Here is a 72,089-nt window from a genome sequence, read left to right as displayed (position 1 = left end):
CTAATACAATCCTTGGTTGTATAAACAGGGACATAGAATCAAAATCCCATGAAGTATTAGTACCATTTTATAAGTCCTTAATAAGACCACACCTGAAATACTACATCCAGTTTTGGTCACCACATTACAAAAAAGATGTTGAGACTTTGGAAAAAGTGCAAAGAAGAGCAACTAAAATGATTAAGGGCCTGGAAACTAAAACATATGAAGAAGGGTTGAAGAATTTGGGTTTGGCTAGTCTAGAGGGAAAAAGGACTAGTGGTGACATAATAGCAGTATTCCAGTATTTGAGAGGCTGCCACAAAGAGGAGGGGGTCAATTTATTTTCCAAAGCACAGGAAAAAGGCCAGGACAAGAAACAATGGATGGAAACTAATCAAAGGGAGAAGCACCCTGGAATTAAGGAGAAACTTCCTAACAGTGAGGACAATTAACCAGTGGAACAGTTTGCCTTCAGAAGTTGTGGGTGGGTCATCACTGGAGGTGTTTAAGAAAAGGGATGCTGCTATGGTTTTAAGTGTGAAAAACTGTCGTAAGTCACTTTTCTCAGTGCCAGTGTAACTTTGAACAGTCACCAAATGAACTGTTGTAAGTCAAGGACCACCTGTATTTGGTACTGATCTGGAGGTGGGACGTGAAAAGTTCCTACCTATTCAACTGAACTATGAACATGGGACTCTCCCTACTCCCTGATGAACAGGAGAAGGAAGCAGTTGAAACTTTTTTTTTTATTTTCAGAAGAATGAGATGAAATCAAATCCCCACACTGGGCAAAGGGTAGCAAAGAGCAATGGGCTTAAATAGATCCTTCCATCTCTATGAATCTATGGGATATATGTTGAATGACTGGATATTTCAGGGCTCCCTGCAAAGTCTTACCTTCAAATTAGTTTGGGGAAGTGGGAGGAGGAGAAGGAGGAGGTCACTAGCCAAGGGTTTAAACACTAGAGCATAAATAAAATAAAGTTCTGGAAAAACAAATGAAGCCAGGCATAGAATAAAATTTAAGGTGAAATCAAAAGCAGTCTTAAAACTGAACTGCCATAAAATATAAAACTATCATAAAATATTAAAAAGTGTGTATCATGTATGTATAACTTTTTTTTTTAAAGGTCACTTTGATGTTGAAAATTTTACATTGTAGGAATCAGGCACTGATCTGGAAGGGGGTGGGTATACCCAGGTTGGTGGCAATATCTTGGTGATCTTTAAAAAGTAAGCCCAGATGGATCTGATGAATGGGAGACAACCAAAAAATCCCAGGTTGAAGACTTGACTAGAAAGTCCAAAAAGCATAAGAAGAAGCAGTGACAAATCACTTTTGATACTCTTATCAAGGAAAGCTATATAAATGAACATCTGAATGTCAATCAGTCAGGCTTGAAAGATGAAAACAAAGGCGCTGAAATTAGACCTGGAAAAAAACTGAAGCCAAAGCAAGTGACAAAGCCAGGGGAACAACAGAGTTTCACAGTTCAGTCTTACTTGACAGAATGACTTTGCCCTGTTTCAAAAGGCCTCTGGCCTGCAGGTTAAATATTAAAATGTTTACAATATTTGAAAACACTTTAAAGTTCCTTCCATATTTCATTTTCTAGAACTTTTACATAGACGTTATCTAGCTGTTAAGGGATAGAGTGAAATGCCTTGTTATTTTCTGGAATCAATAATCAAATCAGATATAGATATTCCACAGTTCAATATCACCAAACTGTGGTATTTCAAAACACTAATACTCTATTCCCGTGATGGTGAACCTATGGCACGCGTGCCACAGGTGGCACGCAGCGCCCTCTCTGATAGCACGCGAGTCGTCATCCCAGTTCAGCTCTGCTGTGCATGCATGTGCGCCAGATGGTCTTCGGGTCTCCGCCATGCATGCATGGGGGTGGGGTGTATGCAGGAGTTGCGTGCGCATGTGCGGGGGGTGGGGTGCATGGGGGGGGGCCTGTGCCAGTGGTGAAAATCAGCCAGATCTATCTGGATTGCGTGATCCGGTTGGGCCGGCGGCAGGAGGCTCCGCCCACCTGCCCAGACATCATCATGTCCCTTTTGACCCTCTGCACATGCGCAGAAGGCTCTATGCATGTGCAAAATGCTCTGTGCATGTGTGGAGGTGTGCGCAAGCATAGCGAATGCGCAAACACTCACAGTTGCAATCCGGTAGCAAAGGTAAGTGCATTCTACCCCTGCCATGTCCGCATTGCATTTTGGGGGTTCGGGTGCACGTGCACACATTCGCACGCACGCGCACACACTTTGGGCACTTGGTCTGGAAAAGGTTCGCCATCACTGCTCTATTCTTTCTCCCCCCCCCCCCATTGGATGGTTGTTGGTATCTCCTGGCCAATAGAATTGCATTCCTCCATATTTGCTTAATTATAAATTATCCGATAGTACCCAACAAAAACAGTTAATAGTTTGAAAGTCTAGGAGAAAATGGCTCAGAAAATAATTCTGGAGAAGTCTGATCCAGAAAACAGATCTGGAAAGTATTTACATTTCAAATGGCATGTTCTAATGCTGATTTGTAAAGAGAGCTAGTTTGGTCTAGTGTCCAGAAGACGTGAGTTCTAGTCCTGCCTTAGGCATGAAAGCCCACTGGGTGACTTTGGGCCAATCTCTCGCAGACCAAGTCCCCTGATATAGGGTTGTTATTGTGGGGAAAGTAGAGGGAGGAAAGAGTGTGGTGTGTGTTCACTATCTTGAGTTAACTATCTGTCCATCAACAGCACTAATACCACATATAGACTAGTAGCTTCATCACCCCAATTTTTGTTCTGACATAGTGTCAGAGGAATCCAGGAAAGGAAGAAAAAGTTTTATTAAGCAAGTAGAAATTAGTTCACATACATTTTGATGAGTTTGTCATGTAAGGATGTCACAGCAGGAAAGAGAGTCAATAAAACAAGTTCATGGAAGATGCAGGTTTAACAGTAGGCTTTATCACATACAATTTCAGATGTTCATCAATAGGATTTATCACAGTGCCAGAATTCAGTGGCAAACTTGCAAAGAACGAGGGAATAATTCTTTATCCATTTCTGCCCAGAAATGCAAGAAGTTTCTTCAGATATCCAACAACAACAATAGCCTCTCAAAAGGATGAAATGGGCTTTAGATACTGGCTTCACCTTCTTCGGGGATTTTATTTGGTTATAATATTGCCCATGAAATTTTGGCTAGCTTAAAAAAACAATGGATGGATGGATGGATGGATGGATGGGGTGGATGGCTGGGTGGATGAATGAATGAATGAATGAATGAATGAATGAATGAATGAATGAATGGGGCTACTAACCTCTGGAAATTTCCCCTAGCTACCTAAGGTGCCTGCTCATTTCAGCATTAACACATAGTCCTTTCCTCAGCAAATTACCTCATTGAAAAGTATATCATTCTGGCCTTGTCTATGTTTGGATAATTTTAAAAATCTGGAGCAATTCAAATGCTTGTAAATATTAACATCTCTGTAGCTGAACTAATGGCTATAAAAGTCCTACTTCAACCAAATAAGCACAAGATTCTCTTAGCCAATGGTTCAGAAACTGCATTATGCTTTTAGGTTAATATTTTGTTTTGTTTCTTGTGAGGATAACCCAGCAAATACAGTGTTTGCTGCACATTTCCATTTTCAGCGCTTTATTTGATACTTCACTTATCTTTGCCCTGTTAACATTATATCTAAAATATTATCAAAAGTTATCTTAATGCTGCAAAAAGGATTTTTACCCCTAATAATTACACTTGAATTCTTCTCTTTAGATTGTAGTTATACTCTGCCTTTTGAGATACAATAAGCAAAAATGTAAAGATGCTACATATTTTCATATATGGTGGACATGTAAAAAAATTAAGGCTTTTTGGATAAAAATATGGTGGATTATTCAAAACATTTTAAAGAAAAAAATTAAATTTATACCACAGTTCTTTTTGTTGGGAATAGTCATGGATTGTACTGTAATAGAGACTAAGTTAGTTTTGAATTTAATAACGGCTGCCAGGTTACTGGTGGCACAGTACTGGAAGAAGGAAGATCCACCCACCATTGAGGAATGGACATTAAAAGTTGTGCATTTGGCAGAAATGGCGAAAATTTCATCATATCTTACATATCGGAATGGAGAAGATGGATCGATTACATACAGAAGAAGTATCTGAATAAGAAGATTCATATAGCATATGAATGAAGTAATTTTAAGTAGTTTATGTTTGTTTTTTGAATTATAAGGAGTTAAGGATCTAGGGAGAATATGAAATGTAATAATTTGTTAGTATATTTTAGCTTTTGATTTGTGGATGCTATACCCTGTGCTTGTTCTGGGAAGTCTAGGGAGAGGGGTGGGGGGGGAGGAGGGGAAGGGGGGGGTGGGAAAGGGGAGGGAGGGGTCGAGGGGGGGAGGGTGGGGGGGGGTGAAAATGTTTGTATTTTCTACAAAACTTTTTAATTAAAAAAAAAAAAGCAAAAATACTATTTGAAAGCTGCCAAAGTCAGGTAACTAAAAATGTAATCTCTGATGCCTAATAAGTGACAAGACCAATTCCTACGTTCTTTGGGGTTAGGAAGACGCCACAATAGTCTCTGTTTACTTTTACATCATTTGTTTGCTGAACAAATTCTGGAGTTGTGATAATCTACAGCAGTTTTGTTTTGTTATCTTTCTGAGGAATGCTAGCCAACAGCTATGACCATCATTTACAGATAGAGCAGGACTTGTCAGCAGTTCCCACACTTTTGTGTGGCCAGAGGAAAGGAATGAACTGTGGTTATCTTCAAATCCATGAAAGCTGGCCAGCATCTATTCTTCAATGGTGTCTATATGAGATGCACATGTCTGGATGGGTGTTTCATAAATACTCTGGATGGGCCATCTTTCTCCCCAGATGCTTCTGACCCTGAGACTTTAGTTTTGCCTTCTGGCATGAACCTGGGGGGCTTCCCAAGACACGTTAGCTCTCCACTTCTCTCACGCTGCAGGGTTTTCATCCTGGTCTGTGATAATCCATATGACATCAAACATGACCAACATAAATTGTTTTGAAAAATTTGAACAAATCTTCTGGTTTTGTGGTCTTTTCAGTCTCGTTTGGACCCTACTGAATTGTCTCCTGATTGTGTTTCTTACAGCATTCATATCTCGGGCTTTATTTCCCTCCTCCTTTTTCTTTCTTTTCCTCTAGTCCTTGCAACCTTTTCAAATGTAATGAGGTGCTATTATTTTAAATTCCTTTTGCTTCCAACAGGCCTGTTGCCTGATGAGAATTGGACTGTGTTTTCTTTAAGAGCAAGGCCAGATCGCAATCAAGCAGGCTCTCTGGTGAGCATCCTTTACAAATTTATCATCCTTTTTGTTAGCCTGAGATAATATTGAGATCTGGGGGGGTGGGGAGAGAGTGGAGGGGGGGGACACCCTTCTCCTTGTCTTTTTCCAAGCTTATTTATTATTTTCACACAACATTGGCAATAGGAAGACGGCTGGGCTGCTGCATTCCCTTGATTTGCTAAATATATTTAAAATAATATCATGCTGATATGTACTGGGATTACGTTATGGGTCATGTTATACTTCAGCATTTTATTAAACTACAGAAATAATTCCTTGGGTCCCGGTCCTAGCAATGTGCAGGAGGTCCATATGCTCCAGACCACACAACTGAAGATTCGAGACAGCCATCTCCATAGGGATGAAGAACTGGTGGGATTATAATTTGGAGCCCTGCCTGCCAGCTGACCCTGAAAATAAACTCTCTCAGACATTAGCAGCAGCAGGATTTTCTCACTCCTCCCTCAACTCATAAGAAGAGCTTTCCTCAGACACCAAAGGGTGGAATTCCACCAGACATAAGCATATAAACATACTTAGAAGCGCAAGATGGGGTGAAGAAAACATGGGCCCGTGTCAGTAGCTAATAAGTTTGAAGTGATTGAAAACGTTTTTCACAGAAAGCCTCACATCCAACAATTGGGTGTCACTTGTCTATGTTTTAGGAGCACAGGGGGTAAAGACATTGGTTTGCTGGGCAAGAGTCCAGAGTTAGCAAGCTCGCGTTCGAGACCTGAGAGCTACCGGGGTCAGAGTTGAGTTCTTGTCCTTCACTCCAGCTCCTGCCAGGGATATGAAAGGAGCCCCCAACTGGGTATCCCCAGAGCAACAGTGATGTCATCGGCTAATCTTTCAATCCAGAAGCGGCTTGGTGCTTCTGACTCGAGTGCAAAAAGCAATAGATATATGTGGTGCTTAAAGGTAAAGTTCACAATTTAACCAAAGTTGACAAAAATATTGGAAATACAATGGAGGAAGGAAAAGGAAATTTTTAAAACTGGTGCGTAGCAGTCAAAGGTGTATCCCAAAAGAAATAAGAAAGCAAATCAAGGATTATGGTGGTGATGATGAGAGATAGTGATATTTATCCTCCCTTTCTTCCCAAATGATACTCATGGTGCAAACAGTTGAAGAAATTAAGATTAAAAAATTGGAATCTTCCATTCCTTCTGCTGCGCAGAGAAATGATGGTGAAAGGAAAGCAAGTCTTATATGCTAACTATCTTTGAATAAGTAGAAGATAAAAACTTGAAGTAACTATCAGTGAAATGTTACAAGCAGTAGAGAGGTTACAGTATACATTAAGTCACTGCCACAGAACCCAAATTCTATATGTGGATCTTGGAACAGTCCGATATAGACCCAACATTATCATTTCATAGGACTTCAGAAGAAAGAGAAACATCTGAAAAGCAAATGTCCTTCTGCTTCTAGTTACAGAATTAACTGTGAATTAAGTGTTCTTTCAGCAAAAACATATTAGATGCATTACTTTAAGCTTATAATTAATTATAAGAGCAATTTTAGAATATGTTCAAGAAAAAAAAAACTTGATTGGAAGAAAGGGGTTCAAACTTTGTTACTGCAACCTCCCCAATTAATTAATAAATGAACCTATGCGAGTCCCCCCCCCCCCATCCCATCAACCAAACCAATGACTTCGGTGCAGATAGGGCTGTGCAAGAAATAAACATGTCATCTCTTCTCAATAAGTATATTTTAATTTCCATGGGTGCCCACTGCAAACCCACAAGGTCAAGCCTTGGGTTGAATCCTTCCAAGTCCATGCTCTCCTGCCCCTCCCCATATACACAGCAAACCAACCACAGGCATAAATGGCATCGTTGCTCAGGAATGGACCTTTGCAAGACCACACAGGACTCTGATGGGATCTAGAACATGATCCCACTCTTGTTCTGATTGGACAACCTTGTGCTTGGACAGAGTAAAAACAATTTCTGACATCAACCCTGTCCTAACTACGCAAGCTTGCAGAACTTCAAAATTGCTTGTGACCCTCTCCCTAAGAGGTCACCACCCACAGTTTGGGAACTCCTGAAATAAGGACAGAAGAGAAATATGTTTATCTTAGGTTTATATTTGAATATATAAATGCAGCCAATCTGCTAATCCCAAACCTATACATAAATCAGATGTGCATGCCAATATCCACTATATACAGAGTGTTCCAAATCAAGAATGTGTACCAAAATGGATATTATAAGAGGAAATACCTAAAGCAATGTTTCAAACTAAAAAAAAAAACTTTTACAACTCTGCACCCTGGGAAAGGTTTACAAAAATTTCTATATGCTGAGAAATAAGCACAAGAATGTGAATATATGTGTAGTCCCGCTTCCCCAGTTCCCACATGAGAAGGTGGCTGAAACCATTTATCCCTAACTGAAAAGGCAAGAAAAGTATTTCAATGTTTTGCTGATTAATTCATGGAATTATACTTCATAACATATTCTAATCTGTGAGAATATATTTTATTACCTATTATCACAAATACAAAATCACAAAAGCAAAAAAAAAAAAGACTTAGAAAAGGTTATCAGTAATAAATGATAACTAGTGGATTACTAATAAGAACCTCTTGGTGCAATGGTATTCAGTTTGTACTTTAGAACCTATTTTCTCAAAATGATATGAAAAATATACGGGACTCTTGAGAAAATGTTTTTCATTTTGAAGCTCATAATGGCACATCCTCTGAAACCTTGTATCCCTCCCAAGAGACCAAAACTCTGATATTTAGGAGTTTCCTAATTGTACATTGTTCAACAACATTTTTATTATTAATGAACTGGAATTCATCCTATATATTTTGGCACTTCTCATTTTATATTTCTGAGAAATATTACCCAAATTGGATCCCCACCACAATACTGAATAATGAACACATTTAGGCTACTGATAGTGGTTGATTAGTTGTGTTATTATGGCTTTCCTAAACCACACATATTGCTTGAACTTTCTATGGGTTATAAAGAGGGGTAAAATCCAAAGATTGAGAGAGCGAGACAAATATTTGGGTGGTAGTAGAAAAAGTTTGGATCAGATTTCAGTTGATGAGGTAGCTGGGTGGTCTTTCTGTCCTCTTTTTATTTTAAATAAAAGCAACTTATTACACAGTTGCTTAAAAAAGGAAGTTGAGAACGTCACAGCAGAACGACATACTGAGCTGAAAAGACAAGGCTTAAAATAGCCTTGTCCAATGGGGTCCCTTCAAATACACTGAAGCTACAACTGCTGAAATTCAAGTTAGGACAGAACGGTTTAATGTCAGAAAAAGAATGGAAAAGACATCCCAGCCATTCTGTTCATATGTAAGAATTGCAAGTCTAGGAAGTTAGCACCCACCCCTCTACTAAGAAAATGAAATATTCTAGGAAATATTTAAAAAGCAGAATAATATATTTTCCCTAAAGAAGAAACATGTTTCTAAAGACAAACTCAAGAGCCTTAGCTCCCTACCCCCCCCCCCAGCAGATATTTTGGTGCCAACCTATCTACAAGACAAAGGCTGGGCCAGCTTATCAACAAAACAAAAGACATGGCCCTCAGGACATGATAGAATTAGCCCTCACTCAAGATCCAAACCAGAACAAATCCATTAAGCCATAATAGGAATTGCCTAAAGCCCCTTCATTACATCATCACCCAGCAAGATTCAACCAGGCCTGGGACTCAAGACAACCTACAAAATTACCCCTACATGGGAGTCTGACAACCAATCAGAATACATTTCTTGCACAGGAACAGGAAGCTCCAAGGTAGGGCCCAAGAGAGGGTCCTCTCCCTCTCTCACCCATGTGCTCATTTTGCCTAGGACCTGTCCACCATTAAACCATCTTTCGAAATAGGCTCCATGTTTCCAGTGTCTTTCTCCCCACTTGGAACTGAACCCAGATGGACATTTCTTCCAACACAAGCTTTTCATAAAATCTTTAGAAAAAACCCCAAACTCGCATTTTCAGCAGAGCGAAACAAAAATGGGAGGTAAGCAGGCAGTGGTGGGATTCAAAAATTTTTACTACTGGTTCTGTGGGCGTGGCTTGGTGGGCATGGCAGGGGAAGGATACTGCAAAATCCCCTTCCCTCCCCACTCCAGGGAAGGATACTGCAAAATCCCCTTTTCCTCAGCTGGGACTTGGGAGGCAGAGAATAGATGGGGGCAGGGCCAGTCAGAGGTGGTATTTACTGGTTCTTTGAACTACTCAAAATTTCTGTTACCGGTTCTTCAGAACTGGTCAGAACTTGCTGAATACCACCTCTGTAAGCAGGTATGGATCCTTATGCACATCAAAAGTTCGACATTTTATATTATGTTGGAATGATTATTTCTTCTTCATAGTGGAATGGTTATTTCTTCTTCATAGTGAAAAGGACTTCAGCTGGAAAAGTTTTCTCTTTTTTTCAGGCTTCCCCTATCTGTTTCCCTCCAGATGTTCTGGAAGTCAATTCACAAAATTACTATCCAGGATGATCATTAGCTCAGAAATATGTCATCCAGTACATTCCACCAGGTTAGGAAAATCTCCAAGAGATGGGGGGCAAAGCAGCAAAGAGATTAGAGTTTCTAGTTACTAGCTGATGTTAGAGAGCTGCCTGAAGTTGCAGCTAAGGATTGGGCCTCTGCCTGCTGAAGGAATGCCCATTTGCTTCTACTTGCTTTGTAGCATAAATAAAACAAACCTTCTAAACATGCATTGAGACCTTGATGGTCCCTCATCCAAGGCAAATTCACTCCTTTTCCAGTAAGTGTAGATAACACAGCGGACCATATAATTAACTTGCTTAACTATTTCATCCTAGAAGAATATAGTGGGGCAGGCTGGACACTTTCCAGGATTAGCTTTTCCTTCTTTACCATAAAAATAAGGGCATTAAAATGAGAGGGGGTTTTATTTATTTATTTTGTTTTTTTATTATTAAATATCTTAGTTGATTTCAGACTCATTCTGTGCTACCAATATTTTCCAGAAATACCAACATCTAAACAACAACATTAGTATACATTCTTCACAGCCCAAACTATTCCATCCTACATGACATGGGAATGAGAATGGGTTTTATTCTTCTACAATTTTATTAAAATGAATCAGGGGAAGACTGGAATGGAATGGAAGAGGGAATGGAATGAAATGAGCCAGTTTAACCTAGTAGTTAAGGCATCAGGCTGGAAAAGATTGTGAGTTCCAGTTCCATCTTAAAGCATGAAAGTGTCTGGTGACTTTGGACCACTCATTCTCTCTCTTAGCCCAACCCACCTGTTGCTATGAGGAAAACGGGAGAAGGAAAAAATATTAGGTACATTTGCCACCTTGTTTATAAAAATAATAATAAAGGAGGGATTTAAAAAAAAGAATATAAAGGAATACAAAGAAAAGGATTAGGAATTTTTAGTTGGGAATTGAGGATGCAGTCTTGGAGAACTATTACAAATTTGGTGGAATGCCTATTCGTTTCTACAATACAAAGAACAATGCCAGAAGTGTCTTATCCAATCAGTAGCATCACTATTGGCAATGCCAGCACTGCTGAATCTTTTCAGGAAAATGTCTGAATCTATACGTTGAAATTGGTTTTTATTGCTATTTTGCCATTATTGTTTTACAAGTGTAGAATCTTTGTAAAGTTATAAGAGAGGCTGGAAAAGGAATGGAAGAGAGCATAAACATAAACAATCAAGATGCAGAAGATGTGTCTGTTGGCAGTTTATCTCATAAACAGAACCTCAGCCCAAGAGAGAAGAAATTTGAGAAGAAGCATTTCAAGTTATTTAAAGACTCCACCTTAAAGTATGCATTTTAATGGAACCTAGGACATTCTTTGTACCGAGACTTTGGGATGTACCCTAGTTTTGTAATACAGATACTTTAATGAGGTATCTTGCGTCCAACTATGTTAGTCTTGGCAACACCATGAATGCCACTTTAGTTCAATAAAGCAATATAGATAGAAGAATGTCAGTCAATTCAGTGATGCGATGGATGTGATGTGCCGGTGCCTGGAGGTTGTGAGGGTCTGGATGGGAGTCAACAGGCTCAGACTTAACCCAGACAAGACTGAGTGGCTATGGGTATTGCCTCCTAAAGACTATGTCGATTGTCCATCCTTGGTTCTGGGGAGGGGGGAAATTGTCCCCCTCAGAACGGGCTCACAATTTGGGTGTCCTCCTAGACTCACAGCTAAGATTAGAGCAACATCTGACAGCTGTGGCTAGGGGGACCTTTGCACAGGTTTGCCTGGTGCACCAATTGTGACCCTACTTGGATCGGGAGGCTCTCCTCACAGTCACTCATGCCCTTGTCACCTTACGGTTAGATTATTGCAACGCGCTCTACATGGGGCTACCCTTGAAAAGTGTTCGGAGACTACAGTTGGTCCAGAACGCAGCCGCGCGAGCTGTCGTGGGTGCACCTAGGTACACCCACATTACATCAATTCTCCGCGAGCTGCACTGGCTCACTATTGGTCTCCAGTCACAATTCAAGGTGTTGGTTATTACCTTTAAAGCCCTACGTGGCTCAGGGCCAGGTTATCTTCGAGACTGCCTTCTGCCGCATAGCTCCCAGCAACCGGTAAGATCTCACAGAGTTGGTCTCCTCCAGGTCCCGTCAGCTAAACAATGCCAGCTGGCGGGCCCGCGGGGGAGGGCCTTCTCTGTGGCTACCCCAGGTCTCTGGAACCAGTTACCTCCTGAGGTCCGGACCATCCCCACCCTATTGGCCTTCCAAAAAGCGGTGAAGATCTGGTTTTTCCGGCAGGCCTGGGGCCGTTGATCTTGCTTTTGTGATCTGGCGAGATCCGGCCATGAATGGCGTGAATGAGTTTTTAATGTTTTTAATTTTTCAATGTTTTTTTATAATTATTTTTTAAAATGTATTGTGAGCCGCCGTGAGTCTTCAGAGAGGGGCGGCATATAAATTTAATTAATTTAATTTAATTTAATCAAATTAAATTTAACTCAGAGAATAATGGCATGCTATTAACTTATCCATTTAGGCTCATAAATAAAACTAGAAAGTTCCAAAAACTGAAACTATTATCAGGAAGAGTGCATTGAAATTAACTATGTATGGATCATTCTAATCTTGACAATCAAAGTTGAGTGAGACTCAAGAGAAATTACAAAACAAGAGTCTCTCTACGGTAAGGAATGGAAGCAGATGACTTGATATCAGGGAAGGGGATCATGGGAAGGAGAGGCTCAGCCCCAGTAGTGGGTTCCACTTACCTTTGCTACCGGTTCGGAACCGGGAGCCTGCGTGCTTGCTTAGTTTGTGCACGGCGCTTTGTGCATGCAGAGGGCATCCCACCACTGCCACTACCAGTTCGCGCAAACTGGGGCAAACCAGTAGAAACCCACCATTGCTCAGTCCTCTTCATACACTGAGCAGCCCTTGTTACTATTGGAGCCATCTCCCATGCTGCTTGTTCTCTGTGTATTCTGAACGGCAGGTGTATCTATAAACAACAAACCACCCAAAGTCTTTGGGAGGTGTACAAATTCAATTAAACAAAGAAACAAAGCCAAGACTAGCCTTCTCAATCCCAGAGTTTCCTTCACCCATTTTATCCACACGTTCAAGGATTCACGTTTACCATCACTCATATTAAAAGGTTGGTTATTGATCTGCAGTGCAGGAAGAATAGAGAGGCAAATGTTTTAAATTGAAATAAAAAGTCCCAGAAATATTATCCCTTATATTACCTGTTTCAAAGAATTTTTAGGGTGGGTGCAGATTTGGTGTTTTCAATCAAGTGAAAAGGTGCCATCTAAAACTAGTTAACCAACCAACGTCTGTAAGTAACAAGACTGAGTAATCTTTTGAGCCTTCATTTTGAAAAATAAGGTTCTACAGAAGGTAACCTTAGAAAAAGATTGAACAGAGTAAGATATTTAGCGACACACACAATGGAGCTTTCAGCATTAGAGGGAAGAGAAAAAAATAGCATTGGAGAAAGTAGGAAAGAGATTTGGAAGAGGCAAAAAAAGAGCAGGACTTTTACAAATTGTTCTTTTCCATCTGCAACTCATCCCGAAAAGAGGGCTTTGATTCAAGGGTGCAACAAAGCTCCGTCTGAGAGCTCCAAACTCAGGCAAGCAAGCATCTGCTGGTAAAGTTAATGAAATTTCATGCTTAAAGAAAAACTAAAGGGAGACCTTTTCAAGGTTACTGCTTCTGTAAAGTTTTAGCCAGACAGCTTCAAGGGCTTTACTGAAATGCCTCTTTGAAGTTTGATTCCTGCACCTCTTTGTAAAACAGGGGTAGAAGAAAAGACAGTCCAGCAATCTCCAAATTGTTCAGGAAAGAACTTATTTTAAAGCTGTGGAGAAACAATGAAGAAGAGGTCCTTTTGTAAAATAAAAACTGTCAAAATGTTTAAAAACTAAACTTTTTTGAAAGATTTGAAAGTGTCTTTTCATTGTTTGCTCTTCCGGGTTACCATGCTTGTTGACATGGTTATTGGCAAGATTAATCTCTTCTGGGTATCATACATTATTTGTTATTAGTACAACATTTTTTTAAACCTGAAAAGGTATGGTTTGATCTTAAATGTAAATCATGGGACGTAACAATCCTAATTTACTTTTTGCACTCACACCAGACACCATCTCAAGCCCTTTATCCCATTCTAGGCACCACTTTTGAAGAAAGATTGAGACAAACCTGAACAAGATGATCTGAAGATGATCAGGTGTCATGAGAAACTATTCTAGGAAGAGAAGCTGAAGGAATTTTTCATATTTAGCCTTCAGAAGGAAAGACTGAGGAAGGATTCATAATATCTCTTCTGAATAATGATTATAAAATATACGCAAAAGTACTAGCCAACAGGTTGATGCCAGTTATTCAAGAGGTGATTCACGATGATCAAGCGGGATTTATAGAGGGCAGATATATGAAGGATAATGTAAGGCAAGTTATAGATTTATTGGAATATCTTGAGAAGAATAAACAGATCTCTGCAGTGCTGGTTTTCTTGGATGCGGAGAAGGCCTTTGATAGAGTGGACTGGAATTTTCTATTAAAGACTTTTAAAAAGATGGACTTTGGGGATCAATTTATACAGGCGGTTTCAGCAATTTACCAAGAGCAAAAGGCACAGATTATTATCAATGGAAGTTTGACAACAGACTTTAATATTGAAAAAGGAACAAGACAAGATTGTCCGTTATCCCCATTGTTATTTATTTTAACACTAGAAGTCTTGTTGAATACAATACGGGACTCGAATATCTTGAAAGGTATAGTGATAAGGCAAGAGGACTACAGATTAAGGGCATTTGCAGATGATCTGGTTGTTACCCTAACACAGCCGATGGAATCAATAATCCAGATGAAAGACATTATAAAAGACTATGGCACAGTATCAGGATTTAGACTGAACCAGAAAAAAACTAAGATGATAGTTAAAAATATGACACAAAATCGAAAACACGAACTTGAAAGGAGGGCAGGTTTTGAGATTGTACCAAAGGTTAAATATCTAGGAGTTCAGGTTGCAGAATCAAATATGAAATTGTTTCAAAATAATTATGAGGTGTTGTGGCGAGATATACAGAAAGATTTGGAGACTTGGAAAAAACTGCAGCTGTCTTTACTTGGAAGAATAGCAGCAGTTAAGATGAACATTTTGCCAAGATTTCTTTTTTTGTTCCAAATGATTCCGGTGCTTAAAAGTGATAAACATTTGAAAGAATGTCAAAGTGGATTGAATAAATTTGTCTGGAACGAGAAAAAACCGAGAGTGAAATTGAAAATTATGCAAGATGTTCCAGAAAGGGGAGGTCTTAAACTTCCAAACCTACAGTTATATTATGAAGCAGCAGCTTTGACTCAAGCAAGCGATTGGTTTGGAAGGAAAAAGACTAGAATATTGAATATAGAAAGTTTTGATCTTGAATCTGGTTGGCATGCCTACTTTTTTTATGAAAACAAAGTGGATAAAGTATTTAAAAGCCGTATACTTAGAGATTCTTTGATGAGAGTTTGGAAGAAGCACCGATCCAAATGGGATTACAAAATACCGCTATGGCTGGATCTTGGTCATATCATGTGGAATACAAATATAATGTCACTCGGGGGGGCTTTATATAAAAAAGTTCTTTTTGCAGATGCGGGCAGATGGCAACTGAAGACATTAGAAACACTGTTGGATGAAGGGATTAATCTAACTTGGTTACAGTATAATCAACTTCAATTGAGATGGAAAGAGGACCAAAAAATTGGTATAATGTTGCATGACGAAGAATTGGTCAGACATATAAAAGAGAAAGGTCCAATGCATATTAAAAGGCTTTATAATGTTTTGTTAGAAAGGGATTCAGAAACTGAATTGGTTAAAGATTATATGATTAAGTGGGCACAAAACTTTGCAGAGCCAGTGATGTTGGAAACACGGGAAAAAATTTGGGTTCAGAATGTTAAATTTACACAGTCGCAGAATTTGAGGGAAAATTTTTATAAAATGTTTTATAAATGGCATTTAGATCCTAAGAAATTGTCGTGTATGTACCCGAATAGAATAGAATTCTTTATTGGCCAAGTGTGATTGGACACACAAGGAACTTGTCTCCAGTGCAAAAGTTCTCAGTGTACAAACAAGCAACAAGTGATAGATCATGCTCATAATCATAAAATACAATCATCATAAATCATAAGATACAACACTCAGTGATAGTCATAGGATACTAAATAAAAGCAATCAACATAAATCATATCTGTTTGACATAACAGAAAAATAGAGTTCGTACGGGCCTTAGAGGTCTTCTAGTCCAATCCTCTGCAGGAGACTCTATACCATTTCAGATATGATAGCATGCCTCTGAGCCCTTTTAACATAGGATATTGGCATACCAATATAATGCATTTGAACATGTTTTTTAAACTAGTCCAGCCAACCAGCCAGCCTGGTCAAAGAATAGGAACTGGGAGACAGGTGAGTTGCAGTCTCCAGTAATAATGCAAACTCTCCCTTCATATGCAAGAAAGGAAGACAAATTCATCTAGGAAATATTATGTAAGTGATACCTATTCTTTGATTGACAGAAAACAAGGGGAAAGAGCAGAACTTCTCACTTTGCAGTCCCCTAGCCATTGGGACATTGGATTTTCAGAGTAGGAAAACAGAGGTCAATGTGATTTCTTATCAGATCTGCAAGTTTCTTGTCTGGGATATGAGGAATGCAGAGTAAACTGTCTTAGATTGCACAAGGGCTCTCCCACAGAAAGGACAAGCAAATATTCTGAAGTTCCCCATTTTTAAAAGTGTAAAATATGTCTGTTACAGTCAAAACGTTTTAAAATTCTATTTGAAATCTCAAAACTCCCATGACTTCACTTGCAAAATAATCTGTTGACCAGTTTGAAGAATGTTCATTATGAAAGGAGAACACTGATTGAAGCTCTGGATTTTCCTGAAAGTTGGCCATGTAAAAGTGGGCATCCCCTGTGATTTGGTCTTGGCATCACCTTTTAACTTTTGCATACATAGGTGGATAGAAGAAAGGAAACACTGAACAGAAGAGATATCGTTTTATGAATATAAGAGTACACAGGTACACACTGAAAAGCCAATTTGATTCTTCCAGATATTTTAGACTACAACTCTCATAACCCCTAATCATTAGCTATGCTACCAGGATTTTGCTTAACCTTAAGAATGGACCAGGATGAAGAACTTGTGACCTTCTAAATGTTACTGAACTTCTTGCTCCTTTTATTGCTGGGTGGAGCTGCTGAGAGATGAAGTTCAACATCATCTAAACAAGATGCTATGACACCAAATTATGCAAAACAGTAGGATGGGAAATCCCTAGAGCTTCAAAATCATTTTTTCCAAAGTAGGTAAGGGAGATTTACCAAAGGCAAATACAGCTCAATTTTTAGTCAGTGTAAAGAGATACACACTGGAGAGAGAAGAAAAAAGAAGAGATGAAACTAAAATACACATTCAGCAGGGAGACATTGCTCAGAGAGACAAATCAAAGAAGACCTGAAATCTTCTTGGACAACTCAGTAAAACTTCAATTCATTGTGTAACTGCTATAAAGGCGATGAAATCCAGAAAAGGGGGTTATTAAGAAAATTAATGATCTTGGAATGCACTTATAGTATGGGGCCACTTTACCTCCATGTTGTTACTCTGAAGTTTGGAAAGATGATGAAATTGGTTCAGATAAACCTATATTGTCAAAGTTCCCAGTGTGAGGAAAAGGGGAAATGGGAATGAGGGAAATGAATAGAAATAACTATACAGCCCTGCTTTCTCTATAATAAACAATCCAACATCATCGCCACAAGTGCCATAATTACTAAGAGAATAATAGAGTTGGAATGGACTTCGGAGGTCTTCTAGTCCAACCCCCTGCTTAAGCAGGAAACCCTGTACCATTTCAGACAAATGGTTATCCAATCTCTTCTTAAAAATTTCTAGCGTTGGAGCATTCACAACTTCTGAAGGCAAGTTGTTCCACTGATTAACTGTTCTCACTGTCATGAAATTTCTCCTTAGAAATTTCTAAGTTGGTTCCCTCCTTGATTAGTTTCCATCCATTGCTTCTTGTCCTGCCTTCAGGTGCTTTGGAAAATAGTCTGACCCCCTTTTTTTGTGGCAGCCCCTTAAATATTAGAACACTGCTATCCAAAAATGATATGCTACTTTATTCATTATTATTATGATGGCTCTAAAATACAAAAAGGAACTTGTTCCAAAGAATATGAAAAGTTAGTCATAAATTAAAAACTATCCCTTCTAGCAGTTTTTAATATCACCTGATAATAATTAATATTAAAAAGGTAAAAGTTCCCCTTGCACATACGTGCTAGTCGTTCCCGACTCTAGGGGGCAGTGCTCATCTCTGTTTCAAAGCCAAAGAGCCAGTTCTGTCCGAAGATGTCTCCTTGGTCATGTGGCCAGCATGACTAAGGACCACAGGCGCATGGAACGCTGTTACCTCCCCACCAAAGGTGGTCCCTATTTTTCTACTTGCATTTTTTACATGCTTTTGAACTGCTAGGTTGGCAAAAGCTGGGACACGTAATGGGAGCTCACCCTGTTACACAGCACTAGGGATTCGAACCGCTGAACTGCCAATCTTTCGATCGACAAGCTTAGCTTCTTAGCCACTGAGCTAATATTAATATTAGGTGGTACCAAAATTAATAAATAATAATACTTTGTTTGATTCTGTTTGCCATCTCGCTCTCTTCATGTTTTGCTGTTATATAACATTTGTAGGCTCGAAAAAAGGGAAGAGGGTAAGAATGTTTAGATCATGGCTTATGGATGGGGATAAAACTGGAGCTACCAGGCCATGCCAATGAAATAACTAAACATGTAAGTTTTTAAAAATAATCATCTGAATTTAAAAACAGGGCTGCCCCAAAACATTTTATTGCCTAAAGCAGAAGAGGAAATACTTCTGTTCAATGACATCCAGGATCACAATACCCATTTTAGCATCTGAGGAAGAAAACAGGTGAAAGTTTCCTGTCTTTATATGGATTCTGAAGCTATAAAAGATCAAGCCTGGTGATTATTTGGGTGGGATAATCAGAGAATTTTGTAGTTATAAGTTAAACGAAAATATGGAAAAATTTTAAACCACGCAATAAAAAAACATTTTTATTGTTGCCAAGAATACTGCATGTATAGGTCCATATAGTGTACACATGAGGACTCAAACTCAACTTGAGGAAATTTTTACATTAAGGCAGAAAAGGCTGCATGTTTCTTTCCCTCTTCCCAACAATAAAATTACCACAATGACTAATCTTTTTGTGCTGTGTCATATATTTTGATTTATGCTTAGCTTAATATGCTTTCTGGCCCTCTGGCTGGTAACACAAAATTATATAACTTCATATCAACATTTTGTATCTTCATATAAAAAAATTCTAAAAACATTTGAACTATTAGTAATATTAGTATTACTAATATTAGTAAAATTACTAATAGCAATTTTAAACCTAAACGTGGCTAAAAAAAAAAGAGGCCTGCCACAATTCCAGTCACAATGTATTACAGTTATGGGCATCACAATGGAAAAGTTCACTCTTGGTATTAAGATGTAATTATGACAGGAATTGCAAAGGGTGTGTGTGTGTATATATAAAACTTAATTATGCAGACAAACTGATATGAGTAGAAAATCCTGTAGGTAATTTGGGCTTAATCTCCGTACCCAATAATGAGCAGCCCTATTTGGGTTTGAAAAACAACTGGCAAGCAAGATAGATGTTTCTACAGATATATGGTAGATCCCCCAGCTATACTGCTGCTTTCTGGACTAGTTACAATTTTTGGACCATCACCAAGGCCCATCCCACAAAGAACACTTTGGAGTAACCCAGCCTTGGATTAGATTCATTCAATAGTGGCTATTTCTTCCTCACTGAAACCAGAAATGGCCATCACCTTTGGACACTCTGTCCCACTTCATTATCTTACTTGCTAGTATGCTGCAAAATTAGTTCCAGCCACAAATATCATTGGTGTTTCCTCTAATCTGAACTTATGTTCAGAGACACTCTTAGAAAATCAAATGTTGACTAGGTGCAGCCCAAAATTTTCTTTGGAAATATGTTTACCTGCCCAGCAAAAAGGTAAGCAGTAAAGAAGCAAAATGGGGTGACAGGAAGCAACCACACTAGTTTGCATTTTAAGAAATTGGTGGTTTTATGCCTGATCGCTTCCCACAATGGCTGTCACCTATAAGAGTGTCCATAACATGCTTCCTAAATCCCAAAATGTCATCAGTTTAGAAAGATTGGGAACCTCTAGCAAGACCTCTGGCAGGTCTGAGCTTCAGAAGCCCCCTCATCCCAGAAGAGATTTCTCTGCAGCTAAAGTTCCCCCAATTTCAAATAAAACAGAGCTCAGCTAATTTTTCTGTCTCATGAGCTATTCATTCGTTCTGTTTAGTTGATCTTTCTCATCTGCGGATGATGACAGCTGAGTCTTTTGTAAACAAAATACACCAACTGAATGAAAAAAAAAAACCCAACCCCAACCGACCACTGGATTAATTTTTGAAATGAATGCTCTGTTTCATTCATGTGTTGCAATTGCTAATTTTGTCTGATTTCTTACCCTTGGTTACTGGCAGAGGAAATGTTATGGAAATCTCCTGAAAAGCTCCCTGTTTTCTCTATGGAAAGCACTTGATAATTTGCAATGCATTTTAGCTATTAATCATTTTAAAGAGCTTTAAATGAGCATGGAGCCCTTTGAGCCCCTTCTGCATGTTACAGGCATGGATCAGGGACCTTATTACAAATTGCTTTTGTCTGGCCTCCTAATGCCAAATCAACCTGAGAAGGGGAGAAATATATCACTGTTGAATTTTATTACAAGGCAGAACTATTACAAACACATCCCAAGAAATATTTTCGAACCATTCTGCTAATAACAGTGAGGCCTGATTTCTTGGTTTTAACTTACCTCCATTTCACATTTTCTGTGATATTTTCCAGATAAAAACTGTTATGATGAAGAGTCATTCAAAAGAAAGGAAAGCTGCAATTATGTTCCCTTGCACCCCCTTTCTTAAAAAAGAGAGGGAAGAAAAGAGCAGTGAACAGGAAGACTGGTCTACATATATCAGTGAAGGACACAGTAACTAAGATCAGTCTGGAACATTTTTTCCTCCCGATGATTGACTTATCAGCAACAGCCATTGTAGCAGATTGGAAATTACATAATAGCCAGGAACCATATATATTTAACTTGGCACAGTCTTGAAGTGTCGTTGATTTATTATTGTAAGAATTTTGTTTTAGAGAAATGAAGAAGTTTTTAATAAAAGAACAGTAGAATGCCTAGAATACCAGTAGAGAGTGTTGCGTTCAAAGGTACCCTTATCGTGACAATATAAATAAACTAAGAAAATTGTTCAAGATGGCAAAGAAGACAGTCTTCCCCGCAAATGAAAACAGTGACATCATCAAAAATATATGTTAGTCTATCGTTTGCAGAAGCTAATCATGAGAAGTAACAGAAAATATTATTTACCAGTTTGGCATATTATGAAGTCTGTTAATTAACTAACTTGAAGCACCCATTCTTCACTTTTCTGCTTTTTAACAAGTTATTCAATCCAAAAGGGTGAAAGTTGCCAAAATTTAAGCCCAAGTGAATGTTTTTATTTATTTAATTTATTAATTAAACTTTATGTTGCTTATTTCCCCTACAGGGTGACTCTGGGTGACATAAAAATGTTTGGACAGAGTGAAAAATGTATCTAATAAGGTACAGTTTAATTTACTGAAAATTATTAAAAGTCTATTTTTGTGTCTATTACAAAAATGCAGCAGAACCAAATAATTTGCAATCTCATTGATCGAAAAGGAAAAAAATCCTCTTTTCAAAATGTGTTTTCTTCCAATTCATCTAGAATCTAAAATTTTGTTATTTCTACCTGTAAATGTGACTAAACGGCATGCCTGCATTAAACTGGGCACACATACTTGGCAATTATTAAGAATGTCACCAATTATGTTTTTGTGGACTTTTTAAATATGGCTTAATAAAGATTCTTTTTATGGTTTTATATGTTGGTTTTCATTTGTATTTCATTGTTTTTTTAAACTGTTGTGAGATACCCAGAATCACATACATGAGATGGGTCCCCATATAAATTGAACAAATAAATAAAAAGAAACCTCACTACTGTGTCCAGTAGGACTTCCTACAAGGTAAGCGTGCATAAATCTACTGAGATTGGGATGCTATGGTCTCCCAAAGTGTTGCTGCAGCTTCGGCTAGCATGGAAAGTGGTGAGGAATTCTGGGAGTTGTCATTCAGCAGCATCTAAAAGGCAAGAGCTTCTTTATCCTTGCTGCAAAACTTGCAGTCTCAGTTAGCATATCATAAACCAATCAAAATAGACAGTGGGATCTTCTTAATTGGAGCTAAGACTGCTATCTTAGGAGATCAGGTTTTGCTGGTCATGTCAAGGCTCACTCTCTCCAAATGGCAAAAAGGAAGCCAAGGGGGTTAAAAGTTGAACTATGTAGATGACTTAAAATGTGAATGTGACAGCCTCTGCAGTCTGGGAATATTATATAAATTCATGTTTGACAGGGACTATATGAAACCCACAGAATCATATGCTTGGAGTATAGGAACCAAGCTGTTGGCTTTGACATATTTAAAGTGCCAGGTTGTCAAAGAATAAGCTGAAAGGAAGGCCTTTGTGATTCATTTTCATCGAAGAGATTTATTTTGGCAAATTGTTCAGGAGAAGGATTTCTTTCCTGATAAAGCACTCTTAGGCTGGGATAGAATTTCCTGGAAATATAGGCATTATCTTCTCTTTAATGCTACCTTGTATTTCCCAAGATGATCAGTTTCAAAAGTTGATGAGGCTCTCAACAGTTCAAATCAACATAGCCACTCTCTCCCATATGACCAATAATGTTAAAAGGAAGAGTTGCACACTGGTAAGCCAAGAGAGACCAAAATGCAAGGCAAGCGTAAATTAATATACCAACCTGGAGAAAGTGGATCCAAAACTTTTCAATGGAGACACCCACCCACTTACCTTTGCCAGGACTCTGACACATTTTTAAATTAAGCCCAAAATAGAACTACAGATTGGAACCCTCTGAAAGATATGTACAGCATTAAATTTTCCATAACTGGGCTTATTTATTTATTTATTATTTATTAAATGTATTTATATGCCGCCATTCTCCCAAAGGACTCAGGGCGGTGAACACAAGTTAAGAAACAAGGTTGGCTCCCTTCCAACCTGCTGTAACTCCGGGTGACGTGGGACGTTTCTGCTTTTGCAGAACAAGCCGGCTGCAGGAAACTTAAAGTGAAAGAACCAGCTTTAATTAACAGCGAAACTACCTGAATCCTGAAACTTGGAAACGCAAGTATTAGCGCTTTGTTGACTTTTCAATCTGAGCAAATGCGAATGAGTGAAAGTGCTTTGAAAAAACATGGCGCTTAACCTCAGAGTTAACGAGTCAGCGAGTGTGGATTGGTGAAGTTATTCTGCTTTGTTACAAAGTTTCCAAGTTGCTACAAAGTTGCTTTGCTTGTTATAAGAGAAACAATTGGAAAATGTCTCCCTTTCAATATTTGACTTTGCTTTACTTCAACCTCTATTTGATCAAATCTGGGGGACTTTTTTAGAAGTCTTTGTGCAGGAGGGAAAGGAAAAGGAACTTCCCTTTTTAGAAAAACTAGATCACGTGGCAGGATGGCTTCAAAGAAGCAGGAAGGGAAGGCAATAGGGGGGGGGATCCCCCACACACAAACATGAAACGCAACTTCCCCCTGCTCAACAGTTACAGACTCAGAAAAAAGAATTTGATGTGGGAGATTTAAAAGAATTTATTTCTAAAACTTTGGATGATAAATTTCAAAAATCTCAACAGGAGATAGATGACAAACTTCAAAAATCACATCAGGGGATAGATGATAAACTTCAAAAATCACACCAGGAATTTATGCAGGAAATTAATGAAGTTAAAGATATGGTGAAACAGAATCAAAACAAGGTGACCAAAAAAATATCAGAAGTGGCATCTGGCCTGGCAGAATTTATTGGGAAAGTTGATTTTAAAGTTGAAGAACTTAAATCAGAAGTTAATGTTAAGATGAAAGATAATGATTATAAAATTGCTGATGTTGACAATAAAATGCAGAGAGTTGAAGACGAGATTGTTATGATACAATTCAGGGCAATGGAGTTCGCTATACGGCTTCAGGGAATTCGAGAGGAGGAAAGACAGGATTTGAGACAAGTTTGTTCTGAGGCCCTGGCCAAGATTCTACAAGTTAATCCTGATGTGGTTTTTCATAAAATAGACAAAATTTACAGAGTGAACTCTTGGGTGGCCAGACAAAGACAATTACCTAGAGATGTGGTCATATATTTTACAGATAGAGAAATAAGAAACAATATCCTGCAAAAATCCTTTTACACTTCTGTACAAGTGGGGGGCTCACGAATTGGAATTTATAAAGAATTGCCTCCTAAAATGCTGAAAGCTAGAAAAGAATTTGGCTTTCTTGTTAAGGAATTGCAAAATTTACAGATACCTTCCAGTGGGACGCACCAGTTGGGATAATTTTCAGATACAAGGGAGAAAGATGCCGTTTGAATACCGTGGAGAAGGCACAACACTTTTATACTACTATTCTTAAGGAAAGAACACCATCTCCACGTACATCTACAGTTTTGGAGATTAAAGAGAGTGAAGAGAAGTAACCTCAACGAGAATTGCAAGAACAGTCCAAGCAGGAATTAGAAGGAGTGCAAGGTGCAGAAGGAGGTTTTTTGGATGAGCCCTTGCTGGAATCTTCTCCAATTTTGGACTCGGTTCGGATGATTGAAGTTAAGGATCAACGTATAACTAGAGCTCAATCTAAGTTACTTAAACAAAAGCAACAACAACAACAGGAAAGACAAGACAAGGAGGCAGTTAAGAGTACTGCACAAGAGATTGGAGCTATGGGAGGAGCGAAATCGAAGCTTTCGGATGACCTTCAAGTATTTTGCTCTGTGCTCCGAAAAGAGGCTGATGACCTTTAAGTATTTATCTTGGAATGTTAATGGGTTGAACTCAGCACAGAAAAGGAAGAAATTATTTACATATTTGAAACAATTTAATAATGATATAATTTGTTTACAAGAAACGCATATCACAACTCAAGATCAAAAATATCTGATAAACTCCAAACTAGGAACACATTTTATATCTTCAACTTCGCAAAAAAAGAATGGTGTGGTTATCTATGTAAATAAAAAGTTAACAGCTAAAGTTATAGAAACAGATGAAGATGGTAGGTTTGTAGCAATTGAATTGCTTACGGCAAAGGGCCAAATTCTTTTGATTGGAATTTATGCTCCCAATCAACAACAGGACTATTTCTACAAGATGCTACATACCAAAATACTGCAATGGGATTATAGATCTATTTTAATTATGGGAGACTGGAATGGAGTAATTGATTCTAAATTAGATAAAAAGAGTTTGGCAAAGTCTAGAATCAGACTACCACAGACCTTTTTTGACATGAAAGAAGATATGGAACTAAAAGATGTTTGGAGAATACATAATCCAAAAGAACTGGACTACACTTTCTTTTTCTGATAGACACAGATCCTTCTCTAGGATTGACTTTATCTTGTTGTCAGATGATTTACTTGTCAAGACAAAAAGAACAAAGATTTTTTCAAGAACTTTGACTGACCATAGCCCAGTATGGATAGAAATTGAGATGGATAAGGTTGAGAGACGTTCCTGGAGATTAAATGAGAACTTGTTTAGATATGAAAAAAATACAACAGAACTTAAAAAGCATTTGAAAGAATTTTTTGAAATAAATCTGAATAAAGGTACCCCAATTGAAATTGTCTGGGACGCAAGTAAAGCTTATATGAGAGGGGTACTTATCTACATGAACTCTAAACATAGACTGTTTCGACAAAAGAAAAGATCTGAATTGGAAATAGAAATAAAGAATAAAGAACAGTTACTTATTAAAAATCCAACAGATGAAAGAATAAGCAGTGCTATAAAACTTTTGAAAGACCAATTTCAAATGCTTATGGCGGAACAAGTTGCAACAAACTTACAATATGCGAAGCATAATACATTTTGTAACGCTAATAAACCGGGCAGATGGTTGGCTTACACATTGAGGAAAAAACAAAGTATACGGACTATAGATAGTATTGATATCGGAGGGAAAGAAATTTTTCAACAAAAATTAATTAAAGAAGCTTTTGTGGACTATTATACCAAACTATATGCCAAGGAGGAGGTGCAGAATGGACTTATAGAAAAATATTTAAACGATAAAAGAGTTACAAAAATTACTGATCAACAAAAGGAAAGAATGAATTATCCTATAACAGAGGAGGAGATAATAGTAGCAATTAAACAGTTAAAAACAGCCAAAGCTCCTGGTACGGATGGTTTGACTGCAGTGTATTACAAAACTTTGCAAGTTGAAATGGTGGAACAACTTAGAGATTTATTTTGCAATATTCAACAAGGGGGTAAAATACCCCCATCATGGACAACAGCTTACATATCTTTGATACCAAAAGAACAAGTCGGTCCTAAAAAACCAGAGAATTATAGACCAATATCTCTTTTGAATACAGATTATAAAATCTATGCGAAAGTATTAGCCAACAGGTTGATGCCAGTAATCCAAAAGGTGATTCATGAGGACCAAGCGGGATTTATCGAGGGCAGACACATGAAGGACAATGTAAGGCAAGTAATAGATTTATTGGAATATCTTGAGAAGAATAAACAGATTCCTGCAGTGCTGGTCTTTTTGGATGCAGAGAAGGCCTTTGATAGAGTGGATTGGAATTTTCTACTAAAGACTTTAAAAAAGATGGATTTTGGGGATCAATTTATACAGGCGATTTCAGCAATTTACCAAGAGCAAAAGACACAGATCATCATTAATGGAAGTTTGACAACAGAGTTTAAAATTGAAAAAGGAACAAGACAGGGATGTCCGTTGTCCCCACTTTTATTTATTCTAACACTAGAAGTCTTGTTAAATACAATACGGGACTCTAATATCTTGAAAGGAATAATGATTAGGCAAGAGGATTACAGAATAAAGGCATTTGCAGATGATCTGGTTGTTACCCTATCACAACCAATGGAATCAATAATCCTGATGAAGGACATTATACAAGACTATGGTAAAGTTTCAGGTTTTAGACTGAATCCAAAAAAGACTAAAATGATAGTTAAAAATATGACACAAGATCGTAAATATGAGCTTGAAAGGAGGGCAGGTTTTGAGACTGTACCTAAGGTAAAATATCTAGGAGTTCAGGTTGCAGAATCAAACATGAAATTGTTTCAAAATAACTATGAGGTGTTGTGGCGAGAGGTGCAGAAAGACATGGAGACTTGGAAAAAACTGCAGCTGTCTTTACTTGGAAGAATAGCAGCAGTTAAGATGAACATTTTGCCAAGATTTCTTTTTTTGTTTCAAATGATTCCGGTGCTTAAAAGTGATAAACAATTGAATGTTTGGCAATCTGGAGTGAATAAGTTTGTCTGGAACGAGAAGAAGCCGAGAGTGAAATTGAAAATTATGCAAGATGTTCCAGAAAGAGGAGGTCTTAAACTTCCAAACCTACAGCTATATTATGATGCAGCAGCTTTAACTTTAACAAGTGATTGGTTTGGAAGGAAAAAGACTGGAATATTGAATGCAGAAAGTTTTGATCTTGAATTTGGATGGCATGCTTATTTATTTTACGACGACAAAGTAGATAAAGTATTCAAAAGTCATATACTTAGAGATTCTTTGATGAGAGTTTGGAAGAAGCACCGACTCAAATGGGATTATAAAATACCGTTATGGCTGGATCTTGGTCATACTTTGTGGAATACAAATATAATGTCACTCGGGGGGTTTTTATATAAAGAGGTTCTTTTTACAGATGCGGGCAGATGGCAGCTGAAGACATTGCAGACACTGTTGGATGAAGGGATTAATTTAACTTGGTTACAATATAATCAATTACAATTGAGATGGAAAGAGGACCAAAAAACTGGTATTATGTTGCATGAGGAAGAATTGGTTAGACATATAAGAGAGAAAGGTCCAATGCATATCAAAAGGCTTTATAATGTTTTGCTAGAAAGAGATTCAGAAACTGAATTAGTTAAAGACTGTATGATTAAGTGGGCACAGAATTTTGAAGAACCAGTGATGCTGGAAACATGGGAAAAAATTTGGGTTCAGAATGTTAAATTTACACAGTCGCAGAACCTGAGGGAAAATTTCTACAAAATGTTTTATAGATGGCATTTAGATCCCAAAAAGTTGTCATGTATGTACCCTAATGTTCAGCCAAAATGTTGGAGATGTGAATGCTTGGATGCTACATATTATCATGTTTGGTGGACCTGTAGGAAAGTTAAGGCTTTTTGGATAAAAATTTGGTGGGTCATGCAGAATGTTTTGAAGAAAAAAATTCAATTTTCTCCACAACTGTTTTTATTGGGTATAGTTAAGGGTTTTACATCGGGTGAAACAAAATTGATATTGTATATGATAACAGCAGCAAGATTGTTGATAGGTAAATATTGGAAGAATGAAGCTTTGCCCACAATTGAGGAATGGACTTTGAAGATGGCCAGTTTTGCAGAGATGGCGAAGATTTCAGCATATTTAAAAGACTGTTCACAAGAGACTTATGAGTGGGAATGGAAAAGGTGGATAGAATATGTTCAGAACAAATATCAAACTAGAAAGTATCAAATAGCATTTATTTGAAAATAATGTATTAGAAATTTTTTTAATGTAATGAGATAAAGAGAAAAATTATACAGGGGAGGGTGGGGTTCAAGTTTATATATAAGTGTTATATTAGGGTTCTTTATGAGTATGAGTATATTATAGGGAAGTCTGGGGGGAGGGGAGGGTTAGGGAGGGTTAGGGAGGTTGGGAAGTTTGGGGGGGAGGTGGGGGGAAAAAAGGGGTGAAAATGTAATTGTAAAACTTTTGCAATAAAAAAAATGTAACAATTAACTTTTCTTAGTTAGTGAGGTGTTTTATTTTCTTTATAACAAATAAATGAGTTTTATTAGAAAAAATAAATAAATAAATAAATAAATAAAAAAAAATAAAAAAAAAGAAACAAGTACAATAAAATCATAATTTAATCCAAATAATTAATTAGTAGTAAATATTATTCCCTTGCAATTATTGTGGTCCAGGACTCAAACTCTGAAGATATGGTCCAGCTAAACCAGTGGAATGGCAGCCACAGAGGACACCTGGTCAACACAGGCACCAACCGAGCAGCTGGAGCAGTCAGATGAGAACGTATTGCATCAAAGTTCTCAGATTCCGAGAGTGTGGATAGCAGAATAAAGATGACGAGGCTCCTTGCTAAGGAAAGGAGGAACTCTTTTGATTACAGATAGCTGACTATAGCCTGATCTATGTTGAAAATGAGCTTCTGATTTCCTGTTCTGGGGTATTATTCCATGAATCTTGCTTGAGAAACTCTGACCCTGGGCTGGTTGACAAACCCTACTGGACTCTCTGAATTTTGAACTGGATTTTGACTACTCTTTAGTATGCTCTTGTTGAAAGTGAAACCACTCAGACAAGCTTTCTTTTCCAGAGACTCTGTTTTGATCTACATTCCTTTCCTTGTCTGCTGTTGACTCTTCAGCCTTGAGTACTGTAAATTGCTACTGTCACCTAATGAGGCCAGTGCGAGTTTGAAACCTGAAACAGGACAAGAGGGGAACTTCGGATGACTGATTATGTGCCACGAAGTTGTTTTCAACTCGTGGCAACCACATGGATTTTCTCCATGATGATCCCTAACCTGGTCTTTCAATTCTTCCAATGATACACTGTACTGCCATTGGAACTGAGTCTATCCACTTTGCTTGTAATCATCCTATACTTCTTTTTCCTTCTGTATCTTTCTGCATTACAGCCTATTCTGCCAAAGTTAACTAATATAGCGGGCAGGTGGTACATAACTTCCAAAGTTGAAGTATTTTCCAATGTTCCAACCCAACTCTAGTAAATTCAAAATTGTACCAATGTGCATTAAGACTTGCTAAGTTTATTTATTTATTGCAATATTACAAAACACAATATAAAATAGAGCATTTAAAACATTAAAACATTAACACTAACTTTTAAAATTATTAATTAATTTTAATTACTTGAGTTATTTCCTCTAGATGAAGCTGAGATACAGGTTGTGCCTTTACCTCACAATTTCCCCACTAAAAGTAGCTTGACAGATTATAATTAGCCCAAAGTAGCTAGTGAGCTCTATGGTCAAGTAAAGAGCCTTGATAGTACAGGGGTTTAGTGCACCCTGTTATTAACACAGCTGCCTGCAATTTCTGCTGGTTCGAATCTCTCCAAGGCTCAAGGTTGACTCAGCCTTCCATCCTTTCTAAGGTAGGTGAAATGAGGACCCAGTTTGTGGGGGCAATAAGCTGACTTTGTATAAAATATACAAAAGAATGAAGGCTATTGCTTAACGCATTGTAAGCCGCCCTGAGTCTTCGGAGAAGGGCGGCATATAAATCAAATTAAAAAAAAAAAAAAAAAGTAAGGCCTTGAACCCAGGCTTCCTTTGTCCAGGAGGCACCTCAGCTCAAGATTATACTAGCATTTCTATCTTGACAAAAAATGTAAGAAAATTATTTTTGTGAAGTTAAATAGGAAGGTTCTGCACACTGAATCTATGGTCATAATTTATCGGTGTTCAGCTCTTGAATGATATTGATTATTTGGGTGCCTTGTGGTTGGTGGCTTAGGCAGTTTAGAAACTGAAAAGGCTTAAATGCTAAAATATATGTCTATTGTAGTTAGGGGAAATGCTAATACTCGGCCACATCCTGAGATTCCTTAACTGTAAAGCAGAGACAGCAGCAAGCAAAAAGCAAAAGACTTATGGCTGAAGAATTAAGTGTTGCTTCCTTCCTAGGCCCAGAAAGCAGTTCATTGTGGTCTTTCTAGTGTGGAACAAAAATGAGCAAGCACTGTAATAAATGCACTTTTCCCTAGAGCAAGGGGTTTCTGCACCCAAAGTATAAGTAATGTATTAGGGGGATCAAGAGAAGCAAAGCCAGTTTAGGTTTGCAGCAACTTGAATATAGGCTGCAAATCCAGTGACTTATGATGTTGCAAAGCTTTGTGGCTTTTTTTTCTGAAATGTACAAACCAAATTTCCTTTTATTCCTGTTTCCCTTTGAGACAGCTAGTCTTCTGTTTCATATTCTCCATATCTTCTCTTCCCAATATTTTATAGATCTTATCTAATTGTTCAGTGCCTCCCTTACTCAAGGTTTGGATAGGAAATTGTTCTCATCTTTGTGCTCCTAGTAAAAATGCACCAAGGCCCATTTTTATGCTACATGAAATATATAAATGTATTTCACTGTTCTAAATTTATCCTAAAACGTTTTTTTTTTAAATAAAAATCCTGAACTGCATGATGATAGTATTACAGCTAAACGTATCTATGAAGAAGCTTAGATACAAAGTGGACTATAAATTTTATTGACTTCCCTGGGCTACACATTTTATTAATTTCCTAAAACAGCCCATAGTCATTCTCATGAATCTCAATCTAGTCAACTTTAGGATTTACAGGTGTGAATAGTCCTACCTACAACTGGAACTTAGTTAATAAATGAGGGATCAAGCAAACTGTGACATAGAATGCTATTTGAACCCAGTGAATAATTAGGTAATTATTATGCTTAAACATAATAATAATAATAAGCTTGTAGATTGAAATGTCGGCAGTTCAGTGGTTCGAATCCCTAGTGCCACGTAACGGGGTGAGCTCCTGTTACTTGTCCCAGCTTCTGCCAACCTAGCAGTTCAAAAGCACATAAAAATGCAAGTAGAAAAATAGGGACCACCTTTGGTGGGAAGGTAACAGTGTTCCATGCGCCTTTGACGTTGTCATGCCGGCCACATGACCATGGAGACGTCTTCGGACAGCACTGGCTCTTCAGCTTTGTTTGTAACAGAGATTAGTACCGCCCCCTAGAGTTGGGAATGACTGTGCGAGGGGAATCTTTACCTTTTACCATATGCTTAAACAATAAATGACTTATAAAGGAGGTATGAATCAGGCTTCAGAGTTTTATGAGGTTTCCCCTCAGAATCAAACAAATAAATGTAGATAGTCTTTAGACCAGGGGTCTCCAACCTTGGCAACTTTAAGCCTGGCGGACTTCAACTCCCAGAATTCCCCAACCAGCTTTGCTTTGCTGGCTGGGGAATTCTGGGAGTTGAAGTCCGCCAGGCGTAAAGTTGCCAAGGTTGGAGACCCCTGCTTTGGACAATCCCAATGACAATACTGCTGAGAATGAAATGGGGAGAGGGAGAAAAAACCCATACATTTCAATGCTGACTAGATTCCTTCAATTAAATGCCTCTTCAAATTGTTATCATGCAAAGAGAGCCAATCCAACCCCAACATTTCAGGGGAAAGGTACAGCTCCATTTCTTGTTATTTGCTCATTCTTAGAGCTAAACTATACAGTACACAAAATATACAGTATTATCATGGAGCTAGCTTACTGGGATATTAAAAACATAAAAGTACAGAATGGTGCAATTCAACCTAGGACACTCATATGCATAGGATGAGTGAAATTTAATTTTTCTCTTAATCCTTTGTAAAATAAACCTTTAATATCTTGCTGCATACATGTAGTATTAATAGTACTAATTCACTTTAAAAAATAAATTGTTTTAATGTGTCTACAGTATACTGTATAGGGAAAATTTCACTAATCAAAGGCCTTGGGGAAAGAGGCTCCAACTTTTTAAATGGTAGCATTGGCTCTTATTTGACTACAGTATATTTATTTTAGATTTTTTTAAACAAGGGAATTTGCATGAAAATATCCTCTTTGGTTTTTAAAACTTTCAGCAATGAGTATGGTGTCTGATGCATGGGTATGCTAATTTAAATTGGAGAAGGTGCTAAGGTGTTTCTTGCCAGTACCTGGGATTAAATCCCATTCAGCATTGCAGAGGCTACTTTACGGTAAGCAAACCTAGGTCTGTATCAAACTAAAATCCTGCAAGTTAATAAACAAAATTGTCCAGTTTACTGAAAATTGCATTAGAATACATATTGCAAACAGCTTAGGAGGGGAAGACCAAAAGGCAGTCAACCTATTTGGTGTTGGACGTAATTGTGTATTTCTAAAGAAAGCAACAAATGATCTAAAATCTTCAAACTATGACAAGAAGCAACTAATCTATATTAAGTGATTTTGAGTAATTCTCGGAATATTAATGTCTCACAGATATTTTAAAAATTTCAGCATAGATAATATGCATTTAGAATGGAAAGACATTTTACTAGAATGTACTTACTGAAAACAATTCCGTTACTTTTATCTGCTGTGTAAATGCCTACACATTTTTATATTTATTAGCATAATTTCCTACTTCTCCTCATTTGCTGTAATTTATATGCCACCTCTCCGGAGACTCAGGGCAGCTTACAATGCGTTAAGCAATAGCCTTCATACTTTTGTATATTTATACAAAGTCAGCTTATTGCCCCCACAATCTGGGTCCTCATTTTACCTACCTTTGAAAAGATGGAAGGCTGAGTTAACCTTGAGCCTGGTGAGATTTGAATTTGCAGTAATTGCAAGCAGCAGATGTTAATAACAGTGCTTTAGTCCACTGTACTACAGGCTCTTGCAGATTATCTTGGCTTTCCCCAAAATGATGAATTTGCTCTATCATCTCTTTACTCTGTCATGCCAATATTTACAATTATTCAGTCTTAATAATTTCCAGGGGGAGTCCAATGTCTTTTGTCTATGTCTAATGACCCAGCAGTTGGAAAGCAGGTGGCCACAAGTAGATAGATGGGTAACATTTTGGTGGGCAACTTAATGGAGACATGAAAGGACATTTCCCCCCCCAAAAAAAATCCGGGCTGAATGAACCATACTCCCCTTGCTTTTCTACACTATACCTCCATACTCCCAGGAATTCCATCCCATTCTACTTTTTAAGCATCCTTAAATTGCAACAGAGAAACATTGTTCTTTTGTTTCTACGTAGCTAAATTATATCAAGTTTCTCCCTGTTACAAACTCTCCATGGACTACCAAAGAAGGTAGGACTGAAAGAACAACCTGTAATCTTGTTGCTTTGATTGTTCTATATCAGAGCTAGGAATAATACTATATACCCTGTTATAGTAAGGTCTGCTTTGAGGTCAAAAGAGATGAAGTAGGAAGGGAGGGAGGGAAAACCATCCATGTGGGCAAACATCTGGGAAGTGAAAGGAAAGACATGGGAACTAGTAAGAAGGAACAATCCCTAAAAAGAAAAGCGGACACTAATAGACCAGTTCATGTAGGTGAGCCATACTGGTACCTTCCCTGCATGACTAGGAAGAAGAAGAAACAGAGGAATGACCAGTGAGATCTTGCAGTGCCACAGTCCAATGGCCCATTGGCCCAGCCTGTTCCCAATGCACTGCAATCCAGACTAGAGTTTCTGAACCAGATTTCAGAAACAGCTGGGGGCAGCATGACTAGCATGTAGAATTTTCAGAAAAGCATTACATGAATCCAATATTTCTTTAAAGAGCATATGAAATACACATTTCATCACATTTGTGCAAGAATATTTCCACAGCAATTGGGGGGAAACTAATTTTGCAAGTGATCTCATATGGCCATTTCAATCTTAGGAAAATGTTACCATCCATATAGAAATTTAACTGGAAGGTAATACTGCTTTGAGGGAAGATCTGTAGGCGGTCTACAATGAACAGGTATATAGGGAATGAAAATTATGTGTTACTTTCCTGCATCTTAACAGTGTTCTGATGCAATCCTAATTATTAATCTGCATCAGGGAAGTCAAACTCACGGCCCGCAGGCCGGATGCGTCACACGCTGGCCACGCCCACCTGTTTTAGAGAAGGGGGGAAAGTCACGATACATCATGTGATGACAATGTGACGATGCAAGTTTGACACCCCTGATCTACATAATAAAGGTATGAGTAGCTTGAGTAAATTCTCACACAACAAAAATAAAAAGACAGGCAACATGTTGAAATTTTTCATGGTCTTGCCATTAAAGTGCAGAAGAATGTACTTCTATATTTTTGTCTGTCAAGTCATTAAAAAGTAATCCATTGCAATCTCTGTTATTTGCAATTGCAACATTTCTATTATTTCATAATTGTCAGCTCTTTGTTATTGTTCACAAAGCCAGTGAATTCTTTTCCTGCGCCTGGCTGCTCCAGTTTTATATATGGTTTCTCTTTTCTCCCCACCCAATTGTTGCCTTGGTCATGGCTTAACAAGCCTCTTCTACAAGTGCTTGATGACATGGTCATCAATTGAGATCTTCTTAGTTTTTCTTTGCTTAGCTCCCCTCTCTCTCCCCTCAGGACACTACCATCTATGGTTATTCATGCTTGGGCTGCAGAAGAGAGGGGGGAAATAGATTTCGCATAGGCATTTGCTTGCATAATGTTTGGCAGGTGCAAACTGCTTCTTGGCAGTTTATGTGAGATCCTTAGTTACGGGAGTTTGCCAGATGGCTAAAACACACCATTCAAAGCACATATCTACACTCAGTATTATCCCATCACCCATTAAGGAAGACAACTGATGTTCTTAGTACCACCTGCAAGTGATTCTCAGTGGAAGGAGAAATGACACCAAGGGAAAGCACTAATATTTTAATTTGTTCCCAACAACTATTGGGAGAGAACCACCCCCCAAGCCACCCACCCCAAGCAGATTTGGGTTCAGCTACACTTGTCAAACTAGTAGACATCTCTGCTGTCTCAAATACTGGTGAATTGCATTTTAATAAAGCCTCTAGGTTATGCCCTGAGTGAGATCTTCCTTAACTTTCCCTAATTTTAGCACAGACTGATCAAAACTGTTAATCAAGGGCCTATCTTGATGATGGGCTTTGGAACCCCGAGAGATGGCATGCGGCAAAGAGGAGATTGAGGGGTTTTTTTTAATGGGTTTTTAATCAAAATTTTAAGGGGTTCAGGGACGACCAGAGTGGGTTTGGGGGGTAATCCACCAGGGTCAAGGCCAGGTCCGGCGGGGGGCTGCGGCATTAGGGGTGCAGGGCCGGATACTAGGGAGGGGGCTAGAACTCGATCTAGTGAGGGCTGTTTAATTAGTACTGTGGGTGGGAGGGGCAGGTATGGTGGAAGCAGGGGGGCATATCATGTTTCGGGAGTGCGCACTCGCTATCTTCGAGCGATTGCGCACTCCGGTCCCCAAAGCTTTTCTCGTTCCCCAGGTAGCTCAGAGCCTCAGGGCCTGGGCCGCCGGCTGATGTTGTGCAACACCAGGTCCATGGTAAATAAAGCCCCCCTCATTCACGATCTTATTCAAGAGGGGGGAGTGGACATGGCAGGTATCATCGAGACCTGGTTGGGCCTGGAAGGGGGGGGTGCCCCTTGTTGAAATATGCCCACCAGGTTTCCGGGCATTCCATCAGCCAAGAGCCCAGAGTAGGGGCGGAGGGGTGGTGGTTATTATTAAAGAAAGTCTATGTCCGAGGGAGACCACTGTACCTCAGAAGCCACTGGGTGAGATCATTCCTGGTTTGGGGGTGAAATTCCATCAGTACGCTGATGATACTCAGCTGTACATCTCCACCCCGGACCACCCCAATGATGCCCTTGACATGATATCCCGGTGCCTGGAGGCTGTGCGGATTTGGATGGGGAGAAACAAGCTCAAGCTCAACCCTTCCAAGACCAAGTGGATGTGGCTCCCGGCATCCCGGTATAGTCAGCTGGCTCCATCGCTGACTATTGGGGGTGAGATCCTGGCCCCCACAGAGAGGGCTCACAACTTGGGTGTTCTCCTGGATGCACAGCTGTCTTTGGAAGATCATATGACGGCCGTGGCCAGGGGAGCTTTCTATCGGGTTTGCCTGATGCACCAGTTGCGTCCCTTTCTGGACCGGGATGCCTTGCGCACGGTCACTCATGCCCTCGTGACGTCCTATCTGGACTACTGCAATGCTCTCTACATGGGGCTCCCCTTGAAGAGCACTCAGAGGCTCCAACTGGTGCAGAATGCGGCTGCACGGGTGGTTATGGGTGCGCCGAGTCGCACCCACATAACACCCCTCCTGGGCGAGCTGCACTGGCTCCCGGTAGTCTTCCGGGTACGATTCAAGGTGTTGGTTACCACCTTTAAAGCGCTCCATGGCTTTAGGACTGGGATATCTATGAGACCGCCTTCTGCCATCAACAACCTCCCACCGGCCAATACGCTCCCACAGAGGGACTCAGGGTCCGTCGGCCAAACAATGCCGACTGGCGATACCCAGGGGGAGAGCCTTCTCTGTGGGGGCAACCAGCCCTCTGGAATGAGTTGCCCCTAGAACTCCGTCTTAGCCCCAACCTGGGTACTTTTTGCTGTGCACTTAAGACCCTCCTATTCCAGCAAACCGAACTGGCCTAATATGATTTTTTATTATGGGTGTATGTATGTTTTAACTTGCGGGCCAATTTTATATATTGATTTTAATTGGTTTAAAATTTTATAAATCTATGTATTTTAATATGGCTGTACACCGCCCTGAGTCCTTCAGGAGAAGGGCGATATAGAAATCGAATAAATTCTTAAACTCTTAAAACTCTTAATCCCTTCCTCTTGGTCAGGTGTTTAAAAGGATACATCAGCTTCCATTTAAGCAACAGCTTAATCAACTATTTTTATTTTTCCACACATCTGGAAAATGGGAGAGGAAAATGGAAACTTCATGGAATAGTCAGGAGAAAATTGATTAATCAGTTTGAGACTTTCTAGTAAAAATGAAGTACAGCTTGATTCCTGGTGGTTTTATAGAGAGGTTCATGTAGTTTTCTTGGCAACAATACAGAGGGTTGCCATTGCCTTTTTAACTTTTTTAAGATCTTTGTTTCACAGATAGCTACTATGGTACCTGGCCTTCAGGTAGTCTATTGCTGTCTTACAACCATAACTCACAGGGCTGGAGGTAGCCTTCAGTGGCATTCAGGCCAAATCTAAATCTCATTCCAATACTTCTATTTGCAAGGAATGCATATTTATCACTACAGATGATATATGCAGTAACAATGTAATTTGGCAATTAAGTCCCTCTGAAGGCAACAGGGCTGAATTCCAATTTAGGGTTATAAAAATGTGAAATGGAGGCATATGCTGGTAAATCTGTGAAATCACTTGGAAAGCTGCTGACTATTCCAGATTTGATTTGTGAGCCCAATTCATAGAGAAACTATGCCAGAATATATTTATTTAAAGGTGCTGAATTTTAAAAAATTAGGATTCATTATGAAGTATCCTTCCTCCCCCCATATAACTACTGTCAGGAAATCTTGGGAATGGCAAACTCAGTCTCTCAGAGGAAGGCTGTCAAAATCCAAATCTCAGATCATTTATTTTAGCTGATCTATCATAACATATATTTCTTTAATAAACTGTCAGTGGGAACCCAGTGTTATGGGTTCATTCAGGATGGTTTTAGACACAGTCGGGACATACCAGCTGATAAGAGTTCATCCAATAAAGTGTTCTATTTATTGTTTTATACTTCACTGGTATTGCTTCAATTTTTACTGATAGTCTTAATCCACACTCCAGGTCAGGGGTGTCAAACTCACGGGCCGCGGGCCAGATGTGTCACACACACCCCAATTTTAGTGAAGAGGGAAAAAGTCACCATACGTCACATGATGATGCAAGTTTGACATCCTTGCTCCAGATCATTTCCTACAAGTCTATTATATTATTTGCAGAGTTTTCACTGTTTTCCTCTTAGTTTCATCATCACGTCCCACGCTAACCACATTGGGCTATAAGCGTACTTTTCGTTTGGTATACTGAAATTAAAAAGTTTCTCCTTTTATTAGCTCTTACTTTGCTGTTTTAAATACTGTACTGTACTATAGATATTTTTCTTCCTTGAAACTCTTACTTTGCTGTTTTCTATTTGCTTTGCTTTGCTTTATCTCTTATTTGCTGCTTTAAATACTGTACTGTATAGAGATTTCCCCCCCCACTTCCTTGAAACTGCTTTCACTTTCAGTCTCTTTACCCAGTAAAATATTTTCTTGGCTCATGGGCTCCCTGTGACAGCGGTTCTCTTTGTCTCTTGGAGATTCCAGATGGCTGAGTCACTTGGGAAGGCATTTTACCTCTATAGCCTCTTTTACTATTGCTTGCATAAGCTTTCACTGAGTTTTTTTTCTATCAGTCCCACAAATGAGTTTCTCCTACTTCTCCCATGTCATTCTGTTGCCAGACTTGTATCTTTTGCCTTTCTGTCAATAAAGGAATACACTCTAGGCCAGTATTTTCCGAACTTGACAACTTTAAGATGTGTGGACTTCAACTCCCAGAATGCATGCTATATCATGCTGAAACCCAGTATGCTGGCTGGGGAATTCTGAGAGTTGAAGTCCACATATCTTAAAAGTTGCTAAGGTTGAGAAACACTGGCTTATAGTATTATCAGTTATTTCCAGCTGTTTCAGCTGTTCCTCTTTTTTTGCTGATAGCATTTCCATTCTCCACTCTATTCAAACCATTCTTAATGCTCTTCACTACTCCAGATGTAACAAGCCAATCAGTACTCACTGCAGCTGACCAATAGGAGAGGGCAGTAGGAAAGAAAAAAAAGTCTACACATCTTAAAGTTACCAAGTTTGAAAAGCATGATGCTAATATATGCTTCCAACATACTTTACACTACATCACATTAACCACTCCGTCACACAGTCATCATCACAGTTGCAATGAATCAATCAATAAACCTTCCCTCCAAATTATCAGCAATTGGCAACCAGGCAGAGAACCTACAGGGTTAGCATTTATTTCTTTTAGGAATTAATGAATCTATTCTTTGAGAAACTTGGTTTCTCCCCATCAAGGAGAGGAAGAAAAGACTATTTTTCCAATATATTACAGTTGTTTTTCCACATATTTTTTTACACATATTTATGAAGGAACAGTTCATATTTTCCATACTTTTCTAAAAAAGCTTCCTTTTACTTTTACCTATTTAGTTTTCCTTTCACTAAAGACATCTTTTAAGGCCTTTTTTTTAAAAAAATGCCTTCAAATCCATTCTTTTAATCCCTGCAGTTTTTTTTAGCCAGAAGCCGTTTACCATTGCCTTCTTCCCAGGACTGACAAGATTGGTTGGCCTAAAATAACCGAGCTGGTTTCATGCCTAAGGTAGAACTCCAAACTCACCTAATTTCTATCCTGATGCCTTAATCACTCCACAAAACCAGCTTTTGTATTAAAGATTAAACACCATTAATTCTAAATTATAGAATGGCCATCTCAGAGATCTTATTACATTTTCCTTATTAGGCAAAATTAAAACACAACTTCAAAGGCATTATTCTGTATGGGCAAGAGTCACCTCTTCCGAGAAATTCAATGCCCATCTTTCATGTTATATAATCTTGGATATTTTAACGCCATAGAAAGACTGAATATCTATTAATGTTATCATATTTTGTTTAGTTTTTAAAATAAATATTTTTAATTTATATAATTTAATGCCCTCTAAATGTTTTAATTGTAATTCCCATGTTTTCCAGACACAAACATAGTCTGCCTCGGTTGAGAAACATTGGGCTAACTTTAAGACATATGGCTGGTTAGGGAATTCTGGCACTTTTAAGTTCACACAACTTAAAGTCATTAAGGTTGAGAAACACAGATATAACCTCCTTGGAAAACATCTTTTGGGAAAGATTCACTCACTCCACTCCTTGGAGGCAAAAATCAGCCCTTTTTATACTTTTTGAAGCACAAGCCCAACCACCACCAATAGCAAAAACAGCAACACCTGTTGCCTCATATACTCCCAGCTGACAGAACCATAAGACCTAAGGGAGATAAAAAACCAAGAAAAATGAAAATTGCTCCCAGGCCCTTTTTCTTCATATTAAAATCCTGTTCCATTCCCATTTTCCTGAAGGAACCCCCATTATGGAACTCATTGGTGGTTATTTTCTAAGTTGGCATTCACTGCTTCCTTCCTTAAAAAGTTTCTAACCCAACCCAACAGTCAAGATCCATTACTCCCTTTTTTTTCAGATGGGTTGAAATTGAATGTATAGGTAGTCCTCAATTTACAACAGTTCACTTGGTAACCATTTAAAGTTACAATGCCACTGAAAAAAGTGACTTATGACTGTTTTTCACATGACTGTTGTAGCATTCCCATGGTCACGTGGTCAAAATTTGGATGCTTGTCAACAGATTCATATTTATGACGGTTGCAGTGTCCCAGGGTCATGTGGTCATCTTTTGTGAACTTCTGACAAGCAAAGTCAACTGGGAAGCCAGATTCACTTAGCAACCATGTTACTAACTTAACTGCAGCAATTGGCAGTTAAGTGAAAGAGCTGTGGTGGCACAGTGGTTAGAATGCAGTACTTGCAGATTATTTCTGCTGGATGCTGGTTGCCAGCAGTTCGATTCTCACCAGCTCAAGGTTGACTCAGCCTTCCATCCTTCCGAGGTCGATAAAATGAGGACCCAGATTATTGGGGGCAATAGGCTGACTCTGTAAACTGCTTAGAGAGGTCTATATAGCACTGCGAAGCGGTATATAAGTCTAAGTGTGATTGCTATTCGTGTAACAACATTAACAGAGTTGGAAGGGACCTTGGAGGTCATCTAGTCCAACCCCCTGCTCACGCAGCCAAGAAAGGTCATAAAATGGGGCAAAACTCACTAACAAATGTCTGGCTTAGCAAGATAAACGTTGGCCTAATTGTGGTTGTAAGCCGAGGACTACCTGTATTTAAGGTTTCCTTTAAAAAAAAAAAGAAGTCAAAAATTGGTTCCCCTTCACCCGACTCGCCCTTTTCCGCCTCGGCCCAGGCGCAGCTCAAACGCAAAGGGTGTGGCGAAGCGAGGCATTAATAAGACGCGCGTAACCCAAGAGAAAGTCCGCTGCTCCGGGCGTAAAAGAGCCGGTTGTGCGGCTTCCTGCTGGAGCGGGCGGGGCCGTGGGATGCCTGGCGGGGTGCGGTTTCTCAGCTTCTTCTCCAGGCCTCGTTGAAGACCCGGTTTTGGTTTTGGTTTTTCTCCCGTCTGCCGAACTCCCCCAAAAACCATGAGCGGCTCTAGCCCTGACAAAGGGGAACCCCAGAAGAGCGAGGCGGAGAGCAAACCGGAGCTCCCCCAAGAGGAACCCGACGGAGCCGAGATGGACTGGGAGGCGGCGAGGATTGCCTACGAAAGCCTCACCAGCACCAAGAGACCCCGGCCGGTGAGTATTGCGGGGAGGAAGGGTGGGCGTTTCCGTCGAGAAGGGACGCTGGGGCTGAATGCCGAGCCAAAGCGCGGGAAGGGGGGCGGCTTCGGCGACCCTCTTGCCTCAAGAGGGGCAGGGACCATGCCGGCTTTTCCTTTTCCTTTTTCCCCTTATATTAAAATGCCTCCGCCGCGTGCGGTTGCTTTCCCCGCCACTCCTACTCGTGGGCTTCCATGGAGCTCCCTCCCCCCCATGCGTGTCTTTTCCCCCTCGGCCCTTGGTGGTGGTTTTTATTTCTCTAGACGCTTCCCCCCACAACCTCCCCTTGTTGGCTTCTCCCGAGACTTCCCCGTCTTCGTTTGGTTTGGGCTCAACCGTTTTGTTTTGGTTTTCTCCCTCCCCCTCCCTCTTTCCTTCAGCCCAAGCCTCAAAATGCCATCACCATTGCAGTGTCTTCCCGAGCTCTCTTCGACATGGTGGAGGAAAGGAAAATTTTTGAAGAGCAAGGTCTGGAAAAGTACGTAGAATACCAACAGGCCAACGAGAACGTCACTCTGAAACCTGGCCCTGCTTTTGCCTTTGTCAAGGTAAACTCCTTTCCGTTCAGTTCCCTGGGTATCTTTTTTTTTTTTTTTTCTATTTAGCTCATGCTTTCCTCCCTGCCATTTTTTTTTTTTTTTTTTTTTTTGTAGCTTCTGATCCTTCCTTTCTTTCTCCTGGAGCACACATGGCAAATAATAAGTCTGTATTTCATAATTCTGCCATCTGACAGACAGGGTTGGAGATGTCTCCCCAGTTAATGGGTAGGGAATTTCCTGGTCAATCACAAAGATATTACAGTCTTTAAATCCTATTAAATAAAAAGATGCAGTGAATATGAATAGAATTAGAATTAGGAATAGAATTAGAATAGAATAACAGAGTTGGAAGGGACCTTAGTGGTCTTCTAGTCTAATCCCCTGCTTAAGCCTGTACCATTTCAGACAAATGGTTGTCCGATCTATTGGAGCATTCACAACTTCTAGAGGCAAGTTCCTCTGGTTAATTGTTCTATCAGGCAATTTCTCCTTCGTTCTAGGTTGCTTTTCTCCTTGATTAGTTTCCATCCATTGCTTCTTGTCCTGCCCTCAGGTGCTTTGGAAAACAAGCTTGACTCCCTCCTCTTTCTGGCAGCCTCTTAGGTATTGGAACACTGCTATCCAGTCACCGGGTCCTTCTTTTTATTAAACTAGTCATACCCAATTCCAGCAAACGTTCTTTATATGTTATAGATTTTCTAATGAAAATCTATGTTTATATGTTATAAATTTTCTCATTCTTCTAAGAGACTTTGAAGTAAAAATTCAGAGGTTTTTGTCATGATGTACATTTATACTAATGGACATTTTCTATTTGTCTTTCCTAATTTAAAGTTTTTTTTTCAGTTTGCAGAGAGCTTCGTCACTGGAGCTATAAATGGGAGGAGTAGTTGCACATAAATAATGATTTCTCTGTTACACCTCTTTCTGTTTTCTGAAAAAAGGAACAAAGTCAAACCTAAAGGCATTAAGTTATTCTATCTTTACTAAATAAATATATATTTGAATTGCCTGGATTTGTATCTTAGAGATTCTTGCAGCCATTACATCTCATGGATTTCAACAGAATCTCAAACTTTTTTAGACTGCAGCTGTTGGGTCAGCACTCAAACATGGGTAAAAAGACCATCTGAGTTGGCAAAGTTACTTGTTAGAAATTTGCCAGTTCCTGTGATTTAAAAGGATTTCAATGCTTAATTGTATAATCATGTTCTCAACATTCCATCAAAAGAGGCTGCTTATGGAGCAGAGTTTTTTGTTTTTTTTTTAATTTGGAGTTGTTGCTGTTATTTCTTTCTAGAGAACCTCCTTAAATACTTTACTTCCTCCTTTATGATCTGCTAGAAACTGTTGTGTAAAAACATGGGGTGAGTTGCACCACGGCCCCTATTTGGTGATCCCTCAGCTTCTTCATTATAGAGATAGTCAGCTTCCCATCACTGGCTAGAAGAGAAAATTCTGACTGTCATGTCCTTTTCTTTCTAACTTCTCACCTCTTCATTATCAATACTTCCTTTCCATCCATTTCTCAGTATGTACCCTTATTTGAGCCACTGCATCATTTTCACCCTTCTGCCACAACCCTCTTATTTAGGAGCATTAAAAATTGCTTTAAACTACGACAGTGTTCCATTTAACTTAGTATATCTGCGTTGACTGATGGTGGCTGAAGATACTCAGCTGTGGACCTACTGGTATTTACCATGCAAATATGCTGTTCTACTGAGCCTTTTCCTGGTGATTTCATCCAACTGGAACCTAGCTAATTCATAGCTCTATCTTAAACTTCCCTTCTTTTTCATCAAGGGTATTATACGATTAGTTTGGGGGAAAGCAGAAAGTAGATGATGACAGAAGCTGAGAAAGTGTGCTGAAGCAGATCAGGCAAAGTTTCATTTTCAGCCTCCTATTTCACCAGGTGAGGCTGAGAATGCTGTAAACTGAAATGCTGATGAGTCACTTTCAGTCTATGCATACAATGCAGAGTTATCAAGGGAAACCTCAAGTAACTTTTATTGCCTAAGGCAAAGGGCAACATTATGCCCTCCACCCATTCCAGGTGCTGAAGTTAATCATACTAGTAATTGAGTCTTCAGTCATGCAAATGGATCACTTTCTTCCACATGCTTGGAGAACAAGTTAGCCTAAGGGACACAGGTTGGGTCATCTATGTCCAACCCTGGTTGTTGCCTGCTGTATATCAAGCTACTCCTGCTTGGGCATCCACCTCCCTTTGTTTAGTGAAGCCATCCCTATTTATGTTCCTCAGCATCTTAGTTACTGTAGTTGTTAAAGGAAGACAATTGTGTTTGATACATCTGCAAACAAGCCCTAACACATCCTGAAGAGAGGTCAAGAAGTGAAGTCATAGGCAGGTTAGACTGGTAAATACATTCTTCTTCTAGGCATATCCCACCCAGGCCTCTTGATGAAATAATTGAGCAAATATATGTGTTTATCCACTTGCTCCTCACAGGCGGTGGAACATGTAAATGCACGACTTCGTGAATTATATCCTGATGATGAAGAGCTGTTTGATATTGTGCTCATGACTAATAACCATGCCCAAGTGGGAGTGAGACTTATCAACAGCATAAACCACTATGGTGAGTTTGAAGTCTGGTTGCCTAAGCATTAGGCTAGGCTACTGTGACATTGTTCATCTTTCTGTATCCTATAGAATTCTTAACACTATAGAATTTTAAGACTAAAATAAAGGTGCTCGATTCATTGTTATTCCTTTTGTGTGAAAAGAACAGCTGTGAGATGAGGATTTGATGGCACTACATAGATTTGAATGTAATGTAGGACAGTCCCAAAGGTGCTTTTTTCAAGAGGCAACTGGACTTCCTGGTTTTTCTTTGAAGACATTTCACTTCTCATCCAAGAAGTTTCTTTCAGCCTTTTGAAAAAAAGCACATTTGGGACAACCATGACCTGGATGACTGAGAATCTCCATAGACAAACATAGGACAGTGCATGATTGTATTGCTGTTCTTGTTGGCCAAAGAGTTTCATCAGGTTTAGGTAGCACGTCAAAGGTCATACCGCAAAGTAAGGAGAGATGGGCTCTTTTGAGACTATCTTATCTTTTAGGCCAGGGGTCCCCAACCTCCAGTCTGCAGCCTGTTGGGAACTGGGCCATGCAAGCAGCCAGCGAGCACTTGAAACTTCATTTGCACATGTGTGGAATTTAGGTAGCGCATGTGTGAAACCATACCCCGCACTGCTGTCGGTCATGGAGCTAGAAAGGTAGGGAACCCCTCTGTTTTAGGTCACCTGCTTTGTCTTTCAAGCCCAAAATACAAAAATGGAGCTTAGATATCTAATCCTAATTACTCTGAGCCATAAAAGGTATGCTGGCCAGCTATTCCTATTCTTAAAAGCAGAGCTATACAACAGGTTACACCTCAGTCTTCTGCCTAGAAATGTACTTTTCCACATTTAGGAAGTTTGTAACCCTTTTTATTTCTATGCCAGCATTACCACCCTAGGATTATACTGCTAGGTAATTATATTAGCAAAATATCAGTCTGGAGGAAAATAGTTTTTCTCTTGAAACGTCGGGTAGAATCCTGACACACAGAGAGATTGCTTCCAGCCTAGCTGAAAATGCATTCTTTCAACAAGAAATATCTGGTTCTTTTCAGCTGTTTCTTTTAGCATTGTGTAGCTAAAAAGATTTCAGATACATTGCACATAAATATAACATCAATAAAATTTAAAGTAGATTCAAATTGTTTTTAACTGGGACATAACTATTGCATAAATAACAGCAGCAAGTAAGAGTTTTTCTGCATGAGTTGGATCTGAGAATTTTTCTTAATATCTAGGTCTTCTAATTGAACGGTTCTGTATGACTGGAGGCAAGAGTCCCATCGGGTACCTGAAAGGATACCTTACCAATCTCTATCTTTCTGCTGACTCTGAAAAAGTCCAGGAAGCCATAGAAGCAGGTTTGCATTGAGTATTTCATTGCTTTGGTTGAGTACTAAGCAAAGTTTTGATGAATTATTTGCATTTTCAATAAAATCTTTAACTGGATCAATTTAATTTTAAAAAATGGAAATTTTTGATTAAATCAAAACCTTAATTAGAAATTTAAAAATATGGGTCTGATCCTACATACTTGAGAATAATTTAATAAGAAGGTAATGCAGTTGTGTCTTCTGTCTCCATGTGTACTGGACTCTTGTGTAGTGGTTAAGACACCAATCTAAACATGAGATTGTGAGTTCTTGTCTCATTTTGAGCACAAAGCCAGCTGGGTGACCTTGGGATAATCACTTTCTCTCAGCCCTAGGAAGGAGGCAGTGTCAAACCACTTCTGAAAAACCTTATCAAGAAAACTGCAAGGACTTGTACAGTATCCAACAAATTGACACAATTGAACAGAAGAAAAAAATGTGTTCCATTTAGTCTAAGTGGGCATGTTCATAATGGCAATTCTAGTTGTCTATGAGAAAGGCAGAAAATTATTAGATCTTTCCATTTTTGCTCACATAACTAGCTGACAATTTTGTACATTTTGGAAATATTCATTAATGCTAGCCTTGAGATTTAGTAGAAAGCATCCTGAATTGTTTCTGTAATATTTCTGCAGGAATTGCTGCTGCCACTTTATTTTCTGGAAATAAAAATGTGCCTTACGATGATAAACAACTCCGAGTAGCCTTTGATGGAGATGCTGTTCTTTTTTCTGATGAGTCTGAAATCATTGTGAAAGAACATGGCCTGGATAGGTTTTTTGAACATGAGAAGATCCATGAGAATATACCTCTGGCGAAGGTAGAGTGGGCCACTTTCTACATTTTCTTTGTTTTCTTATAATGTGGCCTATATTTTTATTCTGTATTTTGATTTTAATAATTTTTTTTCTGAAAAGGAATTAGGAATCTGTCCGTGTTTTGATTTAAGTATGAGCTCCTTGCTCAAAATGTTTATTAAGCTTTTAAGAGCTACAAATAATTTGGTGGAGAGATGCATAAAACCAGCTTGTTCGTTATTTATTTATTTATTTATTTATTTATTTATTTATTTATTTATTTATTTATTTATCTTATATGCTGCCCTCTCTTCGGAAAGGACTCAGGGCGGCTCACAGCAATAAAAACAGATAAAATCAATATTAACTGTTAAAAACCATTAAAACTCCCCTTAAAAACCCCTTCAGTCCAATCCGGCCTGGCGAAATAACCATGTCTTTATTTTAAATATTTATTGTATTTATTTTTAAAATATTTATTTTAAATATTTATAACCAGTTCAAAGGATCTTATAATGGACTACTATAGCAAAGTAAGATGGCAAAACCAAATAAAATAAGTAATAATTTTTAAAATACACAGAATCATAATGACATTTGTCACTTAAAGATAAAAAGACAAAAATGTTACTGTTTTTACAAAATTGGATGGTGCATTTTAGGGAACACCATGAGCCAAAAACCATGTGTAGCCACAGATTGCCATCTCTCCTGTTGATAAATAATCTTAACTTCAGGATGGTGTTGGATTCTGACAGATTATGCACCCTTATTTCATGGGTGGATTTTTTAAATGAAGCCTTTGCCCTCATGGAATTACCCCCTCTATTGAAATTACAAAGGCAGTCTAAATATAACTACATATGCGCTACAGTTAACAAGTTTGCAATTCATTGAAAATCCCATTAATGATCAGCAATCCTGCCTCTTTCCTTAAAGGAAAAACGGTGTAGAATTCTAATTGTATTTGTGATGTTTTTGCACCTTTAGGGCCCTTTGAAATGTTTCCTGGAAGACCTTGGAAGGCTCCAGAAGAAGTTTTACCTCAAGAACGAACGGTTGGATTCACCAGTCAGGACTTATCTGGTAACAGCCAGGAGTGCTGCCAGCTCTGGAGCTAGAGTGCTGAAGACTCTTCGAAGCTGGGGAGTGCAGATTGATGAAGCCCTCTTCCTCGCAGGGGCACCCAAGGGTCCAATCTTGGCAAAAATCAGACCTCACATTTTCTTCGATGATCAGATGTTTCACATTGAAGGAGCACAGCAGCTGGGCACTATTGCTGCACATGTACCGTACGGCATTGGACAGAAGTACCACAAATCCAAACTGAAAGAGAGCCCGGCCAAAAATTAGTTCCATTTACCTTGCACATACATTTACTGTTAAATATTTTCACATGTGGATTTCTATCAAGGCTATCTTGATGGGAGTTATTGGGGGTGGGGGGCACGTTTTGATATTCACATTCTTGTACAAATAATAAAACACTTTAAATGCTACAAAGAATATTTGTTTTTAGACATTTTAGACAACATTTCTAGTTTAGACTTATTTAATGTCGGGAAATAAAGCTATGAAATTTGTACAATACAGTGCAGAGTTTAATAATCATTGCCCATAAACTATTATCAGTTTTTATGAAATTTTGCTTATGCTGTTGCAGAGGCAAGCAGCCTGTAGAGCTGGGGGCAGATTTAAACTTTTGTGAACATACTCACAAAAAGGCTACAGTAGAAAGCTGTCCTCTGACATGGCCAATCACAAAACACCCACTTGCCAAAGGTGAATGTGCCCCCAGCACTTCCTGGCTTATTCCAGTGATCCCCAACATACTATTGCAAAGAAGTGTTATGAGAAGCTTGTGTTGTGCTTTACAGCATGGCAAATTAACAGACAGACAGATGATGGATAGATACCTGACAAATAGATTTTAAAAGTTAGATGGGACCCGGAAACTATGTTGCCTACTACTAGATACTGTATTGTAAAATACAGTCTAGCAGACCCTATAGGCTCCCAGTAGAGGCCACGCTCAATAGTGTAGAATGCAATTTAGGTAGCTAAACTTACATTCTTGATACAGCTGATAATCTATATTCTGTGTGGGATGCAGTTTAGGACTCACTGTTGCAGCAGGAAGCCTTTGTACCATTTAGCCATTCATTAGCAAGACAAAGATTAGTCTCTGAGATACTTTAGGATTATTTAAAGGGAACACTTTGTTGTTCTTAAAGGCAACAAGAATTCAGAAGGATATATAAAACAGCTCAATTTAGAATCTAAACAGATAAAATCATGATCCCTTAAATATCAAACATTGTATCTAATCAGCCAGGAAATTCAAATAGACAACTATGCTTCCATGATGGCTAATTGTAACAAGTTCAAACAGCAAAATTGTTGTAGAATTGATCATTGGTAATTTAGCACAATTTGTATGTATGTATCGCAGGTGAAATGAAACTATTTCTACTCAAACAAGAAAAGCTGGTATTTGCTGTTCACCACTCAAAATTGTGAAGTGGAGCTAGGTAGCCCTATACCAGTAAAGACAAAGCTATAATACGTCAAAGATGACACACCACAACATTTTGGGTGGTATGCCAGCATTCAACAACACCCAACAATTATTCTTGAAAGAACTGCCTATTGTATGGTTTTTGGAGACTGCAGTGGCTGTGCAAGAATTGGGTTTGTGGCCTCTGGACCCTCAGAAAATGGTGCGAGAATGGGACACTCCTTCGTGAATTTTGCAGAGGCTGTGAAAGCTTTCTCCAAAGCTGCTTCAAGAAAGAATGCCTCATGGGTGATCCAGAGCAACCTTGGGTAGCCCAGATGGGCCTTGTCAACAAAAAGAACAGCCCCTGAAGTAAAGCAATGTGGAGCAGATCCTGGGGAGCCCTGGGCCATGAAGGCAATGATTCCAACCCGCAAGGCTCACATGTGAGATGGCCTTTTTGAATAGTAGCAGTAATGCTAGGGTCAAGGTCTGGGTCTCTACTTGAGGCGCAGGCTTGTAGTGCTGTTGTTTGGGGTGGTCTAGAAGGGGGTGGATCATGACATGGGATATGCCAGCAGTCACGTCGGGCATCTTCTGCATTTTTGACACACCAAGTCCAAAAGGTTTGCCATTACATACATACATACATACATACATACATACATACATACATACATGTAAAGGTTTCTCCTATTCAGTCGTGTCTGGCTCTACGGGGTGTTGCTCATCTCTGTTTCCTAGCCTAGGGAGCCAGCACTGTCAGAAGAGCTTTCCATGGTCATGCGACCAGAACAACTATACACCGAGACACATGGAATGCAGTTACCTTCCTACCGAAGTGGTACCTATTTGCATGCTTCCAAACTGCTATGAGGAGTTGGGGCAAGTAACAGGAGGTTACACCATTGCACAGTGTTTGGGTCTCAACTCCGGGCAGTCAGCTTTGCAGTCTTTAGTGGTTTTTAGCCATTGATCCATCACGCCCCTCACATACATACATACATACATACATACATACATACATACATACATACATAGTGTTTTAATTTAAACTTCAGAACTTTTAGGTCAACATAATCAGCATTTAATGAATACAGTAGCATAAGTTTGGGCTGCTGTCACTGTCCTTTCTCATTAATCACCATATAGGAGAACCTGCAAGTAAAGTTCTTTGGCCTTTCAAGCAAATTAATGAGAAGTAGGGCAGAAAATTCTCAGTGAACATCTCTGCTCTGTGTAATGTGTACCTATAAATTTTCTGACTAGAGCTTGAGAGAATCTGCCTTGGAAGGATACATAAGCGGGCTACGGTGAACATCTTCCTCCATTTACAGATAGATGAGAGTCATGATTTTTGCTTTTTGCTGATTATTAGTAGCTCCCAAGTCACTGTAACTGGGCATGTGAGTCCAGTTTTTCTGAAAATTAATAACCTCAGAGCTTTTCAAACACTACCTTGGCTTTGTGGAAGTCTGTTACAGCCATAAACTAAGCACAAACTAAAAATTTATTACTTAACACCTTCAAAAATTATTGAAAATAGTTTGCAGAATTAATAGGAGTATCTACAAATGTAGAACTGTCTATACATTTTTAAAAGAGAGTGGTTTTTTTTTGTTTTTGTTTTTTTGTGGGATCTGAAGCCTTAGTACCAATTCTACTGGGAAGAAAAAAATAATAATTTAAAAGCACATTGCCAAAGGAATGTTTAAATTGATCCAGCTCCATATTCCTCACTGCATTTGACCATTTCAGGACTCCACTTTGATAATACATACATACCAGGGGTGAGTTCCACTTACCTTTACTACCGGTTTGTAATGGGGCCGCGAACACGCGTGTGCTTTGCTCGCGCACAAGCGCAGAAGCATTTTGATGACGTCGGGGTCGGTGGGCGGAGCCTCCCACCGGTTTTACTACCAGTTCTATAGAACCGGTGCGAACCGGGGGCAACCTGCCATTGATACATACATATCCATTGTGCTATTTCCTTTCATGGTAAGTTGCATGACTGTATGAAGAATACAGACACCAATAAGAAATAACAAAAGAAATTAATGGCATAAAATAAGAAAAAATAAAGGAAATACAGGTAACATTGGTCTACATCAAGACAACAGTATTCCCTACCTCTCTAGCCTTGCAAATTATCCTTGATTCCACTGCCTGATGGCAATTTTAAACACTGTAATTTTATTACACCCTAAACTGTAGAACAGAATCCAGTTCATCCAATGCATAAAGTGTTACCCTCTACATGTGGTACAGAGGAAAAATGTACGCAAGTGGAAATTAGATTTAAACAGGTCAGAAGGAAGTTTGAACGTGAAGGAATTCCAAATTATAAGGACCGTTCGTAACTATAGACACTGATGAAAGCAAATTAGCTAAGCAAATTATTTTCCCGCTTTGTTGATAATAAGTCTAACAAATAAACCCGGTTTCTTTTTTGCACCGGCGCAACTTGTTTTAAAGCAAAATGGCAATCATTTAGGCTCATTTATTTGCATAATAATGACAAAGATCGAACGTAAAAAAAGGAAAAAGCCAATCAGGACGGAGCAGGCTGAGCGACAGGTAAAAATAGACTCCTGGCTTCACGCCCGCTAACTATATTTCCCAGAATGCCAAGCGAGACGAACCGGCCAACCTACCCAACTCCCGGAGGTTCGTGGCCCTCCCCTCCCCCCTGTCCGCCGCGCGATGTCATTGGGTCGTAACTCTGAGTGATCCTTCGGTCGGCCCATCCCGTGCCCAATCCCGTCCAGCCTGGGGCTCTAGGCGATGGCCGCGGCTGGGATCCTCCTGGCCGCCGCTCTCGGGGGCGGGCTGCTCTTCATCGCGCGCTGCTTCTCTTCCGTGGCCAGAAAAGTCGCGCTGAAGATGCCGGCCGGCGGCTCGATGGAAGGCAAGACTGCCATCATCACCGGGGCCAACAGCGGCTTAGGGCGGGCCACGGCGGCCGAGCTGCTACGGCAAGGCGCGAGGGTCATCATGGCCTGCCGGGACTGCGGCCGCGCGGAAGAAGCCGCCCGCGAGCTCCGCGCCGAAGTGGGCCTCTGCTCGCGCGGGGGGGGCGAGTGCCGCGGGGAGCTGGTGGTGCACGAGCTCGACCTGGCTTCGCTCCGCTCCGTGCGCAGCTTCTGCCAGCAGGTGCTGCAGGTACGGTCGGGTGGGAGTGGAGTGGAGGGGGTGGTGTATTTAACCCATTGGGGGACCCTCTTCCCTGCTCCAAGAAATACAAATTGAGGCCACCCCGCGGATGGAGGGCAGGTCTTAACATAAAGAGGGTCCTGGAATCCTTCCTGCGTGGGACGACCAGGAGGATTCCGCTGGAGCATCTCCTGAGCCTGGAAGGTAAATAAAAGGGACCCTCGCCTAATAGCAATCTGGCGCGTCGCCGAGGCAGCAACCTTTCTTTTGCAGCAGGTTATGGCTAGTCAGGGTCCGCATTGCAGCCCTTGGAAACTAAACATAACGTCTTTCTCTCGTTCGAGGAGGCTTTTACATGGGATTCACCTGATTTACAGATTATGCCTGTAAATAACCTAGGGTGCCCTAAAAATAGGTCAGGCCATTTGAAGGTAATCCACTAACAGAAAAAAACAACAACCATGGGTTCTAAAAAGAACCTCTTGATTTCCCATTGCTTTTTCATGGGCATCATCTAACAGTTATGCACGCATGTTGACAATTATCTCTCTCGACTATTTTTGGTCCCCCACCACATCCCCATTTCCCCCCCATGGCTAAAGTAGGAATCTGGAAAAATGGTTCTTCTTCATTCACATGATTTTTACAATAGGTTCAGTTATGAGCATAGCAAAGTCATAAGACGGTATTGGCTCCATGCATTATCTTGTCACAGATCGGAAGATTTGGGAGGCGTTTGGTGTCTGTATCCTTGAATCTCATTTATTGTGGTTCAATTTTTTTTCATCTAATCCTCATAAAAATCGTGAACAGGTTCAGTGGCACATAACAGGCCATCACTGTTCATGAATATCATATGCAGGTTCTGGCAGCATGGCACAAAGACGTACGTGAGGCATAGATCCACATGATTTTCTTACATGGAATCTTTCAGTCCCCATCCCATTAAATAGCTGCAAGCTACGGGCCAATATTGATCTCACACTGTTGACATTGCTGTGACACAAAAACATGTTAGCCATATGAAACCACAATAGATAATAGAACACATCTGTCTGCATACAGGGAACCCTGACAATCATGATGTGACCATTTTTGGCAGCATGGATCACAAATCACAAATCCATTTGATCTACATGACCTCACCATTAAATCCTAGGCCACATTGTGATGATGTAACTGTAGTGCAAACATGTGAATACAAAATATAGAACCTAGAGGTTTTTTTGCCTTATTTTATATGAGCTAAACTTAAAAGCTGTCAAATCACAGATTACATCCATCTGTATACAATGAGTCATAACAAAAACAGTTCCAAAGTGGTTTTATGTTATTGTTGGGTTGTTGCAATGTCTATAATGAACCATCACAAATATGGATTTCAGATCCTGTTTTGTGATGGTTCATTGTAGACATTGCATTCAGCATGATGGAGTCTTCTTGAAGATTGTATGAAAAATTGTAGATTTATAAGGGTCCATGCCATAGAACTACATTTTTGCACCAGATGATGTCCGGCTTCTACCATAGTAACAGCCTCTAGTTGAAACAGTAAGATTTATTATGAAGTATGTTAAATAACAATAATTCCAATGAGCACTTTCACATAAGAAGTTTATACATAGGCAAAATATAAACTTGTTCTGCTTCCCCCCCCTCCCCCCTTTGCTTCCTATGTAACGAAGACTTGTCTGCACCTGTTGTTTTGAAAACCCCTACTGGCCATCCTAATAGCTTGTGAACTAGCTCTTACAGGTGGTACTTTAAATAGTCAACTCTGTGGTTGAAATGACTCATCGCTTGTAGAGGGAAGTTATCTGTAATATACTAATTGCTTATGTATTCCAACTAAAAATCATGCAACATTAAGAGGATCCACTTTTTACATTCATATTTTTGCAGCATGATGATGCTGAAAATAGATCCACAATAGTTAAAATGTACTAGGCAATAACACAACTGGTTTACTTTTTAATATTGGATTCTGGTAGGTGCTATAAAAAAAATTGTGAAATCAGGAGGTTCCCTTGTATTGGATTTTAACAGGGGTGAAATGCTCCCAGTTCGGACCGGATCGGACCGGATCACCCAATCCAGTAATGATGGCGGCAGGTGGTTCAGAGAACCGGTAGCAAAAATCCTTCCCCCCACCCCCGCCCAGCTGAACCGCGCGATCATCAGAGGCTTTTTTTTTTACTTTTAAAAGCATTTTTTCTTTGGCCAAAAAAATGCTTTTAAAAGTTAAAAAAAAAGCCCCTGATGATCACGCGGCTCAGCTGGGATCGTCAGAGCCTTTTGAAAGCATTTTTTCTACAACATCTTTGGCGGAAGAGGTTGCAGAAAAAATGCTTTTAAAAGTAAAAAAAAAAGTTGGCCATGCCCACCCAGTCACATTACCCCCCCACACCAAGCCACGGCCACAGAACCGGTAGTAACAAATTTTACATTTCACCACTGGATTTTAAAGATCCAAGTTTTATCCAGCCTCTTCATCAGTGCAATTGAGCTTTGTTTATCATCCTCTCACCTGTGAGCTGCAGTAAGGAAGCATATGTGTGTGGACTGCTCAGAGACAGTGTATGCTTTGCAGATGTAGACAGGGGTCCCAGATCCTTCCACTAGTATCTCCAGAGAAACCATTTCAGCTTATGGGAATTAATATCCAGCAGATGTGGAAAAGGACATAAACACATACCTTGCATTGTGTGTATGCAAATTGGTAGGCTAAAATTAGTTGTGATTTTCCACTGGGAGCATGCAACATCAAGAGACTGTTTTTTCCCAGACATTGCTGAAGAAGCAATAAACAGCCTTTCTAGCATGAATATTAGCACTGCAGAGTGTTTTAAGTGATGAGGATAGGATGAGAGGCCTGAAATGCAGACTAGCTCAGAAGACAATCTTGAACAATTGAATGCCTCATAACCTCAAGCACCGCTTTGATATTATAAAATCAAGACGGGCACAATCGTCTGTTGATTTAAAACTGGGTAGATGAGGTAGATATGCTGGTCCTTCAGGCTTCTTGGCTTCTTTTGTATACAAATTATAAGATGTAAAATTATGTTTATATCTTAGAAAACAGGAGGGTGTTTTATTTTTAAATTACTTTAATCAAATAGAAGACTGTGTGTCAGACAAAGATGTAGGAATGTTTTGATCTCCAGAGTATATGAAGAGAATTACAAAAATATTTAGTAAATATATACATGAGCAAGGTTGGGTTTGCCTTTGCTTGTTCTATAGAAGTTCAGCTAATAATAGATTTTATCCTGTTGCAAAAATGGAGAACTTGTGCCCACTTCCTGTGGCTGCTGTACTGTAATTCTTCCTGACCCTAACTGGCATAACTAATAAGGAGGAATGCTGGGCAGTCACAAACTTGTGAGCCTCATAAGTGTACCTCATCATGGCTTTGGTGGCTAGGGTTTTTGGGAATTGTAACAACTGGATGGGCACCCATTCCTTACAGCCAGCATGAGAAGCACAGGTTCCAAATAGTCTTTCATCTTTGGAAACTTTGAGACTGTTGCTGTTTCTCACCCAGACAATCTCACAAGATTGTTGCTGTGGGAATAAAGAAGAGATCCCCATGTGAATTGCTGAAGAAAAGATGCATTGTAATTCTAATAAATGTGTGTCTTTAAAAAAAAAAGCACATAAGAATCAGGTAATCATGAAGGAAGCTGTAAGGATTGGCTATGTTCCTTTTGTGCTTGACTTTCTTTAGACATATTTTTCCCCCTCTCAGGAACTTTGTCTGACAGTCTTTCAAAATTGCGCAAGTAGAAAATTTGGGGGGGAGGGGGGAAAGGATATCAAAGATGCTTTGTGAACATGGAATAAGAACTTAATCTTTCACCATTTTTTCTTTAGAAGATAAGATTTTAATCTCTCTCTCTCTCTCTTTCTCTCATATAGGAAGAACCAAGGTTGGATGTCCTGATCAACAATGCTGGGATATTCCAGTGTCCTTATATGAAGACAGAGGATGGTTTTGAGATGCAGTTTGGCGTCAATCACTTAGGTCACTTTTTGCTCACAAATCTTCTCCTTGGTCTTCTAAAAAGTTCTGCTCCCAGCAGGATTGTAGTGGTATCCTCCAAGCTTTACAAATATGGAGAAATCAACTTTGATGACTTAAACAGTGAACTAAATTATAACAAAAGCTTTGCCTATAGTCGAAGTAAACTGGCCAACATATTACTTACCAGGGAGTTAGCCCGACGTATACAAAACACAGGTGTCACTGTGAATGTATTACATCCTGGTATTGTCAGAACAAATCTAGGAAGGTATATACATATTCCTTTATTAGCCAAGCCCCTTTTCAATTTGGTATCTTGGGCATTCTTCAAGTCTCCATCAGAAGGAGCCCAGACCATTGTTTATCTGTCCACTTCTCCTGAAGTAGAGGGTGTATCCGGGAAATATTTTGGAGACTGCAAGGAAGAGCAGTTGTTGCCCAAGGCCACAGATGACTTGGTTGCAAGAAAATTGTGGGATATCAGTGAAGTGATGGTGGGGTTATTAAAATAACCTAGAAGAAGCACTTTATTGAAATAATGGTCAAAGCTATTTTTGAGACTTCCGTTATTTTCCTCGCACTTTATCCCCTTGGTTTTTGAGACACTTATTTTGGGATTCAGAGCAGTCTGTGTCGATTCTTGATTCTTTCCCCCTTTTTTACAAAAAACAAAAATTTCCATAGAAAGAAAACATAATATTTAATGAAAAGAAATAGAGTATAAGAAAAATGTTAATATATTTCAAGATATATATATATATATATCTTCTGTGAAAATGGAAGAAAAAATAAAAGGAAGAATGGCTATTTTCAAGTTGTGTGCTCAGAGTTCAGTGCTTGGTACCTGAATCAGCTGTGCATGGTGCTATATTTGAAATGTGTTGCAGCAATGTTCTATTAAAGAAAAAACAACAACAACTAAGAGACCTATTTTCTATGTCTCATTCAGCGTGGCCTACATTTCTGCTTTTAAGTAGGAAGCCTAGTCAAAAACTCTAAAGAGAAAATCTGGCTTGTGATACCCCATGCCGGCCTTTACCCCATGAAAGCCTTCTAGTGCTCTATGGTTGCACTGTGGTTAATCATCTACGTAGCATCTGTATTTGCATAGCATTTCCACTTGTGTTTGTCTCACAAGATCTTATTCTGAAGCATTTGTTTGTCTCACCGATTCTTGTCCTCTAAAACTTCTAAAGCCATTACAAGTAATAAGAGTGGAAAATGGACACCTCTGGGGCCTTTGCTTATTGAAACACTTGTGGGGACGGTTTCCTTTGTTGTGATCTTTGCTGTTTGCCACCGATATGTGCTCTCCATAAAATTTTAAATTCTTCTCCTGGATTCACTCTCCAATAAGAAAGGCCATTCAAAATTGTTTGAAGGCTGTTTCTGCGTCCGAAAGATATTACTGCGGTCTTCCTTTTTTTTTTTTTTTTTTCTGAGGATGTATTTTAGTGCATTTGTTATAAATCCTGGGTGGCCCCATCTTTTTCCTCTTTGGGAATATAACCTGTTTGGTCTACCTGTATTATTTCAGAAGTACAGTTTCTCAAGCATTCAGCTCATATTGTGGATGCCATTCTCTCCTTATCTACAAATGCCGGAATCCAGAAACAGTTTGGGCAGAACCCATTGGGTATACTCTTGAAGTTGGGTTAAGCTAAGCTTGAAGCTTCTTAGAAATATTCCGAGTTCAAATTCACCCAGTCTTTCTGCCTATACTTTCTAAGATTAGAATGTTTATCCAGAATCAGTGAGCCATAAAATGGCCAATTGCTTTCTCTTGACAAGTGATTAGGCTATATAAGTAACTTTTACTATAGTCTGTGGAAATCATTTTCCTTTCCTTTTATCTTTTCATTCCCTTAGTTTTCTCTTAATTTTTTTTATTTCCTTAAAAAAATAGGATATTTATCAGTTGGGTCTAGTATCTTCGGGATAACTTTGAATAATATACAATAGTAAAATATGAATGGGGCTTTCACATGAAAGTAGAATTTAATCTAAATGCATTTAATTATCAGCTGCATAGATAATTCTGCAGAAACTACTGTTCATAAATCACAAAGAATGCCACCTAATGCATAACTGTAAAAGAGGGACGTTAAACATAATTGGAGGAAGTGGCGGTGGACTGTGGTTGGAATTGGCATATCTCCTGGCTATTAAGCTTTACTGCAATGAAACTGAATGCATTCCAAAGATTTAAGTCTCAAAAGGAAAGGTGCTGGGTACGAGTGATTCCTAGGGCTTTATCACAGTATGCAACCTGTCTTCTGCAGTCTTTGAAGTGATGATTTGCTTTCTGTATGAATGAATTGATTTAGAGGAGCAAAGTTGAAATACACACACACATTTGCACATACAAAATATATACACAACTGTATGAGCACATTATCCAAAATACAATTAAACTAGTATTGATTTGCATCAGTTAATCTCTGCCATGCAGAGCGGTTAATATTTCACATAGTTCATTTTTGCTTTAATTCATACAATGTACATTTCGTAAATACAGTTCTATCTGAAATAAAGTATATCAACACGACAACATTCTGTTTCCTCATTTAAATGAGAAACTTTCTACCGTTTCCAGTCAGCAGCCTTGTGTCTGAGAGACAGGGACCGAACCCTACAGTAAAAATACCTTACAAGAAAGGATGAACTTGGGGATATTTCATACAAAATACAAATGTTATAATAAAAAGACAGCTGAGTAATTTTTAAAATTAAAAAAATTATCAGGATTTTTGGAATATCTAGTTGGAGGGGGAAAAAAATCTCTGAACAAAGATAAAGGTGTGTGTATGCTGCAGAGTTCATACAGACATTTACAGATGTGGGCTGTGGGGGGGAGGGAATTGATAATGGTCCTTGGACCAAAAGATGACTCAGTAGAAACCCAAGGAAAGACATCTTAGAGCAGGGATATCAAACTCGCATCGTCACGTGACGTATCACAACTTTTTTCCCCCTTGGCTAAACTGGGTGTGGTTATGGCTAGCGCGTGATGCATCTGGCCCCTGAGCCGCGAGTTTGACACACCTGTCTTAGAGGCACAGAGCTCTCTGGTTTGGCCTCTGCCTATGTTTCTTTCAGATCCCTCATGTAGATTCAGGGGGTAGGGAAATGTGTTGAGTTCTTCCAAACAAAACCTGGCTGTGGAGGTGTATACCAGTGAAAGATGTTAGATTGGATGCAAGCATGCATCCACACCAAATAACAGGATTCCTTGCTGTCCCTATCAACGAAGTGGAAGTTTGATAGCGTAACAAGAAAAAAGAAACCAACCCATGTCTGGTCTTCCACGGTCAAATCCCAAAATGGCTATGGATGCAAACTTGCCAGGACAACTGGAGATAACTGCATCATCTTCAAGTTTGTTCCAGAACAACCTATATTGGTTATCTTTTATATCAAGCTAAGAAGAAAAACTTGGAATTAGTTCAATTTGGAAGAACTAAGAAAGCTCTTTGATGCTTCAGCTATGGCATAGGGATGAGGCAGAAGCATCATCCTGTACCTCAAAAACGTAGGTGGGATGATGGGAAGAATAGGGAAGTTGGTTGTGTTCTTTTGTGCCAAAGAGTTGTAACAAGATAAAAGTTAAAAAAAAAAAAAAAACTCCCAGTGTGGAGGGTCAGGGGGAGGAAAAATATGGCTGGTATGGGGGACAATAAAGGGTTAGGAGTTTCCTCTCATTAGAGCCAAAAGGAGGACCCAGTTTGTGGGGGCAATAAGCTGACTTTGTATAAATATACAAAAGTATGAAGGCTATTGCTTAACGCATTGTATTGCATTTTCACTTTCTGACAGGAACAACTCAACTGTCAGATGCTGTATCAGACTTTTTTTTAATCCCAAGAGATTAGTAGTATCTGAAGCCAGAAAAAGGATTTGGGGATGGGGGTGGAATCTTCCTAAGAACCTCTAAATGCTTCTGTTTCCCATCCCTCTTTGTCATGGTGCCTTCCTTGACTTTTTCTCCTTTAGGCTAAATCTTGCATGATACCCCATCAAGTGATAAGCATTTACAGATCCTTCAACAAGAAACATAAAAAACTTCTTCCTTGGGAAAATCTTCCTGTAGCCACTTTTTTGTCTGCCAAGTCATGTCATAACCTGACTACTTCCTCTTTGCTCCTTTTTCATTAATTGCTGTCAGAAAGTTTACCCCACCTAGAACATTTGATCTCTCTTCTAACTGAAAAAACACCTTGAAAGCACATCCTTCAAAAACACTTCCCCCAATTACAGTGAAAAGGGATACCGTTTTATCCTTTCCAGCCTACTAACTTTCCTCCAAATTTCAATCCATTGTGCTGAGAAAGAGTTTCAATTGTATGTTTTCCCATATTAATCAGAGATAACAGCTTACTTTTGTAGAACTTTAGAACTGGAAGGGGCTTCGTAAGCCTTTCAGTGCATTCCCTGCTCAAGGCAAAATTAAAAGATTTATTTATTTGCTTATACAATTTCAGTGGGGTCTGATTCCTTGATGAATTTGGTGATGCGTTAAAAAAAAGAGCCTGGCTGTCTGGGCGAACAATTCAACCAATTATAAACCAAATATAATTAAAGAGAGCTTGGCAACCACCCTACCACATGACCTGTGAGACTAGTCAGGTGTTTATTGGATTCATGAATGTCATAAGGGTGGGAGCTGCACAAATCTCTTAGGGGAATATCATTCCAGAGGGCAGGTGCTACAACAGAATAGGACTGCTTTGTGGTCCTGTACAATAAACCTGTTTAATTGATGGGGATCCCAAACACACTCAGCCTTCTTGATTGTATAAACAATTGGAGATAAACAGTCCCTTATATACAGTAGTCAAGATCTACATCATGAAGGGCTTTAAACATGAAATCAGAAGCTTGAATTGCATCCTGATAAGTGGCTAACTAGTTTCCATGTCACCACCTCCAGTGAATGAGAGCCCCCCACTTATCTAGTAATTAGTTCCATTCAGGGATGGGTTCTAAAATTTTTTACTACTGGTTCTGTGGGCGTGGCTTATTTTGTGGGCATGGTTCAATGGTCATGTGACAATTCTTTAGGATTTAGCAGAGGTACTGGTCTACCAGGCTTTTAACTGCTTGCAGGGCTGTACCGATCTACCCATTTGTTTTTGGAGGCACCGATCTACCCATTTGTTTTTGGAGCGCACTGGTCTACCACCACATTGCCTTTTAACACTGATCATCTGTAGGGCGGCCCTTTGAAGCCCCGCGGCAAGAGTTTAAACAGTTTTTTTCCTTTTAGCCAATCAGCTGGGACTCGGGAGGCAGTGAATAGATTGGGAGTGGGGCCAAATAAAAGGTAATAATAAAGCGGGGGGGAGGGTGGGGAGGCAGGAGGGCCCAGCTCCCGAACAAAGAGAATCGGTTCGGTGACATCATATCGTCATCGCTACCAGCTCGGCCGAACCAGGGGGAACCCACCACTGGTTCCATTGTCTTCTATTTGGAAGTGCTTTCTGTATTGTGTCCCAACCACTACAATGACACAGGAAATGCTTCCTCTCTTAGGTTACATAAAAATGCTATTTTATGTATGTACACAAACACAAATTGGCCATAGCCACACACTTGGATATCTGTGTTGCTAAGTTCCTATAGCCTCTAGGCAGTCCACACATCTACAAAGGGAAGTGCTCTACTGACAAGCAAAGTCAATATGGAAGCCAGACTCACTTAACTTCATTACTAATTTAATAAAAACAATGATTCACTTAAGAAAGTGGCAAGAAAAGTTGTAAAATGAGGCAAATCTCACTTAACAAATTTCTTACTCAGCAACATAAATTCTGGGCTCAATTGTAGTGGTAAATCAAGGACTACCTGTGCATCAAAAATCTGATGATTTATGTGGGATTGAAATTTGGCAAATTGGGTATTGCTTCAGTTCTGTCATACCATCACCTGGAGGTTCAGTAGACTGGTCCCATCTTAGCCCTCCAGAAGCTAGGTAGATTGACCCAGGGTGAAATCCAGCAGGTTCTGACAGATTCTGGAGAACCGGTAGCGGAAATTTTGAGCTGTTCTGAGAACCAGCAAATGCCACCTCTGGCTGGCCCCAGAGTGGGCTGGGAATGGGGATTTTGCAGTATCCTTCCCCTGCCACGACCACCAAGCCATACCATGCCCACCAAGCCACACCATGCCCACCAAGCCACGCCCACAGAACCAGTAGTAAAAAAATGTGGATTTCACCACTGGATTGACCCCTCATTTGGCTGCTGGGTATCAGATAAACCAGTCCCACCCTAGCCCTCTGAAGCCTGACTACACTGGTCCTATCACTGACTGGTGGAGAGTGGTCAGCCACAGTCAAGTTGGCAGGAAGTCAGAAGTTGATCCCTCTCCCACTACTTTGTTGCCCTTGGTCATTCTCTTTTTCTGAAATAATGACCTGATATGTTATGATTTGTTTATCCCTAAATCTCCACGCACCCCAAATGCCTTCCTTAAAAGACTAGTCTTTCTGGTCCTTTGGGGGGCATGATCAGATATCCGGAGGGAAGCAATTCCCTGACAGGACTATTACTGAGAAATCTCAGCTCCAAGTCTTTGTAGATGGAATTACCTCAAAAAACAGTCTCAGCAAGCTCTTGCTTTCTGATCTCATTAGATAGGCAGAAGCAGAGGCAGATATCCCGGTCCTGAGTCTGGATATCCTGGATCAATTCTTATTTCTTAAGATTAATCCAATTCCCTCCTTCTTTCCAATTCTCTAATCATGTTGGTTCCTTTCTCTGTACCCAAGATAGTTTCTTTGATTTGTTTTATCAACTCTGACGCCAGAATGTAACTCTTGGGGTGGGACTAAGTAATGCAAGATATACAGAATCATTACTTTCCATGGTTGAGAAATCATATTTCTGTGGATGGAATCTAAATTTGCCTTTGTTGGTTTAGCAATTCACTGCTAACTCAGACTGTGATCAAGTGGACTAATTACCTATACCACTTTAATTTATTTACTATTACCTATCATATACAGATAGTCCTCGACGTACGACCACAATTGAGCCCATAATTTTTATTGCTAAGTGAAACATTTGTTAAGTGAATTTTGCTCCATTTTACGACCTTTCTTGCCACACTTGTTAAACGAATCATTGCAGTTGTTAAATTAGTAACATGGTTGTTAAGTGAATCTGGTTTTCCCATTGACTTTGCTTGTCAGAAGGTTGCAAAAGAGGATCACATGACCCTGGGACACTACAACGGTCATAAATGTGAGTCAGTTCCCAAGCATCTGAATTTTGATCATGGGGATGCTGCAACAGTTGTAAGTGTGAAAAACAGTCATAAGTCACTTTTTTCAGTGCCGTAATTTTAAACGGTCACTAAGTGAACTGTTGTAAGTAAAGGGCTACTTGTATCTATGCTTTTGATTTATTTTTCCTAAAGGTAATACTTTTACATTTGGTATTCTTATCCTATGCCACAGACATGTGAAGTAAGTGTTGTTCAAAGTATTAGTATTTATTTCTGGATAGACAGAGTATACCACCAATGAGTAAGTCCCATTGAATTCTGGGATTTATTTCTGAAGATACAGACTGTGCTGTTCATCTTGCCACATCTGGCATTCTGAGGAGATTTGTGTAGACATTCTAGAACACGGGTGTTAAAGTCACGTTGCCACGACACATGATGTAGCAGGACTTTTTTCCCCCCATCGCTAAACCAGGCATGGGCATGGCCAGCACATGATGCACCTGGCCCGCAGGCCGCGAGTTTGACAGCCCTGTTCTAGAACTACAAAAGGATTATATTTTACCCAGTGGTGAAATCTAAAATTTGTTACTACTGGTTCTGTAGGCGTGACTTGGTGGGGGAAGGTAATGTGACTGGGTGGGCATGACCAGTTTTTTTTTTTTTTTTACTTTTAAAACCATTTTTTCTACAATCTCTTCGGCGAAGAGGTTGTAAAAAATGCTTTTAGAAATTTTTTTTAAAAGCATCTGATGATTGTGCAGCTCAGCTGGGCATGAGGGGGGAAGGGATTTTTGCTACTGGTTCTCTGAACCACCCGCCTCCATCGCTACCGGATCAGGTGATCCGGTCCAAACCGGGAGCATTTCACCCCTGATTTTACCTCAGACCTAAATACACCTTAATTGGATTATTTCAGAATTACGGGGGAGGGGTGTTGCGGAAAAACCCTTACTTCCGTTTTGAGATTTATAATAGGGAATATATTCTTTGTGCTTCTCAAAAGGTGACTGGCTCTTTTCAAATACGAAACCTCATACCCTAAAGAGGCAATACTTTTTGCAGAGAATAGTTTTGGCAGCTTAAAAGAGTGAGATGTAACAGAGTGAGAAGAGATATTATAATTGGCAGCCAGACAAAAATAAAACCTTTTTTTAAAAATGCCCCTTACACCTGAAGGCCCTCATGTTTTGATGATATCCTGCCGGTGCAATTTGAAGCAGTTCTGAACATTTGCTAAAAAAAAAAGAGAGCGAGCAAGAATGCTTAGTTGTTCCTGTATGTTATGTATCTTTCATTCATCAAGCTATGTACTATGGGGATACTTGTTGAAGCAGCAAGATTTCCTTCTAAAAATTAGATTTAAAAACAGGGTGTCAGGAAATGAGTTGATTTCCAGTTGAGCTACCTTAATTCTTTTCTACTTAAGGTGATGGAAAAAATTAAATTCCAAAAGTATTTCAAATAAATGCAAATCAGCTTCTTTGCCATTCTTTGCTTTTCATGTTGGTTTTTTTCCAAGCCGGTCTTATATGTATTCGTCACCTGGCAAAACAGCTTAGGCAATCTAGACAGCAGGGTATTATTTTTGAGAATGGAGCTGTTGTTTGCTATAGAGGAAAATGGCTTTATTCCACCCAGTCTCACAGCAACCACCAGCACCTTCAGGTCTGCTGTGACTGGCCAAAGATCTAAGAACTTCTCTGAATATTAAACAGTGTTCAAATATCCTAAGCAGAACCCAGAAAAAGAAGCAAAGTTTGCTCTGTAAGTGGTCATTCCACAGAAGGCGAGCGCTGCGGTTATTTTTCTACGTTCAGCAAATTGTCTTATTTCATTTCAGAATAATATATTTTAAAATATCAACTTTAAGCAAAACATAGCCAGTGTGATGCAGACCAAAGGCTGGATAAAATCAAAGGCATTTGCCACAGTGGCCATCTACATGCTTATGAGATCTCAAGACTGGTCCAAGCCACTCAGAGAGTTTCATAGGTAGACAAAGATTTGAACTGAATCTCTCCAGAAAAAGTCCTAAGTACCACATTCTGATTTTTTGAGACAGTGTCTGTATCTGGTGCCTTTAAGACTAGTCTTGAAGATCTGGGATAATATCCCGGGCTAAAAATAGAATTTTGTACCCATCAGCTGTCAAACTGATAGTCCCAACCAAGCTTTTAATGAAAAGTATGTTCAGATATATATAAATGGGTTGCTGCTGCAGTTCTAATGTAAGCTCTAACGTGGTCCTTTCTTGTAAATTGCTCTCTCCTTGTTACTCAAAATTTCTCTGACACTAGAACGATAGAGGATTCTATTATTTTTCCAGCTGGTTGAGATTCTAAGCGCAAGAGTACTTAGAATTAGGGATGTTGATTAAAAATTAATCAGTGATTTTTTAAAAAAAGTATTTAGCATTAAATAACACGGAACAGACTTATCTCAGGCACACGGCATGCACTACAGTAGACTCCTCCAAAAGAATTTTGTGAACCAGTCTTCTCTGTCTGATAAACTCCAGATGACGGCTACAGTTTCCACCATCCCATATTAGCCACTTGTTGGGCATAAATGCTAACTAACCAACAATGGATTGGCATCAAATTGGAGGAGATCACGTCCAAACCTTTCCGTCTACCTCCCATCCTTTCAAAAAGTAGCATCATTGAGACTTACTGCTTAGACATCTTGTTTAAAAGCCGGTTACTTTGGAGGCACTGGAATGCCCGCTGTTGAGGAATCATTGACCTTCTTGGCAAAGATTGTTTCCTTCTTGCTTTGCATCAGAGTTTCTTCGGAATCCAGGAGTGTGAAGCCTTGGCTTTTATTGAACCAATTAATGTCAAACCCAACTCTGCCATCCCGAATTGAGACCTTTCAGCAAACGGGAACAGGCTGCATGTTCCCGGCCTGGAACGAGTGAGCAAACTGACTGCTTTATGCAAAGCATATTGTTTCTTTTAAAGTTTGCAGTGGGGCATTGCTACTTATTTGCCCATGTGCTTAATGGATGGCTCTGCTTTTTATCGATGTATTGCAGCGTTGTTTCTAATTTACTGATCTTTGGTCTTACGATTTGATTTGGTTTCCGAGAAAGGATTGTGTTTACTTTCTCAAGCTTTCACTCATTACGCATTTAATATATTTTTGGCTCTTTAAAGTTACTTATGTAAAAACAACATTGGGTTGCTAAGTTTTTTGCTTTTTTTTCCGTTTTTTTTTTCTTCTTTCTTTTGCATTTCTCCCGATTCGCCTTCTCTTTTCTTGACAATAAAAATTTAGGCTTGAAGAAATTTGATTTTCCTACTACCCATTGCTATGCATCAAATCCAGGCTAGTAGCTGGGTGCTGTATGACTCGTTAAAATAAATTTTATTATCAAAGTGTGCGTTTTGAGTATATGTATGTTGCATGTGTAACGGAACCTTTGTTAATTTTTAAGATAATAGCATGAAAGTTGCTATGAATAAACAACTCAAGATGGCAGATTATTTGTGGCAGAATTTTTTGTCATTTATTTTACACACACACACACACACAATTTTTTACCATGCAGTTTAACTATAAATATCTGCAATTTATATACAAATAATGAAAGTATTTGCCAGTTTAAAATCTAAAAGATTCAGTCTAATGGTAAATAATAGTGATAATGAACAACTGGGGCAGAAAAACAAATTTACCTTTTAAGTATATTCCTCACAGTGACTGGGACTGCTTTTGTCATTAATTTGAGGTCTTTAAAATTTTAAACAGGCCTTAATATGTTTATATTTTTCTTCAAACTACATTGTTTAAATGCGTGTTCTCACTCAAAATATTTTGGATGGATTTGGAAAAGTATGCTGTAAAACCCAGGAGAATATCTAAACAGCTTGCAAAAATACATGAAGTGAGTGGTAATTACATAGAAAAAATATGTATATTATGGGAAAAGTGCATTCAGAAAATGTAATGCTTTGTTTTAAAGTTTACAGAACTTTAAAACAAATTGATAGGGAAATGGAATGAAGCCAATAAAAGAAACTGAAACTTAATGTATATAGTACTTAGTACTAAATAAAGTACTGTATGTACAGAAATGTGTATGATGGGCAGGTATCAAACATTGAAACTTCCCGTATAGTAGTTAAATCTTAATCGTAAAAAAAGTTTACACTTTAGATCTGTAAAAGTTTTCATGAATGATACAGGAAAGTAATATTAAAATCCCAGTATAAGTCCTTTACAAAGGGGACAAAGGGAAGATTTGGAAATCCCAGGGGTATCCACGGAGGGGAGGTGTCACGATCTGCAAGATGATGGACATGGCATTACAATTCAAGCCCCAACCTCTATGTTCTTAGAAGAAGACAAGACCATGGATCTTCAGACCGCAGCTATCATCTCTCAGATTTCAATGCTGCTGGCAAATCCCATTTGTGTTGTCTTCACTATATGGAAGGAAATAATATATATATCATGCTATTTTTAAAATTTCTCAAGGACAAAATAATTTCCCTTTAAAACCCAGTATTTACTTCCATCATTTTTTTTTTCCACTACCTTTTGAGCTGTCCTGGTCAAAACCTCTAGTCTTTTCATTGTTGCCTCTGTTGCCTATTCTATTTTTCCTTCTAAATGAGCTGACAGATTGCTGGTGCCCCAACATGTTCCCTTGGTGAGTCTTTAAGACAACTTAGAAAGCCGTACTTTCATTGTCTTTGCTTTTCTGAGATGTTTTCACACTGCTTGAAAACGACAGGATTTTAAATTCCAGAATTTGTGTATTTGGTTGAGTGCGAAGCCCTTCAGCAATACATTCTGCTCAATGCATAGTGGTTAAGAATGGCTCCTTTAGAACTAAAGAGTGTATCAGGCAAAGATGAAAAAATGTACAGAAAAGAAACAGTCACTGGAATAGTAAAATTAACTCTATGGATGTTAAGTAAAACCGGTTATCAACAGAAGGTAAAGATTTCTACAACTCAGGAACTCAGCTGAATCAGAGTTCCTGATTGGATTTTAAACTCCATCAAAGAAAGTCATTTGCAATTCTTTGCATTATCCAGAACATGCGTGGATTTCTTTAGAGACCCGAACATGTGAGTATGGGCTCATGAGCATCCTCCAATTCTCATATACATGTTAGCCCTGTACATGAGCAGAGGAACACCCCTCTAAGCCTGAAATAAAATGAAATATCCTTAGAGGATATAGACATGAAAAAGCCTCTTACTAGTCACACTTCTCAGTTCGTTCATTTGTGCATGCATAAAATGCATACTTCAACCCTTACCTGTTATTTCTCCATCCCTTTGAATGTATTACATAGTTAAACCCCCGAATTCTCGAACGATCACCCTTAAGCCTCAAGGAAAACCTCACAGGCACAAAGCAATCACGATGATGGGGGCCAGATATGCCGAGGAGACACTCTATTAGGTTTCTATTCCCAATGGGCTAAACTAACTATTATTAATTCAGTGCCTGAAGTATTACAAATGTGCCCCATTAGAGCAATACACCATCTGGCTAGACTCATTGTGTAGGAAGCCAGCTCATTCCAACGAGTCAGACTCCTTGCTATTTTTGTAGTACTGGCAGAAGCCATTGGCACATTACCCAGAAATAATACTAATAAGGAAAAAAAAAAAAGAGCGAGAACAATCATTAATAAGCAAAGTCACAATTTTGGAACAGCGCTAGCCAGCAAACATGGCAGCGCTCAGGGTGCAATGAGCCAGCAGGGGCAGATCCCAAGCAGAATTTGACCAGAAGCTTATAAAATGGTGGAATCAAAAAGTGGAATTAAACAGAAGGAGAAAATGCTGTGTTCCTCTCACTTTGGGATTGCCACTGAAACTATTTTCTTGTTTATTTTTTTGAGTGGGGTTGATAAAGGTTTGCTCTGCACACAGCTTAGCCAGATGGAAGGCAGCTTTTGAAAGCAATTTGGAGAAAAATGCTGGTGGCAGGAGGGATTTAATTCCTTTCTCTTGTCTGCTCCTTCCTTCCTTCTATTCCAGAACAAGAATGGGCCATCATCATGTATGGTAGCCCTGGGCAAAGTTGCTTCTGACCAACCTCTTCCCTCCATTCACATGCATACATAGTGAGGGACATTATAACCTGGCTGTTCTCTCATCACCACATTTTCCATGTCACCCTGGCTACAAAATATACTCTCTGAAAAAGTGATAAAGAAAAAAAAAGAGAGAGATTTCAACTCGTATCTACCCCAGATACTCTTTTTGACACAGAAGCTTTACTTTAGTCTAACCATATTAGGTCCTTCTGCCAACCATGAATTAATGTACAACACACAAGGAGGAACATTTGATCTCTAAAGATAGCAGAATATGGTGAACAGATTCAAGAAGCATTTGTACCCGTTCTCTCATATAGCATTTTATAAGATGTACACCATCCCTGCAATATTGACCAACCTCTCAGTGCTGTGATAAAAGTGGTTAAAACTCTGAACTCTGAAATGCCAGTGGATTGTATTGCTACTCCATCCTAAAAAAGCTGCTACCTTCAAATATAAACCTAGCATATATTATGATGACATTCAGTCATACTAGAGCAGTGTTTCTCAACCTTAGCAGTTTAAAGATGTATGGATTTCGACTCCCAGAATTTCCCAACCAGCAATCATTTTGAAGAGGCGTGTCTTTATGACCCAATTTCCTCCTATCTCAGCCCACTGCAGTGGCAGCCTGAAATTATTTTATGTTGCTCTAGTGTTAAAGTACTGTTTCCCTTTTAACTGTAAATAAATCCAGCCATACAGCCCAGAACAGGGGTCCCCAATCCCCGGCTGCAACTTCCTACCGTGCTGTAGCCTATTTGGAATCGGGCTGTATGAGCATGTACGCCACGGGTGGGTTCTACTTACCTTTACTACCAGTTCACAATGGGATCGCATGCGCAGATCGCTGATGATGACATCTGGGGCGGTCGGTTCTTGCGAACCGGTCCGAACCAGGGGCAACCCACCACTGATGTACGCGCAGCTCAATTTGCACAAGTTGAACTGCAAATCTGTGCACATGTGTGCCGGCCCACCATTCATGTGGCCTAGTTCTCTTCTCCTCTCCCCCGCCCCCAATAGGCTGCCAATCAAAAAAGGTTGGGGACCACTGGTCTAGAATGCTTGGATATTGCTGGTGGCCTTAATGCACTATTCCTAGGTTTATGGGAGAGGCCCAATTTATGCCAGTCAGCTGAAGGATGGAAGGCATGGACCATTGACTATGAGAAGAGTCCTGGTGCTTATCCATCTGGTTTACAAAAATCCAGACCATCGCTACATGGTAATACATTTTACCATGCCTAGATGGGATATTCCCAAAGTTAAAAAATATTGGATTTAATTCTACTCTTAAGACTGATGTTGTCAAAAGGTTGTTATCCTAACACAGCCGATGGAATCAATAATCCAAATGAAAGACATTATCAAAGACTATGGTACAGTATCAGGATTTAAATTGAACCAGAAAAAGACTAAGATGATAGTTAAAAATATGACACAAGATCGAAAACACGAACTTGAAAGGAGGGCAGGTTTTGAGATTGTACCAAAGGTTAAATATCTAGGAGTTCAGGTTGCAGCATCAAATATGAAATTGTTTCAAAATAATTACGAGGTGTTGTGGCGAGATGTACAGAAAGATATGGAGACTTGGAAAAAACTGCAGCTGTCTTTA

The 72,089-nt window shown here is 39.4% G+C and overlaps 2 protein-coding genes across 2 annotated transcripts; both read left to right on the top strand.

The window, feature by feature from the left end:
• Positions 1-41,834: 41,834 nt before the first annotated feature.
• Positions 41,835-48,985, top strand: NT5C1B (5'-nucleotidase, cytosolic IB). Its single transcript, XM_070932997.1, has 6 exons — positions 41,835-42,163; positions 42,568-42,735; positions 45,203-45,332; positions 46,560-46,682; positions 47,330-47,514; positions 48,482-48,985. Exons 1-6 carry the CDS (start codon positions 42,008-42,010, stop codon positions 48,842-48,844), a joined length of 1,125 nt encoding a protein of 374 aa, XP_070789098.1. The 5' UTR covers positions 41,835-42,007; the 3' UTR covers positions 48,845-48,985.
• Positions 48,986-52,759: 3,774 nt separating this feature from the next.
• RDH14 (retinol dehydrogenase 14) lies at positions 52,760-58,089 on the top strand. Its single transcript, XM_070932998.1, has 2 exons — positions 52,760-53,153; positions 57,066-58,089. The coding sequence occupies exons 1-2, from the start codon at positions 52,776-52,778 to the stop codon at positions 57,681-57,683; spliced, it is 996 nt and encodes a 331-aa protein (XP_070789099.1). The 5' UTR covers positions 52,760-52,775; the 3' UTR covers positions 57,684-58,089.
• The last annotated feature ends 14,000 nt before the right edge of the window (positions 58,090-72,089 follow it).

This window comes from Pituophis catenifer, unplaced genomic scaffold (assembly GCF_029215685.1).
Source record: "Pituophis catenifer annectens isolate HBS135680 unplaced genomic scaffold, rPitCat1.0.hap2 SCAF_1, whole genome shotgun sequence".
Classification (NCBI taxonomy): Eukaryota; Metazoa; Chordata; class Lepidosauria; order Squamata; family Colubridae; genus Pituophis; species Pituophis catenifer.
Note: the sequence above shows the minus strand (reverse complement) of the source record. Positions and strands in the feature narration are given on the sequence as shown.

What these genes read in the sequence shown, in the direction of transcription:
- NT5C1B (XM_070932997.1), top strand. Translation starts at nt 42,008, where the DNA reads ATGAGCGGCTCTAGCCCTGACAAAGGGGAACCCCAGAAGAGCGAGGCG. An exon ending in GCACCAAGAGACCCCGGCCG is followed by an intron (nt 42,164 to 42,567) that starts GTGAGTATTGCG and finishes TCTTTCCTTCAG; the next exon opens with CCCAAGCCTCAAAATGCCAT. An exon ending in CCAGGAAGCCATAGAAGCAG is followed by an intron (nt 46,683 to 47,329) that starts GTTTGCATTGAG and finishes ATATTTCTGCAG; the next exon opens with GAATTGCTGCTGCCACTTTA.
- RDH14 (XM_070932998.1), top strand. Translation starts at nt 52,776, where the DNA reads ATGGCCGCGGCTGGGATCCTCCTGGCCGCCGCTCTCGGGGGCGGGCTG. An exon ending in TCTGCCAGCAGGTGCTGCAG is followed by an intron (nt 53,154 to 57,065) that starts GTACGGTCGGGT and finishes TCTCTCATATAG; the next exon opens with GAAGAACCAAGGTTGGATGT.